Raw genomic sequence first — 70,559 nt, 5'->3', positions numbered from 1 at the left:
CAGCAACTCCAGCCCTACAGCCCAGAACCTTCCAGCTCTGCTTCCTATGCCACATACCACAGCAAACCTAGAATTAAAACGGTGAATTGGCCACGTCATCGTGTATCCACAGAGACAGAAGGCATGCCCGAGACACGGTCCTGGTGGGTGGGTGGGGGCACAAGCCCCTCTGGGGGCTCACACTTGGCCTTGCGGGGTTCCATCACGGAGCTTCTCTTGGGATGAGAGATCAATGACGCTCCCTGATTTCTCTTAGATGAGCAAAGGTCTGTCTGTCCTCCCGGGCTTGGCCTTGGTTCTGGGTAGACACTGGGGTGAGTGCTGGAGTCCAGCACTCACGTGTCATTCCTTGAAGGAATCTCTCGCCTTCCTGGTGGGCGAGGCTGGTCTCCGTGTCCCCGGCAACCATCTGGGACAGGACCCGAGGATGTGCCAGGGCCAGGACCCATGGATGTGGCAGGCTGGCCGTGGCTGGTGAGGTGTCTCAGGCTCATCATTTGGAGGGGAGTGAGGGACGCGGGGTGAAGTGGGAGTCAGGGTGGACTCCAGGCTCTGATCTGCCTCGTGGCTGTGTGGACCTGAGCACTGTCCCTGAGCTTCTTTTTGCTCAAAAGTAGCACTCTACTACTTGAGCCACAGAACCACATCAGGCTTTTCCTGTGTATGTGGTACTGAGGAGTGGAGCCCAGGGCTTCATGCATGCTAGGCGAGCACTCTACCACTGAGCCACCTTCCCAGCCCCAAAGTAAGGAAGCTGTAAGTGAAAGGATGGCAGGCTGGCACAACACCTTGGCAGACAGTCCTGTCTCTCACCTTGGTTTTTGCAGAGTCTGGAGAAGCTGCAGAAGGGACAGTGTAGGGTGTAATTTCTTCCCAGTGGAAACTGGAAACCTCTTCAGTGGCGTGTCCTCAGGCTGTCAGCATTCAGGACATGTGGATGGGATAGGTGATCAAATGGTTGAGTCAAAAATGCCAGGATTTCAATGCAATGCCAACTGTGAGTGCCTCTGGGAGTGGGAGACCAGAGACGGACCGTCTTGACCTTGGAAGGAGCAGGGGACACCATAGCACCCAGTTGGCAACACATTTGGGGCCATTTCTTTGTTCCAACAAAGCCACGCCCGGTTACTGACTTCTCAGGCAGGGGACGGCACACTCAACAACATTCAAAGCAAAACACTCGAAGGCAGACAACATTAAGATGACACCCCCACCTCCCGTCAGCCCCCAAGTTCAGATTTTCCATCTAAGATCTGAACACATGGAACTCACAATTTAGCTTTCAGCCATGGAAACCAAATGCAGTTGTATGCATGAGTATATATCCGGAGCGAGATAGGCACAGATGCTTTCCCACACCTCCAACACTGATCAAGTGAACGAGCCCTTCCCACTCCCCGCCTCTCCCTCCCGGTGTGCCAGGCACATCTTGGGATGAGGAAGGGGACAGGGCCAAGGACAACCTGGACAGAAGGCCCAGGGACCACGGAAGCAGCCAGGTGATGAGTCTCACCAGTGCCAGTTAGTTCCCTGCTGGAGCCGTTCATACCTGTGGCACTTCCTGGAAATGGAAATCATTGCCATGACCTGGCCCCACCCACCTCTCTCAGCCCCCATCTCCTCCTCTGTCCATTGCTTTTCAGGACTTCAGCTTCTCCAGCCTCTAGGCCTTTGCCCTAAGTAAATCCTGGTCTGCATTTTCCATCCTTGATATCGGCAAAGCCCTCCAATGTACGAGTGCTACTGTCTCCTGTGAAGCAACTCCTGAGGGTACCAACCTGGCCGGGCTGTGCTGTGGGGAGATCAGCTCAGCTTGCCCTCCAGCGCAGGGACCCGACCACCAGCCAGCCAGGCCGGTCTGCCATGACGTTCCCCCTGCACAAACTTGTCCCTTCTTTTTATTCCAGCCCCGCACGCATGCCATCTCCCTCCAGAAGGCCGCTCCCGGCTCTCCAGTGCCTTGTCACCTGTCACTCATGCCTCGGAAGCCATTTTCATGGGGTCAGTGTGGCGGCTGGGACGGGTCCATGGCTGAGGACTGGTCCTATCTGAGGACAAAGCCCACCTGCTCTTCTCACTTGATGTCACTTTGAACAAGCAGCTTAAATCCTCTCTGAGCCTCGGTCTCCTCACACGCAAGACAGACAGAAGGAAGAACAGACGATCCCAATTTGGGGGTGTGAGTGAAGGCCGAGTCGGCAGGTGAACATTCAAAGAGCCACAGCTGCGGCCGCCCAGTGAGAGTGTGGGTTCAGAAGCCGGGCCCTTCCTTGTCTTCAGCACACACAATTTCCCTTCTTCTCTTCTGCTCAGTTCTTCCTCTCTGGGCAGCTGCAGGGGAGATGGGTTAGAGAGAGCATAACTTACCAGGTGCCAGCAGGTCATGCCTGCCATCCTCGCTACTCAGAAGGCTGAGATACAAGGATGGAAGTTTAAAGCCAACCCAGGCAGACAAGGCCAAGAGACTTTGATCTCCAATTAACCAGCAGAAAAAAAAACCCAGAGATGGAGGTATGGCTCAAGAGGTTGAACACCCGCCTCAAGCAAAAAAAGTCAGGCAAGAGTGCAAGTTCCTGAGTTCAGGTCCAGTATCTGCACCAAAAAATAAAAGTTAAAAAAAAAAAAAAGAACACCACTTGGATCCAACCTCTGCAGCTTAATTGCTTAATTCTGAATCTCCAGTTCCGCAGTGCCCCAAGGGAAAGCAGTTGTACGTTAGTTGGGGAGAGGCCAAAGGAAATAGCAGGCCTACTATGTGCCTTTCCTATTTCATGTATTAAATAAGATCTTCAATCAGACAGTCCTCACCCTGACCACTTTGATAAAACTATGCTACCAGCCAGTCCACTTGTGCAAGAAATCGAAAGCCCAGCTTTTTAAGGGTAGCTAAGTATATTATGTTCTCCTAAACTTAAAGCACAGAGAAGTTCTGCTTAGTGTCAGCCTAAAGTTTACTCACATTCTTTTTCCTCTACATCTGAAGTAGTTTCCTGTTTGATTTCATCAGAACACATTTTGAAACTTGCATAAGTATTACCCAGAACATGAGGCTATTTCATGACCCATGTTTGTCACTGAATGGACCTACTTTCTGTTCCTTGTGACATCAAACGAATTTCTGTGAACTGAGGTGTGTACAGAGAGAAAAAGAAAAGCCTTCAGACAAAGTAGCTTTCGAATGAGCAGAATTCTGGGTAGATTAATTTTCCAACTGCCTGCCAACATTTTTTGGTGTGTGCCAGTCATGGGGCTTGAACTCGGGGCCTTGCACTCCTGCTTGGCTTTTTTTTTTTTTTCTCACAGCTGGCGTTTTACCACTTGAGCTGTGCCTCCACTTCCAGCTTTTTGGCTGATTCATTGGAGATGAGAGTCTCACAGACTTTGCTGCCCAGGCTGGCTTTAGACCACGGCCCTCAGCCTCCAGAGTGAGCCACCAGTGCCCAGCTTCAACCTGCGTCAACCATCTGGCTGGCGTGAGGCCTTTCTCCGTGTGCAGCGTGCGGACGGTGACACACTGGTCCCTGGGGATCTCCGTCAGCAGCGCTGGGTTCTTCAGGGAGATTCCTGATTCCGGAAACTCTGGCCTTCGAACATTTGAACAGCAATGGGCGCAAGGAAAAATAAGAGCTGGACCCGACCAAGGGGAATCCCTACACAAAAGAAGGAAGTACAAACAATGAGGAGCCACCTCACGGAGCTGGGGGGGAGGAAGCTGGAGCGGTGTGCGCTGCGGGGAGACAGCCCGCTCACCCGTGGCACGAATCCAGCAGCCACCAGCCGCTCTGGGCAGCCTGCCACGCCCTGCCGAGCAGCCACGGCTGCGGGTCCATGCATCCTGCGGTCCTCGGGATGCGTGACAGCGTTCACACGAGTCTCACCTGGCGGAGTGGCCTGGGCGAAGCGCTTCCCACCAAAGCGTGTCGCTTCTCTCAGTGGATGGGATCCCAAAGGGCCACCCTCATGAGGGATGAGTGACTCTGATGACAGAACTCTGGGTGCCTGGGGGTGGACCTGTGCTTACGGTGACCCAACCGCTCCGTCCGTAGGTTGTGTGGGTGGGAGGCGCGTGGTAAAGACCTCACAGCTCCAGGGGCAAGGGATCAGGGTGTGCCCAACATTCAGAGGTGCGGACAAGCCTGTAAGGTCCAGGGCCTGGCGAGGCATCTGCCAGACACAGGATGAACAAAATCTGTGGCGAAGGCGGCCTTGTAGAGCAAGGGATGGCAGGTGATCTTCACAGTGACCTACCCCAGAACCACCAGATCCTCATCCAAACAATCACTCGGCTGGCTCCCATCCAAACACACAGAGTCACTTTCAGGCACACAGTAAATCCGATGCTTGTACATGCCGGACAAGAGAGTCAGTTACATGCTGGCATCAGCTGTGGACTGTGTGTGTGTGCGTACACATGAGAGCCAGTACTAGAACTTGAACTCAGTCCTGGGCACTGTCCCTAGTGTTCTACCACTTGAGCCACAGCTCTACTTCTGGCCTTTTTTGCTGGTTCTATGGAAATAAGAATCTCACCGACATTCCTACTTGGACCAGCTTTGAACCATGATCCTCAGAGCTCAGTCTCCTGAGTAGCTAAGATGACAAGCGTGAGCCACCCGTGCCTGGCTACAGGCTGTGTTTTTAAGAGCTGCCCCTGAAGAGCACACACCTGGGTCCAGCACTCCATGGATGAAGGCAGCCCAGCAAGCACAGCTCGGACCCTGCGGCCATCCACAGCGACCCTGACACCAACTCCACCTTCCTCTTTCAAAAAAATAATATTTTAATTAATTTAATGGCCCAGCTTTTCATTCAATATGGCTTCTGTTATTTTTGGTTCTGCAGTTTTCATGCACATATCAGAATGACTTTGTTGGTTTCCAGATAGGACACACACACATACACACACCTCAAGAGTGTATTCCTGTCTAGCAGAGTCCTCAAGCAAGAAGTAAAGAACAAGTGTTCAGAGGCATGGTCTTAGAAAAGCACACATCAGGAAAAGTGAGGTCCCTGTAGCTTTAAGACTGCTGCTCCCTTTAGGAAGAGGACCCAAGGCTGGGTGCCCAGGGTTCACTTGTAATGTCAGCCAATTGCAGGTAAACCCTGAGCACATGCCTGGGAAGTGCCTGAGAACCTGGAGATACAGGGTGTGTGACTTGAGCCAGCCCCCCCCCCCCCACCAGGGGTCCATCTGAGGAGCCTGGACCAGGCCACAGGAACCTGGACCCCATCACTCCCCTTTCAGTCCCTGCTGCCCTCACATTGCTCTTCTGCTCCCAAACTCCATTCCAGGGATGTCTCTTCCTGACCCACAGGTCAGGCTAAGGGGAGACCACATTCCTCTCCCCTTTTGCTGCATAGTTCACATTCTTTCCAGGAAATCATTGTCCTAGAATGGAATAGGAATTATCACCATGGTGAGAGTTGAAAGCACCCAGGGACACTTGGTTTCAAAAACTTGTCTATAGCCCTTTGTTATGATAAAAGAATAAATCTGATAAAAAATTTAAAAAAACTAATTAAAAATTAAACAAGCTGGGTGTCTGTGGCTCCTGCCTGTAATCCTAGCTACTCTGAGGATCATGGTTCAAAACCAGCCCAGGCAGGGAAGTTCACGAGACTTGTATTTCCAGGTAACCACCAAAATGCCAGAGGTGGAGGTATGATTCAAATAAGAGAGCAGTAGCCTTGTGCAAAAATAGCTCTGGGATAATGCCCGGGCCCTGAGTTCAAGTTCTAGTACTGGCACAAAACCAAATCTAAACAAAATTACATTCTCAGTTGTGTTCTAGCCATTAACTGTTACTTTTCAGCTAAGATGGAAAACCTCTGTCACAGTTGGTTTAACTCTTATTTATTTGTAAGTTGGGTGTACCTCCTGCTGGCTCCAATAAGAGTTAAGAATTGGGCTGAAGGAAATAAGAAATCCACTCTCCTCAACAATGGTAAAAATTAATTTCCCAGAATGTCAGAGTGTATGTAAAAAAAAAGAGTACCCACTGCAACAACCCGATGGGTTCAATCAGCCAGTACTATAAAGACAGAGAGAGTGGTGATCTCTCTTTTTATTTAAGAGACTTCCTGATCACCATGCTCATCCTGCAAGTGTGCTCCTGCTCCAAGCACTCCCTAGGACAATTAGCTTCGCAAGTCATCCTTCTTCTGAGACCTTGGCTTGTATTTCAAACATTTCACATCCCACCGCTCAGCCCTAAATCAAGCTCCAAATGGAAGCGCTGGCACCGAAATAAAAATGCAAAGAATTATGTGTGTCATTTATCTGGGCAGTGAAGTAGCTGTTTAAACATCCCTCCTACTTTTCACAGAGACCTGTGCTTCCTGGAGCCCACAGGGAACCATGGCTGGGTGAGCTCCGTTTTGGTAGGAGCTTCATTTTGTAGCCTGTTGGAATTCAGTCAGCCCGCTGCTACACCTTTTTCTGAGATGGAACACTGCTGCTGCTGATCGCAAGTGTGGGAGACAAAACCCCACTATTTACTTCCCGTGCCTTTGGGACAGCGGTGGCTGGTTCCGAGTGCTCAGAGCTCTGCTTTCCCTGGGAGTGGAGGTCCCTGCGCAGGCTCTTACAGATCTCAGCAGCTGAAATGCCAGGGGTGGGTTCCCCACTGCAGCCAACAGCTCACGCTCCCCGGAAGCTTTCGGGTGGGACCTGACCACAGCCTTGCCCCCTCCCCCCCGGGCATCTGGGTGTTTGTAAGAAGCCACCAGTCACTGGTGACAATTTGGCGCTTCTGAAGTCCCCGATCTGAGCATCAGCCCCTCTGCCACGGACCTCCTGACCCTGGAATTCTGAATCGATTTGGATTCTAGGTAGAGGAAGGGAATAAGAAAAGTCCAGAAGCAATCTCTACTAAACCAAGATAATTTGGTATTCTTATCCACTAGAGAGAGGAGACTATGTGCATCTGTCTGTAAGAAGATAAATCTGAACTTGCGCCTACTGTGCTTTCCATGCTGCTAACGTGTGGTGAAGGAAGGCATGTGGGTATAAGGCCTACTTGTTGCTGTTTTGGAATAAAAAGGAATCACTCAAAAAAAAAACTATAATTCTAGCTGTAAGCTGGTGGCTCACTCCTATAATCCTAACTACTCAGGAGGCTGACTCTTATCTCCAGTTAACCAGCAAAATGCTGGAAGTCAAGGTGTGGCTCAAGTGGCAGAACACCAGCCTTGAGTGAAAATTCAAGTAAGGAGAGTGAAGTTGGGGGGGGGGAGATAAAGCACAGGGGAAAACAAAACACTTCATGATTCTAAAAAGTTAACATCACAGAGGCAGGACAAGCCACACACCAGGGTAGAAGGGACCCATCACAACAGTCTGAGGGACCGGGACCTTACCCCAGAAATGAAGCGCAATGGGCCATGGCAGTTGATGGATGCAAACATCTCCTGAAGTGCTGGCTTTCTGCAGTGTGGTCAGATCCAGTGCCAAGTTCAAGGACCACTTCCCACGTGGTCTCCCTGGCATCATGCACAGATATCAAGTTTAGAGACACTCGAGATGGGGCCTGACAGGTGACATGGGACCATAGCTGGGGAGACACGCCCCAAGCCACAGGCCAAAAGGTGCAGAGATGGAAGTGGATGGAGAATGGCTTCTTGCAGGCCCTTGGCCAGGGTCTGCTTCCTCAGAGATTCATCCCTGGCCAGAGAGACAGATGGGAAGTGGCCAATGTCATCCACAGATTAATTAGCACTAGGGCTTGGATCCCAGTCAAATGCAAATGTCACAATATTGTGAAGATAATGTGATAAATGATTTAGGTGGAATGCCAAGAGGGCTCACTCAGATAGGGATGATTAATCTCTTTTATCCCTGTCCACTTACGCCTGGAATGATTTTAATTGGAGATCACAATAAAAGTTTAAGAAGAGACACACTGCTGGAGAGTCACAAAGCTCTGGGAGTTGCAAGAAGAAATTGGAAGTTGCATTATGATTTGGTTATATCATGGATTGAAAGTTGTTCATGAACTGGATGCCATGATTCATCACATCTGTAACCCTAGCTACTCAGGAGGCTGAGCTCTGAGGATTGAGGTAGGAAGCCAGCCAGACGGGAAAGTCCATGAGACTCGTATCTGCAATTAACCACCAGAAGTGGGGAACTATGGCTCAAGAGGTAGTGTGCCAGCCTTGAGCAACAAAGCTAAGGGACAGTGCCTAGGTTCTATGTTCAAGGCCCAGAACTGACACAGAAAAGAAAGCAAGAAAGCAAGAGAAAGCAAGCAAGCAAGCAAGAGAGAGGGAGGGAGGAAGAGAGGAAGGGAAGGGAGGGAAGGAGGGAAGGAGGGAAGGAAGGAAGGAAGGAAGGAAGGAAGGAAGGAAGGAAGGAAGGAAGGAAGGAAGGAAGGAAGGGAGGGAGGGAGGAAGGAAGGAAGGGAGGGAGGGAGGGAGGGAGGGAGGGAGGTAGGGAGAAAAAGAAAGTTGTTCATGCAACCAACTTGTCCTCTGGCATCTGAATGATCTCAGGTACGCAAGGACTCAAATAAGGAATTACAGATAAACTTTCTCAAAGAACTCTTTATTCATGACTCAAAAGTAAGGACAGATTGGCCAAAATGCAGTTAAAGAAAAAAACAATGTGGGGGGTGGGGGGGGGGAGGATGGGAAGGGATGGGAAGGGGAAACAAAGGAGGAGGCTACAATGCTTGATAAGAAATGTACTCATTATCTTGCCCATGTAATTGTAACCCCTCTGTACAGTATTTTCACAATAAAAATTAATTAATTAATTAATTAAAATCTACAATCAAAAAAAAGAAAAAACAATGTGTCTTTTTGGATGAATCTGTATCATTGTTGCCTAATTGTAACAGACTAGATCAACTATTTGACAGATTATATTATTCAAAAAATGGCTCAGATTTAGAACAAACAAGGGATCCAAAAACAACTTTATAGAGCAGGCTAGAATTCCAGGTCTTGTGAATATCTTAGGACAATTCCCAAAGGTTTTGTGCCTTTCTAACAGAATTGCACAGGTGGGCAGATTTTCTGTGTAACTGTGTCAGGTGATTACACTGAATCCACAGTGCGTGAGGAGTGAAGTACATGAAGAGGGTATTAAAGAGGAGGCCCAGTGCCGGTGGCTCACACCTGTAATTCAAGCTACTCAGGAGGCTGAGATCTGAGGATCCCAGTTCAAAGCCAGCCCGGGAAGAAAACTCCATGAGACTCTGCTCTCCAGTGAACCACCAGAAAGCCAGAAGTAGTACTATGGCTCAAAGTGGTAAAGTACTCGCCTTGAGCAAAAAAAAAAAAAAAAAAAAAAAGCTCAGGGACAATGCCGAGGCCCTGAGTTCAAGCCCCTTGACCCACACAAAATTAAAAAACCACAGATGAACCAATCAAATGATGGCAGATATCGAACACTCCCTACCACAAGGGCTGACATTTTAGACGTTAGAAGTGTTAGAGTTGAGATGTGGGCTGAGCTGCGTGGAGCTCTGCTTCCCGCATGACTAGATCTCCACCGCACACTGGAACTGCTGCTGGCATACCCAACCCGCCCGCCCTGCCCACAGCCCTTGCTGCCTTATCTTGGTTGACTTCCACAAGAAGCCGTGCAAAGCCCACTTTTCCTTCATCCCACCCACGGATGCCTCTCTGGGGAGGCAGAGGGCAGTGGGGGGAGGGGAGGGAAGCTGATGACTGAAGCCCACGTGACCACACTTGGCACTCATGAAATGACCTCCAATTACCAAGCCAATCCTTCCAGCTCCCTTAGTGTGCTGGCTCGGCTGGTGTTCTACCACTTGAACCAAACCACATCTCCAGCCTGGAGGTGTGCTAGTTATTTGGCAAATGAACTCTCTTGTAGAGAGCTGCGAGAGGCCGCACCTGGAAGATGGCGCCGGCTTCCGCCCTCCGCCTTCCCGATGGCGAGTGCTCTCGTGGTAAACAACTCCTGATATGGCTAAGGCGAAGAATCTGGCTTGCTTCTGTGCACCTGAACCTATTGGCGGTTCCCACGTGGCGTATCAGGGTTGGCTACCCAGCGGGTATTTAAGGCTGTGGGGAATTCTCCCCGGGGTTGGGGTCAGAAGATTACTAAAAGGTCCTGAATAAACTGCGGAGAGAAGAGTCCGGTGTCGCGTCGTCATTACCGGCCGAGGCGGGTAGCGACACGTGGTGGCCCGTACGGGGACTCAGCCACAACCCCAACGAGGACTCAGAACTCTCTGTGGTCAGGGTGGTGCACCGGTAAGTTCCCAGGTAAAAGGGGAATCCGCCACAAGAGCGGGGATAAGTCCCCAGGTAAAAGGGGAATCCGCCACAAGAGCGGGGAGTAAGTTCCCAAGTAAAAGGGGAATCCGCCACAAGAGCGGGGGGATTTTTGCTCTTCTCGGTAGATAAAGAGAGAGTGAGAACCCGGGGCTAGTCAGTAGAGTAGCCAAAAGTGAAAGTAAAAGCTTGTTTACCAGCTTTAAATGTTTGAAACATGGGCGCTTCTTTTTCGCACCCAATTTTTTTGGCTCTCAATGAGCTACTGCACTCAAAAAAGTTAAAAATAAAAAAGAGTACTTTAGAGAGATTTTTGAATGAATGTGACACCGTTGCCCCATGGTTCGCTGTCTCTGGAAGCCTCACGGTGGCCTCTTGGGAGAAACTAGGGAGGGACCTAGATTTTGCCTCTGAACAAGGAACGCTTAAGAGCGGAGTGAGACCAATATGGAAACTGATAAGAGGCTGTCTCGAGGACCAGCGTTGCAGTGAGGCGGTAGAGAATGGTCAGGCCGCCTTAGAAATGCTGCAGGAAGAAAGATCAGAAAGGGCAGACAGCGAAAAGGAGGAGAGCAGGGGGGGGTCATGCCCTGATTTTGCCGAACTAGAGACCTCTGAGTCTACAGACTCAGAGGAATTACAATCAATCATAGAACAAATAGAAAAAACAAAGATAAGAAAGAGGAGGAAATGGAAGGAGAGAGAGGACCCAGATAAAGACGAATGCACGCCCTCCGTGCACCGCCCCACACCTTCGGCCCCTCCGCTCTATGCGGAGGACCCTGGAAGTGGCAGCCCCGGCTGTTCTTTCAGCCCAGGAGTGTGGAAAGCGGTCAGAACCGAGTTACGTCTAGCCTGTCCAATATTTCAGGATCCACAGGGACAGCGGTATCATGAACCCTTAGATTTTAAGGTGATAAAATCTTTAGCTGAGTCTGTGCGGACATACGGAATCACGGCCTCCTTTACTGTAGCCCAGGTGGAGGCCCTAAACAGACATTGCATGACACCCGGTGATTGGAGTGGGCTCACACGAGCTTGTTTGAGCCCAGGTCAGTATTTAGATTGGAAGGCCTTTTTGATTGAATTTGCTAGTGAAGAGGCTGCGGCCAATCAGGCTGGGGGAAACCCAGCTTGGGACAGAGATATGCTGCTTGGACAGGGGAGATTCGCCAATCAGCAGATAGGCTACCCGGTCCAAGTTTATGAACAAATCAATAAAATTGGCATAAAGGCATGGAAGGCCTTACCAAATAAAGGCGAGGTGAGTGGCAATCTCACCAAAATCCTGCAGGGCTCTATGGAGCCGTTTTCGGACTTTGTTGCTCGTATGGTTGAGGCCGCTGGCAGAATTTTTGGTGACCCAGACGCAGCCATGCCATTAATTAAACAGCTTGTTTACGAGCAGTGCACTAAGGAATGCAGAGCCGCCATAACCCCATATAAGAATAGGGGACTAGAAGCATGGATGAAAGTTTGCAGAGAGCTGGGCGGACCACTAACTAATGCTGGATTAGCTGCTGCTGTGGTGCAATTAACCCAGAAGAATGGGGGCTGGGAAGGTGGCTCAGTGGTAGAGTGCTTGCCTTGCATGCCTGAGGCCCTGAGTTCGATTCCTCAGCACCACATAAGCAAAAAGAAATGAAAAAAGCCGGAAGTGACGCTGTGACTCAAGTGGTAGAGCGCTGGCCTTGAGCTGAAGAGCTGAGGGACAGCGCCCAGGCCCAGAGTTCAGGCCCAGGAAAAAACCTATTTAAAAAACGCTGCAAATTTGTCTAAACAGTTGTTTAGTTATTTTTTAGGTAATTGAACTGGGGAGTTCGACAGCCTGATGGAACAGCTCAGGGTTGCCATCGTCGTGGTGAACTCGACCCGAGTGGATGCCGGATTGGCGGAGGGGTTATCTTCATGGATCTCCGCTGCTATGAATCATCTCAAGGAGGGGGCGGGTTTGGGAGCCCTGACAGGCCTCCTGGTGTTAGCCTCCTTGGTATGTCTGTGGTGCATTTGCCAAATTAGAGGTTCTCAGCGTCGCAGTGCAGCCATGGTTATCCAAGCCTTTACAGTCATTGGAGCAGGTCAGTCCCCCTAAGCGTGGCTTACCACTCTAAAACAATGAGCACAGATTGCAAAGCCAAAGTACTGCAGTCGAGAGGCATGAGTTTTGCCCTCGAGGAGAGCATGTTTGATTGCACACGGGTTCGATTCGCCTTTTCCCGTCCTTGTGAAAAACGAATCAATGGACAGGCTGAGTCATCCCTAGAGAAGGTACCCTCTGGGAGAAGGCTTGTATGCAGTCCTTGCAATTGCACAACAGGGATCAGACCTCTGTTCTCATCTGTGTTCTTTAAACAAAAAAGGGGGAACTGTAGAGAGCTGCGAGAGGCCGCACCTGGAAGATGGCGCCGGCTTCCGCCCTCCGCCTTCCCGATGGCGAGTGCTCTCGTGGTAAACAACTCCTGATATGGCTAAGGCAAAGAATCTGGCTTGCTTCTGTGCACCTGAACCTATTGGCGGTTCCCACGTGGCGTATCAGGGTTGGCTACCCAGCGGGTATTTAAGGCTGTGGGGAATTCTCCCCGGGGTTGGGATCAGAAGATTACAAAAAGGTCCTGAATAAACTGCAGAGAGAAGAGTCTGGTGTCGCGTCGTCATTACCGGCCGAGGCGGGTAGCGACACTCTCTCAGGCTTTTCTGCCTAGACTGGTTCCTAAACCACAGTCTTTGGGACTTCAGCCTCTTGAGTAGCTCGGATGATAGGTGTGAGCCCCCAGAGTGGCTGCCACTATTTGGGATTTAGGTGGTACTGAGGTTTGAACTCAGGGCTTTGGCTTGCTAGGCAGGTGCTTTATCATTTGAGCCATACCCTCCAGTCCCCGCGAATACATTTTTGAGCATCCCTTTTGGTTCTAAACAATGGTCCTGTTCCAGCATTGTTTGCTAAGTGACAGCTAGCAAACAAGCAGCTAGCCAACCATGAAACCATCAATGGAGCAGACTGTAGAGAGAGCAACCATGGTGCCTATCTGGTGGACCCCTCACTGAGCACAGGGGTAACAGATGGCAGACGCCATTTAGAAAATCTTCAAGGACCAAGGCTAGTCAGATAAAGATATAAGAGGCTCAACCCAGAGAGAGAGAACTGCTAATGCCAAGTCCCCTGGGCAGAAAATGGCAGAAGCCAGAAAGAGAGGGGGAGGGGAGGGAAGGGGAAGGGAGGGACAGGAGAGAATGAGCACATGAGCTCCTAGAGGAAAAGCAAGTCCAGGGCTTTGTGTGCTGAGGTGGAAGCTTGGATCTCGTGTGTGTGTAGATCTGTCAGGTTCGTGGTGAGATCTATGATGATTTCATTCCAAGATCCAAAATGGTGGTCATGTGGAGCCCTACCTCAGTGGACAGGAGAGGCAGCAGTGGGGAGGAGGAGGCGGGGCAGGAGGAGGCGGGGCAGGAGGAGGCGGGGCAGGAGGAGGCGGGGCAGGAGTGGACGGGCTGTATTTCCGCCAGCCTTGGATGATAGTTAAGGAAATAGCAGAGGATGCTGTCCTTGGAGACAAGGACAGCTGCACCTGCAATGACCGAGGGGCGGGGAGTGGGAAAGGGGAGGTGATGGGAGGTAGGGAAGGAGCCGGCCGGTGGGCGTCAAGAGCTGTATCATCCATCGGAGATACCAAGCGTGCAGTTCCACACACGGTCTGGAGTTGTGGGAGGTGTTAGAAGTGGAGATTAGAAAAAAAGTGCAGATGTGATTTGCTGATGGTGTTGGTTCATTCATTCATTTATTTATTTAAAGTCCTGGCACTGACCGAGGCTGTCAAGCATAAGACCGCAGATAGAAGAGGGTGATAGGGACGGAGTGCGAGGTCAAGAGAACTCTCCGAGGGTGAGCAGAGGAGGCAGAGGCAGCATGGAATCCAGACAGGGACAGCCAACAAGCACAGAGGGCTCAGGGAGTACGCTGAGAAAGAAAGAGCCAAGGCAGAATGCATCTGCAGGAACTAGAGGGTCTGACCGTCTGGGCACAAGGCCCGGACGATGACGACACAGGTCCAGGGAGCAGCAGCTTCACTCCAAGGAGGAGCAAGTCACGCAGAGCCCCCACTGGCCCATCAACTCACAGCTTGAGTTTAATGTGTGTTTAGCCTTCAACGTCTGACCTTATCACTAACTCTGTGCTTAGTTCTATCTGTAAAGCGAGCATTTCAGAAAAACAGGAAAAGGGATCCAAATTGGAAGGGAAAAAAGTACTTCCTTGAAAGTTCACTTTAAAGAGTTGAGGAGCAGGCACGGTGGCACACTGTCCTGGGGTCCCAGCACTAGGAGGCGGAGACAGGAGGATCTGGAGTCTGAGGCCATGCTAAGCCACAGTATAAGCTACTATCTAAAAACCAATGAAAGAAAAACACCGAAGGATGGGCTGGGAAGGTGGCTCAGTGGTAGAGTTCTTGCCTCCCATGCATGAAGCCTCAGTACCACATAAACAGAAAAAGCCAGAAGTGGCACTGTGGCTCAGGTGGTAGAGTGCTAGCCTGAGTGCTAGCAAAAGAAGCTCAGGGACAGCGCCCAGGCCCTGAGTTCAAGCCCCAGGACTGGCAAAAAAAAAAAAAAATGGAGGAGTCAAGTTTTTTCTCCCCATAATTAACAATCATGCACACACACACACACACACACACACACACACACACACACACACACACACACACACACACACGAAGAGATCTTTAAATAGATGTTTTACTCACTTGTACAAGAAGTATTTCATGTTTTGAGGAAAATCGATGTTGCTCTACTTGTGAATTTGGAATGGGTGTTATAAAGAATCTTAGGTGTGGTCTGTCATGCACCCTACACGGGGTGACATCCGGAGGGACAGACAGCATCGACCTTTGTCTCCATTTGCCTTGTCATCTTCTCCTCCACCAGTATCCACTCTCTACAGCAGCAATATAAAAACGAATCCTGTTGATTGAATATCTGGGTTTGTTTATATAGGCTGTCTCAAAATGCCAGGCTTGTTTGTTCTGAATGAAATAATAGAATGAGAAAGAGAAATGGCAGGGTTAGGATGAAGATAATTATGTCAACTTCGGACGTTATTCTTCTGTAGAAAAGGTTAATGTCTTTTGCAAGCATTAGAAAATATATTTCAATGTCACATCATTTCACAAAGTAATTATGCACCAGGCCAATAAAAATTGTTCATAGTGACTTTGCCTCAGGAAAGAAATTTGGATGCTAAACAGGAGGCCAGAACAATTTTTGAGGGCTACCGAGTGACATTTTATTGTGCATGAAAGACATTCCTAGACCTTCATCATACAGACCACAACAGCCATAATAAAATCAATATAAAAAGGAAAGCTTACCGGGCACCCGTGGCTCAAGCCGTCATCTGAACTACTCAGGAGGCTAAGAACAAGTTAAAAGTTCAAAGCCAAACCAGATAGGAAAAATCTGAGACTTATATCGAATCATCCACCGAAAAACAAAACAAAACAAAAACCCTGAAGTGGAGCTGTGGCTCAAATAGCAGAGCTCTAGCCCCAAGCAGAAAAGCTAAGGGACAGTGCCTAGGGCTTGAGTTAGGAAAAAAATAAATAAATAGAAGGAATTAACTATTCATAAAAAGCCAAAAGTGGTGCTGTGGCTCGAATGGTAGAGCGCCAGCCTTGAGCACAAGAGGCTCAGGGGTAGCACCCAGGTCCTGAATTCAAACTCCAGATTGGCAAAACAAACAACCACCCAACCAACCAAACAAATAAATACGGGCCTGGCACTCTAGAGCTTACAGAGCATGCCAGCATCTGGAGGCCCAGAGAAAAGGAGATGCTATAGAGCTCAAGTCCCAAGGCTGTCTGGAAGGAGAATTTGCTTGGGGAGAGGAGGTAGTGTCTCCATCTTTTTTGGATAAGGCTCACACCAAAATGTGGAGTTTCCTCTGCTTCATTGAAAGTCAGTCAACCTAAATGTAAATCGCATCTAAAAGCATCCCTCACAGCAACACCTAGCTGATGTTGACTTGGCCAAAAAAAAATAAGGAAAGAAAGAAAAAATATTTAAAACTGATTGCATAAATAGAAAGGATGAACCACCCACAAGCATGGTCCTAAGCAGAGACTAAAGGAGACAGGGCCAAGGCAAGTCAGGCTTAGCAGTTAAACAAGGATCGTACCAGAGGGCAAGCTGGATTGCAAACTAACGTAGACTCAGCTCTAGGGGGCTTACATAGAGGGCCATTCATTCCCAGCCTCCCGAGGGCCTGGAGGCCCTACGAGGCCAGTCTTCTAGCCCTCTGCAAGGCCTAGGAAGAAAGGTCTGCCCCGCCTGGATACAACCGGCTAGGCAAGGACCCACAGAATCATTCTTCTTTTCCACCAACTTGAACTTGAAGAATTGAAAGCTTTTCAACCATGAAAGGCCATGAACAGAAGGACCACAGGAGAAACAGTCCACAGAGGCCTCAGGAAGAGCGGTGAGAACTGAGTGGGTGGAGGCACACAGAGAGGGCAGGCAGGGGAGAGGAACGTGTCCTGGGGTGAGGAGGAAATACCTCAGGGTATTTCATGACCCTGTGGTGCATTAGTCAGGGCTCTCCAGAGAGACTGGGCAGGGGGATGGCGGACTTGTAGCAGGCTAGGTAGCTACATGAGAGACGACACGGTAAAATTGGCTCAGGTGATTAAGGAGGCTTAGAGCTGGAGGCCAGCAAATGCTGGCAGTGGAGAATCTAGGACCCAGAGCTGCAAGAATGCAAGAGTCCAAAGAATGGGAAGCCTAGTATCCAAAGACAGAAGGAGGACAGTCAGAGCCAGGGGACAGATGGACACGGACGCTCTTCCTCCCCAGGGCCAGGCCTTGCCATGTAAAGGGTGGTGTGCCAGTCCACGCACTGCTCATCTCTTGTAGCTACATCCTGACAGACACTCCCCACGTCAAGCCGCAATAGGTTTCTAGGTATTCCTTAATCCTGTCAAGTCCACACCTAGAATTAACACCGTATCGTGTTAAACCAAAGTGTCACCAGGGAGTTATGCAGTCAACCGCCCCAGGGTCTGGTGGCTTTGTCCTGCTTTCCCTCAAGATACACAGGCTGAGCATCAGGCTCAGGGGTGACCAGGCCATGCAGTGTGTGCTCCTTGGAATTGAGGAGAGCCCAGGCACACGCACACCACCTGAACGCAGAGCCCCAAGCCTGCCCACAGCTTGCACGTGAGTCCTTGAGGAACCGAGGGAAGGGTGAGTTGGCCAACAATCTCCTTCCTCAGACCTTAGCTGGGTGTGCTGTTCATGCAGTTATTGCTGGTAACGTGCACGGGCGATTGTTTCAGGGAGGAATTGGCACGTGGACACTCAAGCCTGGGACACACAGGCGTGAGTCCTCTGGCTTCCCCAGGGCGTGGCTGGCTTTTGAGCTCAGGTCTCCCTGGGGTGGGCGCGCTGGTCATCACTGTTGACATTACCCCTGGGAGGCTCGCCGTGGGAGCTTAATTACTTCCTTAATTAAGCTCCTTAGGTTTGCATTCAGGAGTTCTGTAACCTTTCACTCCAGAGAGGCTGCTCCTTTTGAATCGCCTGTGGTTCATTAAAATATTTCCTAAGACTTGTAATTGTTTCTGCTCATGTAACGAAGTTTCTGTTGTTGTTTCGTGCTGGGGATTGCACCCTGGGTCTCGTGCATGCAACGCCCCTACTCTGCCACTGAGCTACACCCCTTGGTCCTCGTTTGAAGCGTTTGAACACTTACTTACTCAAAACATCACAGTTCCAAGAAGCATAAAAATGGCTGAACACTGGCAAGAGTTTTAGAAACCATAGAAACCACAAAAACAAGCTGTCGGGTTGTTAGGGAGGGGAGCAAATAGACTGTGAGATAACATTGAAGGTTTACTTTGATGAAGCTGGCAAGAGCCCCAACAAGAGAACAGTTCCAGCTGCACAGGGCGGAACTGGGACCCCAGACCTCTCCTGGAGGAGGGTGGGGTGCAGTGATCAAGAAAGACACAGGCTCAGAACTCAACGGCTTCCCTGTGGGACACAGGGGTCCAACAGGGGGTCACCCTGATCAAGTAAGTCCAACTGTAGTACCATGGTAAAAGCACATAATAATCCCAGGAACCTGGGACTGTGTTCTAGTTACTAGAGTAAAGGGAGGGTCACGCCCTCGGTGAATTAAGGTTGTTGATGCTGATCTGAAAATAGGGAAATGATCTTGGATACTCCCAGGGTGTCCCATGTAATCACTAGGTCCTCAAACACAGAAGAAGGAGGAGGAGGGGGAAGAGGAGGAAGAGGAAGGAGTTGGAACAGTGAGTTGTAAGAAGAAATGGTCCTGCCAGTGTGGGCTTTGAAGAAGCCCAAGGCCATGCAACTGATTCTCCTGTAGCCATCTCCCAAAGGAATCCTACCCTGGACACCTCCGATTGCAGTGCAATAGGACTCATGTCCCACTCCACAGAGACAGAACTGTAGGAGGACATGTGTGTGGTCTGCCAAACCTGTGCCTGTTAGGCCAGCAGCAGACAACGAATACAGTCACACGTCACTTAACAATAGACAGCTGATCTGAGAGACTCATCACTGAATGAGCTCCACATGGATTAGAGACAACAGAGCCTAGCTACACAAACGAGAATGGCTGGGACACCAGCAGGAGATACAATCACAGGGGCAGGAGGCACGTTGTCCACTCAAAGGTCCTGTGTTTTTCCTACAATACTGCCAACTTCTGCTAATGACAGGACGCCTTCCAACAAATCTCAGATTTTACTTTATCACACCAATTAAGCACATTAACTTTTACCTTGCTTTGGGGCACAAACTTAGTTTGTGGTGAGGGGATTTTTTTTACAAAACGGAGAGCGGGACCTCAATCAACAGCCCACACGATGATTTCAACACAATCGGGCCACACCTAGGACTGATAGAGAGCCGCTCTTCCTCCACTGAGCTGTGAGAGGTACCCACAGCCATTTTTTTGTTTGTTTGTGTGTTTTAGAAATTTCTTTTGCCTTTTTAAAGTGTATTATTGTTATTGTTGTTGTTGTTTTTGACTGGTCAAAAGCATGTCAGTAAAGCTGGCTTACTCTTTTCTAGCAAGTAGAATCACCAAAGTTGGAAGGAAAAAGGCCAAGTGTAATGGAGATGGTGATCTTATTAGATATTGAAGACATGAGCTTTGCATAAAACAGGTCCACATCTTCTCCACTCTGTGGTGTTTTTCTCTCTGCAGAATTAGATTTCTGTGCTCAGTTCAGTGGAAGCACTCCACAGCACAGATTGAGATCACTAACTGATTTTCAAATCCTGCTCCCACACTTGTTAATAATTACTCAGAATTTACTACAGCATCTGTTTAAACCAGAATCAAACCTAATTCTCCATTCAGGAAAAAAAAAAAAAACTTTATGTTAGAAAACGGAAATTGTGCCCAGATTTCAGCTTTGTACCTCTGCTTAAACCATTCCAACCGATAAAGTCTTATTCTGGGAGACAATGCATGGGGTTCTGTGCAGAACAGAATCCTTTAAAAATAGAAAATAGGACCTCCTGTCAATATAGATATAACTGAAATGACCTCTATAAATCCTGGGCCAGCGTTCTAGAAGAGCATGGAGCCACTGCCCTGATCTCGAACTCGGCACATACCTCCCCTGGAGTGGAGCCCAAAGGCTGTGTGGTCACTGAAGGGGGAATTCTCTCTCATAGCAAAAGTGGCTCGAGGGTGCTGGGTGGTGGGTGGGGTGGGGAAGAGACTCTATCTAGCTTTCTGGCCCAAGTCCCACAGATGAGGGTGGGTGGGGCGACAGGAAGCAGTGTGGACAGGCCAGGTTGGAACACAGAGAATGTGGCTGAACGAGCTCTGTGCCACGTGTCATCTAAGGGGAGTGCTCAGGGCCCCAGCGCATTGCCAGGAGCAAGGCCAGACCATGGGAGACGGGAGGTGCAGGCAGCCGAGAGGGCTCCGGGCCTCGTCCACACCAGGCGGACGGCTCAAGAGGCTGGTGGGAAGAAGGATCTGCTGCCTTCGGTGTGAGGACTGTCCCCCGGACATGGCTCCTGGGGCTGAGTTTCCACATCTCTGATCCTGCTCTGCGACTTCTCCTGCCTTCACGTCCCCTTTGGCATTCCAGAGTGCAGGGCTCCAGTCAGAAAGGAATGCCTTGGGCCTGAGTCATGGTCTGTTGCTATCTGCTGGGTTCGGCAGAAGAGCTCCCTGCATGGGGACATCCTGTCTCTTGGAGTTACCCACAGCAGCAGGCCGGGCGTGGCACGGAGACTAGAAGACAGGAAGGGGAGGGCTCTGCGTCCAACCCACTCGGTAGGGCACTTTCAGCTTCCTGGGTTAGAGAAGTCCACCCACCGCAAAACCCACTTCCTCAGCCAACTTGGGGCGCTGGCATGAAAGGGAGGGAGGGTTAGAGAGAGACTCAGTGGGGAGGCAATGGCCCCTCACCTTGTGCTTTTCTTGTGCTGTCAAGATCCTCTCTTTCGAGACTGCTGGGCCACAAGATGAGCATGATGGGCATGAAAGATAAAGGGACAGCGTGCGGCGGAGCTGCGCTCCCTCCTACCCAAGCACCCAACTCTGTTAGCTGGAAATAACACGTCATGTGAGTAAGTTGAGGGAGGAAGTACTCAGTTTTGGGTGCTATGTGAGCCCCACCCAGAGAAGGGGCTGCTAAGAAGTATGACGGGAATCGTTGAACAGAAACTTGCCTTCTACCCCAGGACACAGGGCCCGGGAGGACTCCGGGAGGACTCCAGACTAAGAAGTAGCCTGCCTTCGCTGGCCTTGGGGTGAGAAGAGTTCGGATTTCCCACCACTCTGGTCCCAGAAGCTTCTAGAAATGGCACACCATGGGAAGGGGTCAGCCTCTCTTGCCCTCCAAGCCAGAAAGATTTCTCCTCCATGAGTTCAGGAACAGGGTCCCTGGGGCCACTGGAGACAGGTTTGGGGGAAAAAAAGAGGCAGAGACAAGGTGGAGGTGAGCAGTCCTTCCACTCCAGGTGGGATCAAGTACAACCCACACTTCTCCCCAAACAGCTGAAATAAATCCACAAGTGAACACACTCCGTCTTCAGCAGACATGAAGCGGCCCTTGACTGCACTGAGCATCAATGCCTAGCAGATTCCAGGAGAGCTAAAATTATCATGAACTTTCTTTCAGTAACTGAACACTTGCCTGTTGAGAATGCGGGTTAACTGGGCACCAGTGGCTCACACCAGTAATCTCAGCTAATCAGGGTAGCTGAGGTCTGAGGATCGTGGATCGAAACCAGCTCAGGCAGGAAAGTCCATGAAACTCTTATCTCCAATTAACCACCAAAACAAAATCAGAAGTGGTAGAGCACTAGCTTTGAGCAACAAAGCTTAGAGACAATGCCCAGGCTCTGAGTTCAAGCCCCACAACAAAAATAAAAATAAAAATAAGATGTGGCTGAGCTGGCTCATCTCAGGGTAACTGCCAACCAGGCACCCCAATGTCTGCATCTCTCTCTGGCTCTGGCCCACGCTGCTGCTGCTTCTGGGTGTCAGTGCCCAGCAGGCCTCCTGGAAGGCCCTCTCCTCACATCCAGACTGCCTCCAGCCCCCATCCCATCCACCTCCAGGCAGCTAGCAAGTCACCCGGATATGCCTGTCCTCCAAGTTGTTTTTCTTTTTGGTCGGTCATGGGGCTTGAACTCTGGCCCTGGGCGCTGTCCCTCAGCTCTTCAGCTCAAGGCAAGCACCCTACCACTTGAGCCACAGCGCCACTTCCGGTGTTCTGGTGCTTTATTGGAGATAAGAGTCTCACAGACTTTCCTGCCTCAGCTGGCTTTGAACCGCGATCCTCAGATCTCAGCCTCCTGAGTAGCTAGGATAACAGAAGTAAGCCACTGGCACCCAGCATCTCTCCTCCATCTTGAGCAGTTCCTCCCACGGAGGCTCTTGGAGGATGGTCTTGGGTGGCTGACGGGTCCACATGGGATAGCTAAGGTTGACAGCACTAACTTTCTGTGCTTTCAAAGGCTAGGCCATCGCCAATGCCAACAGTCTACTGGCAATGGCAGCCATCAAACACACACACACACACACACTGATCTTTCCTTCTCCATCCTCTGCTCCCCTTCTCTGCTTCTAGTTTCGTAGCTTCCTCTACAACTTTAGGAGTTGGCTTTCATTCCTGTTACCTCTTTTTGTCTTTCCCCAATCTTTAGCTGAGATAATTAATTGCTGCTAAATAAACCCAGCTCAAAAGAATGTATTGGACACTCTGAGAAAGGAAGAGAAAAATATGCTCTTCAGAGGAGCTTGCAACAAACTCTACCCACATGAGCTCCACCAGGAATGAATCATTTTTACCATGCATCCAAGCAATGTCACAGTGTTTACCCCAAAGCCCCGGCACTGATCCTCCCAAAGACTCACCCTGAGCTGAAATAACCACCCTTGTGTCTTGTTCTTTCCACTCAGCACCTGTATTTTGCACATTTGAGACCATACTGTAATTCACGTTCTATTTCCTCTGATTTGGATCTTGAACTCCTCATCTTCCTGAAGGCTTGTTCCCTGGTGTGATCTGGGTGCCGGTGGCTCGAACCTGTAATCCTACCTACTCAGGAGCCTTAGATCTGAGGATCATGGCTCAAAGCCAGTCCAAGCAGGAAAGTTCATGAGACTCTTATGACCAATTAGTTACCAGAAAATTGGTGGTGCTGGGGCTCAAAGTGGTAGAGAGTGCTAGCCTTGAGCAAAAGAGCTCAGGGACAGTGCTCAGGCCCTGAGTTCAAGTCCTATGACTGACAAAAAAAAAAAAAAAAAAAGAGGTGGTGAAAGCTTCCAGAGGTGGGAGGTCTTTAGGTCGCTGCTTCTCCCTCTTGCCTGGTAGCCATGAGTGGCTACCACACAATGGCAAACCAACCAGCTTTTCCAGAAAGTAGCTCAGCAACTGGTATCAAAGCGATCAGAGAAGTTCATAGGTTTTGAAAATGTATCCTACCTAACACTAACACGAGGGTGGCTGGCTACAAACCCACATGATTGCTCTTGCCCAATTCAGAAAGTAGATACCAGCAACGTTTGAATCAACTGAGACTCATCCGCTGGAGAGAAGGTTTTAAAGCCCCTGAGATTTCATATGAAGAATCCTTGGCAAAATGTGAAGATGCTCACCAGACAGCTCACACGGAGACGGAGCTGTGTAGGAGTGGTTGTGAGGATTGTGTAGAAGCGGGCGGCAGAGCGGAGCGCCTGCTGGTGAGATGCGGTCCCGACACTGGGGTGACATACTTTTCTTTTATATGTCTCTCTACTTTCAGCCTTTTCAAAAATAAGTATACATTGCTTTTGTCATCACATAAAGTAACTATTAAAAAGAAAAGGGGCTGGGAAGGTGGCTCAGTGGTAGAATGCTTGCCTTGCATGCCTGAGGCCCTGGGTTCGATTCCTCAGCACCACATAAGCAAAAAGAAAAAAGACGGAAGTGGCGCTGTGGCTCAAGTGGTAGAGTGCTAGCCTTGAGCTGAAGAGCTGAGGGACAGCGCCCAGGCCCAGAGTTCAGGCCCCACGACCGGACCCAAAAAAATAAAAAAATAAAAATAAAAATAAAAAAAAGAAAAGAGGGGCTGGGAAGGTGGCTCAGTGGTAGAGTGTTTTCCTTGCATGCATGAGGCCCTGGGTTCGATTCCTCAGCACCACATAAGCGGAAAAAGCCGGAAGTGCTCTGTGGTTCAAGTGGTAGGGCACTAGCCTTAAGCTGAAGAGCTGAGGGACAGTGCCCAGGCCTAGAGTTCAGGCCCCATGACTGACAAAAACAACACAAAACAAAAGAAGAAGGAGAAGGAGAAGGAGAAGGAGAAGGAGAAGGAGAAGGAGAAGGAGGAGAAGGAGGAGGAGGAGGAGGAGGAGGAGGAGGAGGAGGAGGAGGAGGAGGAGGAGGAGGAGGAGGAGGAGGAGGAGGAGGAGGAGAAGAAGAAGAAGAAGAAGAAGAAGAAGAAGAAGAAGAAGAAGAAGAAGAAGAAGAAGAAGAAGAAGAAAAAGAAAGAATCCAGAAATAAGGATTCATTGGTTTCAACAAAGAATGGAGTAACAGCTGGAGTAGGCTGTGGTGTGTGTGTGTGTGTGTGTGTGTGTACACATGCACACTGGAGCATCATGTTTTTAGGGTGTGCGTGCTTATCTGAAAGTGAGCAGGGCTCCACCGGGCACAGGGACAGAGGAAGAGCAAGAGCGGCGGGTCCTCCTGAAGGACAGGAGACGTGGATCTAGGGCTCCTTGGAGAGACAGGCCTTGCTACACGCGGTACTATTTCTTCCCCAGAGATGGAGAAGGAAGAAAATGTCTGACAGTACAGTTGACATTTCATATGGGGAGCAGAAAAGTATTCACTTTGTTCTGTTCTTTCTCGAAGATTCTGGGCTGTCTCCTACTGTACCTCGGACTACTTCAGACCCCAGACCACACCTTCAGTAGACAGGAAAGCCTGCTTGTCCTTCACCCTCTGCCACAATTCTTTGTCTATTTAAACCCAAAGGTCATGTCTGTACCCTGAAGGTGGTGGACGATGGGGTGAAGCGTTTAATTTGCCTCTTTTAAGGCTTCCTGATTAATTTTCTTTCTCTGCCTTTCAAAAATAAATAAATAAAGCAAGCAAGCCTCTGTGCTATCTGCAGAGGTAGGAAGAAGAGGCAGAAGGGCTCTCGGGCCGGGGATAGAGTCTGCAGTGGATAAATTTGTGATGGGAGAAGAGCCCACAGGGCATGTCAAAGGTGGCGGGAGGCTGGCGTGGGTCCTGTGGGGCAGAGATGGAAATTCGTACCAGCAGTGAGCAGCAAGGTGGCGTGATTTCCAGGAGGCTCATGTGGTGCTGGGGTCTGCAGAGCACAGGATGGCTGTGCGGCTGGGCTTCTCTGGGGCCTCTGCCCTGTGGGACGGGCTCCTTGAAATGATGCTCGGGTGTTGGGGGACAGGTTCTAATGAGTAGAGAAGACATCTGTGTCCATCCATCGCTTCACCGCTCCCTGACTCTAAGAAAGCCAGCAATCTGACATCGATTTTATTTACTTATTTTTGAGACAGGGTCATATTGTCTTGCCCTATGCTGGCCTCAAACTCATGATCCTCCTGAGTGCTGGGATTACAGGCATGCACCACCACACTGGGTCAAATGAGACATTAGATAAGGGGGCTGGACTGCAGGTGCAGACGTAATTCTGGAAAATGAAGTCAGGCCTAGGCGTTCAGTGCACTCCATGGCTTTTGAATCCAATCATTAAACAACAAAACAACTATTCGTATTGAAAAAGGGAAAGATGGCCTGAAATCCCAATAAATGTATCAGCCACATGCCCAGAAGCGCATGGAACTCCGTGTGCAGCCCGGCAGGCCATGGGTGCCCAGAGAGTCTCTGGCACGTTACGTAGTACGGGACGCGTTGGCCATCGTCCCTTCCAGCATCAGGCCTGAGTGTCTTTTGCAGAATCCCGGATGACCCAGTGAGATGAGATAAATGTCCATCTCACAAGCTGTGTCCCACTGGTGTGAGGCCCAGGCGCTTCCTCCGCTCTCCTGCCTGTCATTTCCCAGGTCTCCCTCCGCGTGGGGCCCCTCCTGGCTGCTCTTCACCCAGCCTTGAAGCCTTCGGGCTGAGCCAGCTCCAGAGCCCAGGAGGAGACGTCACCCGCCTCTGTCCCCCTGCAGCGTGCCCAACAGCTCTGGAAGGGAGGGATAACGGTGAAGGCGCGTCCCAGTCACGTGAAGCGTCCTGCTTTCTTTGTTTCTCTCCCCTGACTGAATTCAAGTCAGAAGGGTGCTTGCAAAGATGAGGAAACTGTGATGGAGGGGGGCAGGCAGGAGGCCCCAGGATTCCTCATCTTCATTTACGTGTCCTACGTGCCCGGACCCTTAGACATTTCTACACTCAGGCTCTGCTCACGAGTTCGGGGGGGGGGGGAGTAGATAGGGGACACATGGTGACTCTTTGTGGCCCAAAGCAGAAGGGACCAAAATAATAATAATAATAAATAGTAAAATAATAATAATAGTAAAAATTCCTCACCAAGAAGCCTTCCAACTCTTTGTGCATGGTGGCTCAGAACATGACACTTCCCAAAACCAAGTGTCTGAGTGACTCCTCCTCCCTTTGAGATTTTCTTTGGACCATTTCCAAGTGCTCCCGTGCCCCCTTCCTGGATAACCCCATCTTTGGTGGCTGGCCGCTCCCTTCTGCAGCGGACTCCCGTCTCGGCACGGCCTCTGCCCCTCTGCCTCACTGCCTGTGTGTGCCTTTCTGGGACAGCTGCCACGTGGGATGTGGCGGCTTCCTCATCCTGTGCCTGTTTCTGGACAGAGAAGAGACGCGGATGAGAAGCAGGCTCCTCTCCTACAGCCTCCAGCTGCTGCCTGACCGTGGCACCTGCGTGGGCCGGGGCGTCACGCACGGCTTGCTGCCGCACCACAGCGAACAGGACAGCCTGCAGTAGTCCCTCCAGCCCCCAGCCTCCTGCATGATGGCCTTAGCTGGAACTCAGAACCGTCACGGAGCACGCAGAAAGTCAGCCATGGGCGGCCCCTCTGTAACATGCTGAAGAAGTCTTAGGCTAGCGTCCCCTGGCAACTTGGGGCTCTGACCCGGTTTCCTGGTTCACAGCCCACCAAAGGCCGGCTCTGGACTGCAGCTGTTGTGGTGGAGAGCTGGCCCTGGGTGGGGCAGGAGGCCGAGAGAGACTTCCACTGCCTCGAAGACCTTTCACAGTTAGAACTAGGCAATGCTTTGGAAACAGAAAGGTAGAACTTGAACGGAGTCCATGAGGAACAGGAAGTTCATATGTTAGCCCCAAGGACATCTTTCTACCTCGAGCTGGTTAGGGAGAACAGAAGATTAGCTTTGAGTCTTTTCTTTCTTTTCCTTCCTTCCTTCCTTCCTTCCTTCCTTCCTTCCTCCCTTCCTCCCTCCCTCCCTCCCTCCCTCCCTCCCTCCCTCCTTCCCTCCCTCCTTCCTTCCTTCCTTCCTTCCTTCCTTCCTTCCTTCCTTCCTTCCTTCCTTCCTTCCTTCCTTCCTTCTTTCCTTTCATTGTAAAGCTTGAACTCAGGGCCTGGGCGCTGTCCTTGAGCCTCTTTGTACTCAAGGCTAGTGCTCTACCACTTGAGCCGCAGAGCCACTTCCAGCTTTTGAGTGGTTCTGGAAATAAGAATCTCACAGGACTTCTCCTCCCCCAGCCAGCTTTGAACTGCGATCCTCAGATCTCAGCCACTGGGTGGCTAGAATTACAGGTGTGAGTCACCTGCACCCAGTGAAGGTGAGCTTCTTTAGGGGGAGAGGGGAAGAAATGAGGGTGAAGGCTGTGCCTGGAGGCTGGGGCCTGCTGGAAAGTGGGGTGAAGGTGGAGGAGTCCGTGGGTGAGGAGTCTGAGGGATACAGCTGGGGGAACGCCAGACTCCACCCAGGTGGGAAACAACAGCTCCTTCGCCTCTTAGTCAAAAGACACACGACAAAGCATGATGTTTTCAATAAAAAGCTGGAAAACAGAACACTCTGATTTTGTTCAGAATCTTGCTTTCTAATAAAACATGATACCAGTTTGAAGTAATTTTTTTTAATTATTAAATCCTGTTACTTTTTTGTACATTTTCGATTGTAGAAATGGTACCTTTCTTGAGAATCCAAAATCTGAAATGCTAAGAAAATTCAATAAAATTAAAGAAAACAAGAGCTTATTCCTCTCAACAGGAAATTATTTTGTATGTGTGCCTATACACAGTACTCCTTATATTTATGACAACACATATGTGTACCATAATCCTAATCACAAGAAAACCATTGAAGGAACACTTTCAACAACAAAACCAAAAAAAATCCTTTGTCTATCATACAAAGAAATACCACAAGCTCACAGGAAGAGACAGGTTCAGCTCAAAGACATGGTTAAGCGGTAATGAGAACTGGTCTTGGCTGAAAGAGCCAAGCAAGAGCACAAGGTCCTGAGTTCACACCCGGGTAGCAGTGTACACACGCACACACACAAGGGTGAGAAGGAACTCAGGGCTGGTCCACTACTGTGTCCTGCACTCTCCATCCCAAACTTTCCCCTGGTTCTGACTACTGCTACCTCCTCCAAGTGATCCGGACTGACCATGACAGTCCTATTTCAAGATCCTGAACATTTTCTTTTTCTTTTTCTTTTTTGTCAGTCATGGGGCTTGAACTCTGGACCTGGGCACTGTCCCTGAGCTCTTCAGCTCAAGCACTGTACCACTTGAGCCACAGCACTACTTCTGGTTTTTTGGTGGTTTGTTGGAGATAGGGGTCTCACAGACTTCCCTGCACCAGCTGGCTTTGAACCGTGTTCCTAATAGCTCAGCCTCCTGAGTAGCTAAGATTATAGGCGTGAGCCACCAGCACCCATTTTCTAAGGAGAATGTCCTCAACAAGGACAAGGTGCCTGTTTGTCTATCTGCAGCACTTGACCTATAAGAGGTACTTATTAGATAGTAGCAACGTGAGTGAATAAATGAATAGATGAATGAATGAATGGATGAATGAGCCCAGCAGGCTTCTTGGGCCCCGAGTCTCCACCCTGCTGGAGAGGGCTGCGTGAGAACATGGCAACATGCATTTGAAGGACACACTTTGTAACTGAGAATGTGCTAGCCAAAGCTCAGCTTCAGCTCACCCATGCCTGTGGGGCCGTGGGCTGCCCTTGGCTTCCCATGTGAGTCTGGGTTCCCACGCGCCATCTTCTCTTTCCTCGTTCCTCAGATTTGCTCTTTAGCCTGCCCCCCCCCCTTTAAGGAATCATGTGAATTCAAACCCACACAGCCCTTAATATTGCTCCATCCTTTAAAAATATGAATGCTAAGTTTCACTGAACATTTTTCTCTTGATTTTCCCTTCCAGTTATTTTTCTGAAGGAAGTGTTGGTGAGAAGCATAGGAGCTACAAATGATCAAGAGTTCATTTTTGGATTCTATAGACAAATCAGTGTTTAAAGAGGTAAGAAGAAATGCTATTAGAAGATATTATTATCAGGAATCTATATAATATCTAAAAAGTCATAAAATTGGTTTCTGTTTTTTCTTTGATGCTGGTCCTGGGGCTTGAACTCAGGGCCTAGGCACTGCCCCTGAGCTTCTTTTGCTCAAGGCCAACACTTTACCACTTCAGGATTTTTCTGTTTATGAGGTACTGAGGAATCGATTCCAGGGTTTCATGCATGCAAGGTAAGCACTCTATCACTGAGCCACCTTCCCCAATCCCACTTTTTGATGGTTAATTGGAGATAAGAGTTTTATAGGCTTTCCTGCCCGTGCTGGCTTTAAACTGTAATCCTCAGATCTCAGTCTCCTGAGGAGCTAGGATTACAGTATGAGCCACTGATGCTTGGCCTCCTTCTACTGCTGCTGCTGCTGCTGCTGCTGCTGCTACTACTACTACTACTATTATTTTGCCAGTCCTGGGGCCTGAACTCAGGGCCTGGGCACTGTCCCTGAGCTGATTTTGCTCAAGGCTAGTACTCTAACACTTGAGCCCATAGCTCCACTTTGGGCTTTTTCTGTTTATGTGGTGCTGAGGAATCGAACCCAGGGTTTAATGCATGCAAGGCAAGCGCTCTACCACTAAGCCACATTCCCAGACCACAAGGAGCATTTTAAGCAAATGTAGATTGTAGATGGAGAAAGGTAGAGTTAAAAAAAAAACCATAAATGACAACTACAGAAGGCTGAATGATTGCCTTGCAATCTTCCTCTCTCTTTCACACATCTCTATCATTGTAAATATTAACTTATATGGGAAAAAGGTCTGTGCAGAACGGTTAAGCCAAGGATTCTGAGCCGCAGACTTGGGTCTCTAAGTGCTACATTGTAGGGGGAGACAACACACAAAGAAGAGACCAGGTTGTCCAGGGCATCAGAGATGGAAGAGGTGGTTGCCACCCTCGGAATGCTGGAAGGATCTCCTCATCCCATGGGGAGAGATCCTTCCCCGGGGCTTTAGGAGGAACTGTAGTAATGCCCAGTGAAGACTGACTGGTCTTGGACGCTCCAGAACTGTGAGAGAGTCAGTTACATTGTTGTTAGCCATGAGATTCATGGCTACCACAGCCACAGGAAGCAAAAACAATTGGCCATCCGAGCCAGAGGCAGGCCGGGGAAATCCCCACCGGCTGACTGGCTCAGGAAGTGTCTGACAGCTGTCACCGGAGAGTTCTCCCAGTGGGTTTCCTCCCACAGCCGTGCTGTATGTGTGGACACCTTTAAACTCCTTGCGTATCTTCTTCTCCTTCCAGGAACCTGGATGCTTCAGCTAAGCTACTCATCTAAAAAAAGTACAGGGCTGGGAAGGGGGCTCAGTGGTAGAGCGCTCACCTCGCATGCATGAAGCCCTGGGTTCCAATCCTTAGCACCACATAAGCAGAAAAAGCTGGAAGTGGTGCTGTGGCTCAAGTGGTGGAGCATTCGCCTTGAGCTGAAGAGCTGAGGGACAGCACCCAGACCCAGAGTTCAGGCCCCACAACTGACAAAAAATAAATACATACATAAATAATTTTAAAAGTATAGTTAGTGACTGAGGAATTCCTGAGCCCCTAGCTCTCGCTTGTTCTACTGGGTCAATTTGCTTGCTTTTGGAATTATAAACAGGGTCTGTGCACAGAGGCTCACAGCTTTAATCCCAGCTGCTCAGGAGGGGACCATCAGGAGGATCTCAGTTCAAGGCCAGCTGGGGCAAAACATTGACAAGACTGCATTATAAACCCCTGGAATCTCCACAGATAAACCAAGCTACGAGTAGGAAGATTATTCACTAAGTCTGGTCCTGGGAAGGGGGGCGGGGAGGGTCAGGGGGAGACAAAACACAACAAAACAGGACCTGACTTCAAAAGGGGGGGAGTGAGCTTGGGGCTGGGGGTATGACTCAAGTGGTAGAGCACCTGTCTATAAATGTTAGACCTGAGATCAGACCCCAGTACCACAGACAGTTAAATCGAATACAACAGTACCTGTGTCTGCTTACCACCACCCTCGGAGCTGAGAAATCGTAGCTCAGCTATCTTGGGATTTCTCAAAGCCTGGTTTCTGGGATTAAGATGCCGATAGCGGAGCTCTTGCCAGTACTGTGCGTGTAGCTCTGTGCTCCGCTCCGCACTGTGCTCCAGGCTCCACCCCTCACAGCCAGGCCCGTCCTCCGTGTCCTCGGCAGATTCGGAGAGTTTACATGCTGACACACTCATTGGTCTGGACCACAGCACGTCCCCCACCCCCGGGGGTGGGGGAGAATGAATCACCCCACAATGGTTTATGCCACTGTCCCACTGCGAACTAAACAAATTCCTTCCACGTTAGCCTTCAGGTTAAAAAAAGCAGCTGTGCTCTGAGGGAGAGGGATGACTTGGAAAGGCACAATGGGAGGCACACTGGAGTTACACTGGAGTTACACTGGGAGGCACACTGGGAGGCAAACTGGGAGGCACACTGGAGGCACACTGGAGGCACACTGGAGTTACACTGGAGTTACACTGGAGGCACACTGGGAGGCACACTGGAGGCACACTGGAGTTACACTGGAGGCACACTGGAATGCACACTGGAGGCACACTGGAGACACACTGGAGGCACACTGGAGGCACACTGGAGGCACACTGGAGACACACTGGAGGCACACTGGAGGCACACTGGGAAGCACACTGGGAGGCACACTGGAATGCACACTGGGAGGCACACTGGAGGCACACTGGAGGCACACTGGAGACACACTGGGGGCACACTGGGAAGCACACTGGGGGCACACTGGAGGCACACTGGAGGCACACTGGGGGCACACTGGGAAGCACACTGGGGGCACACTGGAGGCACACTGGAGGCACACTGGGAGGCACACTGGAGGCACACTGGAGACACACTGGGAGGCACACTGGAGGCACACTGGAGGCACACTGGGAGACACACTGGAGGCACACTGGAGGCACACTGGAGGCACACTGGGAAGCACACTGGGGGCACACTGGAGGCACACTGGAGGCACACTGGAGGCACACTGGAGACACACTGGGAGGCACACTGGAGGCACACTGGGGGCACACTGGAGGCACACTGGGAAGCACACTGGGGGCACACTGGGAGGCACACTGGGAAGCACACTGGGGGCACACTGGAGGCACACTGGAGGCACACTGGGAGGCACACTGGGAGGCACACTGGAGGCACACTGGAGTTACACTGGAGGCACACTGGAGTTACACTGGAGGCACACTGGGAGGCACACTGGGAAGCACACTGGGGGCACACTGGAGGCACACTGGAGGCACACTGGAGTTACACTGGAGGCACACTGGAGTTACACTGGAGGCACACTGGAGTTACACTGGAGGCACACTGGGAGGCACACTGGAGGCACACTGGAGGCACACTGGAGTTACACTGGAGGCACACTGGAGTTACACTGGAGGCACACTGGAGGCACACTGGGAAGCACACTGGGAGGCACACTGGAATGCACACTGGGAGGCACACTGGAGGCACACTGGAGGCACACTGGAGACACACTGGGGGCACACTGGAGGCACACTGGAGGCACACTGGAGACACACTGGGAGGCACACTGGAGACACACTGGAGGCACACTGGGAGACACACTGGAGGCACACTGGGAGGCACACTGGGAAGCACACTGGGGGCACACTGGAGGCACACTGGAGGCACACTGGAGGCACACTGGAGGCACACACTTGCCGAAGGGCCCCCAATAGATTTCTTTTCTGTGGCTTCTTTCTGCAGCCTGAGGCCGGGGCAGGAGTGCAGGACACACTGGAGTGTGTAGCCTGGGCAGAAGTTCATGCCAGTCCGGGAAGCCTGGTCTCTTAGGGAGCTCCGACTTCCATCCCAAGGTGGTCGGTCCTAAAGGCGGGTGGGGCTGAGCGCGCGTCTACACTGGAGCTTGTGTGTGGGATGGCTGGGTAGAGGGCGAGACTGCCTCCATGAGAGGAAGGCTGGACCCCCACCCGAACCCCAAGAGAGGGCGAAGGTGAGGATGCACGTGGCCACTGGCAGACTCGAGCTCTGATCCTTCCTAACTGGCTTCTTCAAGCTCTCACCGAAGCCAGCCTTCCAGGAGGATCAGTATGTAGGCTGGCATCTCCCTCAGCGGACGGTTAGACTATTCTCACCCACTGGCCCCACAAGGACAGGGCCTAGGGAGAGAGTTCACAGGGGCCAAGGATGGCCTCTGTAGGTGGGGAGGGGGAGTGGAATTTCCCTAGGCTCCTTCACATTTCCCGAGGCTCCAAAGTGTTCTGGAAAGCCAGGGTGAGATACAGGAACAGGCCCTGCAGGAGTCAGAGGCGGCCATCGCCGAAGGCCCTGGCTGTCTCTCCTGGAATCTAGGCCTTTCCTTGGAGAAGCCCTGCACTGTAGATCCTCCACTCCGGGATGATAGCACATCCTGCCCAGCCACGTGCCCCAGAGGGCCTTTGTTTGTGGATTGGACTTCGGTGAGATCTCTGTCTCTCCCCTCGCCCCTGTCGGAGCCCAGGCCCTACCAGCAGCCTCTCCCTACTTCTCCTTCCTTCACCTCCCACCTGGAAGGGCAGAGGTCAGCTCTTCCCTTCTGGTCGCCCCAGGCAGGCCCTATACACTTTAGTCATGGACCACAGGGAGTCACGAGGTGTGTTGTGCTTTGCATCTGGGCTTCCCTTGGGGCAAAATCTCTAAACTGCTGTGGAGAGTTTAGCAAAGCTTTTCTTTTGAAAAGGTGACAAGATTTTATAAGGACTGAAATGATACTTGGAAGTTTGGGGGCCTGAGCAGTGGCCCTCCTCCTCCCCGAGCCTGTGTTCTCCTGGGACCTCAGAATAGGCCCTCATTTGGAAACAGGGTCTTCACACCTGTCATGAGTTGAGTTGAAGTCACCCTGGCTTCAGAGAAGGGCGTCGGCCCAATGACTGTGCCCTTAAGAGAGTTCCAGGGAGGAGGATGGCAACAGACCACAGGGACCGGTCGGGAGTCAGCTCCTTCAGGCCAAGGAACTTCAAAGCATGCGGGGCAGCCACGGAGGCTGGGAGAGGCGCCTGGAGACCTCCCCAGCGGGGGAGGACCGCGCCCGCTGTTTCTGAGGCCTTTACTAAGGTTGTCCTAGAAAAAAAAAACACCCGTTCACACTTACGCATCTCGCTATTTCCCTGACCCGGTGCTTGGATCCTGGGCAGAGAAGATGCCTTACTCTGCAGAACAAAGCCACAGCCCGGGAAAGGCCCACACCACAGGACTCTGTCCCCACAAGGGCGGACACCCGCTCATTCCCCCACATGCCTGGCCTCAAGAATCTCCCATCTGAAATAAGAAACAGCAGGCGGTTTAATGACGGGGATAGCGGCGTGGTAGAAATCCTCTCTCCTAAACTATTCAGTGGTGGAAAACTCATCCACACGGGGAAAAAAATCAAAAAGTTAAAGGGCAACGCAAGCTTTGGGTCTTTGTTGGCTCTACCCACCGACTTGGCAGGAACAAACTCCGACCTGCGAGGGGTGCTACTGCCAGGCTGCTCCCAGCCTGTGGCCATCACAGCTCAGCCCTTCAGAGGCCTGTCAGGAACGCAGAACCGAAGCGAGGTTCAGTCAGCGCCTCCAGTCACCCCCACATCTGGCCTGCGCTCACATCTACCCCAGCCTCGCTCCCAGTTAGTTCGGCCCGTCACCCAGGCGTCCAGATCACTGAAAATCTTCCTTTTTCTGGAATGCCAGCTTTCCAGAAGATTCTCTGCTAAATGCCTGCTAATCCTGAATTGAGAGTTGATAACAAGGTGTTGTTGTTGTTGTTTTCTTAGTTAAATGCACAGACATTTCCCTCCTCTCCTCTCCTTCCCCTCTCCTCCTTCAGAGTTACTTCAACTTCTATGAAAACATCTCATTGTTTGTCACCTTGGTTTTCACCAGCCTGGGGTTGGGTGACAACCATCTTCCTCTTGTTAGTAAAGAGGAACTTTGCCCCAGGCAACTGTGTTCAGGGATCACCCACCTAAAATATCTCCAGTTTTTGCCAACTGGAGTCTCCCAAAGCAAATGCTCCACGTATTACATACGAACAGCCAGCTTTGCTTCGGCTCTTCCCAGTGACCAGGGTTGGAGGCAGGGGCCTCAGGCTGGGCTGCAGCTTTGTTTTCCCCCAATAAAATTGGCTCCGAATTCCTTTGAAAGCAGGTAGGGGTCAACAAGTCCCCCTCAGCTCAACCCAGGAAGCCTGCATTGTGGAAGAGGATTAGCGAGAAGGCTTTGGGGCTGGCCACCTCCAGAGTCTGCTTTGTGTTTCAGCGAGAGGTCACAACCCCTAAGCCTGAATACCTTTTACGTGGAGTCACCCCAGCAGGCAGCAGGCTGGCTCCACATGCACCCCACGAACTGAGTTGTTCCACAAGCAGAACGCTGGCTCCAGCTTCCAGAGACTGCGTTCATCAAGAGAGTCCATTAGTGATCATGTTTTTCATTGTCTCTAACCTGACCTGGCTTGGCTTGTGGGTTTATTACCAGGCTATCCTCCACAGGGACCCGGGTTCACTGAAAGCAAAGCCCCCTCACTTAGCAATTGTAAGGATTCAAAAGCTGTCTGGGGAAAGCTGTACCCCTGGGGATATGAAAAGGTTCCAGAAATCCTGCAAGACACAGAGGCCTCTGGCTCCGTGAATGTGTTCATGGGCCGTTTTAGAAATGTCTGACCACAAGACACCTATTACTCTCTCTTACCACATGATTCCTAATACCAGTTCCCATCCTAAGAATTACCACTGAACAGTAATTCAATCATTCCTTTCCTTGGGGCAGCTGTTTGAGTCCCAACAAAAAGGAGCACCCAGCGGGAAAACGGAGAAAGCCTTAGATGCTTCAGTCCAAAGGAAGAATTCTTTTTAACTTTTTTTTTCTTGCCAGTCCTGGGGCTTGAACTCAGGGCCTAAGCACTGTCCCTGGGCTTCTTTAGTTGAAGGCTAGCACTCTACCACTTGAGCCACAGAGCCACTTCGGCCTTTTCTGTTTATGTGGTACTGAGGAATTCAACCTAGGGCTTCATGCATGCTAGGTAAGCACTCTACGGCTAAGCCACATTCTCAGCCCCAGAATTCCTTTTAATGCATGAGTTACTGCTACTGTGGGGGCAGGGGATCCTGTGTTGGGGACTGCAGTGGTCTCATCTCATTAGCTGTACGGAGGCCCGGCTGCAGTGTGAACACTGCACATGTCTCCATCTTCTCTGTAAAGTGCCCCCAGCTCTTGATGTCCAAGAGATCTTCTTTCCAAAATAAAGGATGCACAGAAGACAGGGGTCTGTCTTCTGTACCTGCCTCAGATGCCTGACTATTAATTTGAACGCCATGGAACTTACCAGCTCCAGTACCAGTTCACTTCTCATAGATAACAATTCCATTCAGCCTAAGCCTGCCCCAACCAGGCAACAGGGAACCAGTCCACAGGGAGAGGAGCCCTGGGAAGTCCTGGACCAGATCACTTTGCTCCAGCTTTGACTCAGCCAGTTTTCTTGATGCCTGCAGGGTCCTTGCAGCTCCTGGAGGAGTGGGGGGATGGGGAGATGCTGACTTGCTCTGGTTTCCTTGAAGAATTGGATCCTAAAGTCTAGATCATTCCTGGGACTGATATCAGAAGGTCAACACTTGTATCTGGTGAACAAAGATTTACTCTAGAAATATATCTATTATAAGCCAGGCACTGGTGGCTCACGCTTATAATCCTAGCTACTCAGGAGGCTGAGATCTGAAGCTCGTGGTTCAAAGGCAGCCCAAGCAAGAAAGTCCATGAGACTCTTATCTCTAATTAACTGACCAGGGTGGCTCAAGTAGTAGAATGCCAGCCTTGAACAAAAAGCTCAGAGACAGTGCCCAGGCCCTATTCATATTGAACTGCTACCTATTAGAAGCTGAGTTCAAGCTGAGTTCAAGCCCCAGGACCAGTGTACACACACACACACACACACACACACACACACACACACACACACCATATATATAGGATAGCTTGCAGGAGTGATTGACAGGGACGCTGTGCGTGTTCACCCAGGATCACCTAAGAAAAACCCAAGGAGAGGTGAGAGTAGAAAACTTAAAAGTCAGATGAGATCATAATGGCATGGTAACAGGCAAAACTCAGGTTCCTTAGCCCAAGTAGCTCTCCTTAACCAGATTATACCAAAACTTGTTTTTTCTTTGGAACTAGGAGGCAGAACTAGGAGGAGCTTTTTGTTCAAGGCTGGCATTCTACTACTTGAGCCACCCTGGTCAGTTAATTAGAGATAAGAGTCTCATGGACTTTCTTGCTTGGGCTGCCTTTGAACCACGAGCTTCAGATCTCAGCCTCCTGAGTAGCTAGGATTATAAGCGTGAGCCACCAGTGCCTGGCTTATAATAGATATATTTCTAGAGTAAATCTTTGTTCACCAGATACAAGAGTAAAGAGTAATATTTCAGAGCAAAGTTCATGGTGAATAGGATCTGCAGTGCTGGGCCTCCTTTGTTTCTGTCATCAGGGTTTGTTTTAGGTTTGCAGGGTTTGATTTGTTTTACCAGGAAGGGGACTCAGGCCTAAGCTAGAGGATTTCAGGTTGCTGCACGCTGGGAAGCAGATCGTGAGAGAGATAACAGAGTTCTGAGCACTGAGGCACCGAACCAAGGAGTCCATTCTTGGTTATCTTGCTAATCTCTGCTGCCCACGTTGAATTGCTGCCTATCAGAACCAGACTCCAGATCCTAGACCTGGAGCCCAGAGGAAGGTATATAGCTCCCTCCTGCCCTGCCCCAGGCTCTTTCCTTGCCCAGGCAAACATCTGGGAAAATGTGGATCTCTGTGCCTTGTGTCTCAGCCTCCTGGGTCTCCCAGTGTCTTGTCTGTTCCAAAGGTCCAAACCGGAAACTGACCCAGAGGGTTTGAAAATCACAACCCAAGCACAGCAATGTGCAGGCCTTGGAAAACGAGTTCTTCAAATCCTGAAAGTTCCTCCCTCCAGGGTGAAGATGGATTCACTGATTGTGGCTGCAGAATTGATCCAAGGATGGAGCCTGCCCCTCAGCTTGAACTCGCACACACATTAAACAACAGCTTGGGGCTTACTGCGTGTTTGTGGGGTCACTTGTTGGTGAGGAGGACTTGGTTCCATCTAGTGGGACAGTTTCTCTTTGAAATCTCCTCACAGGACTCTCCACCTGCAGCCAGGCTGGATCCATCTTGGAGAATCTCCGGAATGGCCCCCTCCTTTAGCAAAGCTGGTGGTGGCAACACCTTACTACTATTCTTTTATTTTGTGGCCTCACTGCCATTTATCGCTTATTTCAGCTCCTAGAAGTCAGCAAAGGTATATGTGTGCATAAAAGCTGGCGTTTGGGGGCGAAAAGTCACAATTGGACTAGATAGGCATCGCTACCCTCCCTGCATGGGCCCCTGCCTGTAATCCCAGCTCCTCGGGAAGCTGAGATCTAAGCATCACAGTTTGAAGCCAGCTAAAACAGACAAAACCAGGCGCTTCTTACCTTCAATTAACCAGCAAAACATTGGAGGTATGGTAGAGGTGTGAGAGCGCCCGCCCTGAGCAAAAAAGCTAGGTAAAAGTGTGAGACTCTGAGTCCAAGCCCCCATAGAGGCACATGATAAAATAAAATAAAATAAGACAGGAGATTTGGTGAACGACAGGAAAAGGAGCTTCGACTACCTATGGCGACATGGAGAATATGAAGGAATGAATGACAAGATTATCTCTGCATTACTGATAAATTTTAGGTAAGTAGGGGAATGTCGGGGCAGGAGCCAGAGATTCGTTGCGATTATGTGATTCTGATCACAGATGCACTCCGGCTCACCCTGATCCCACGGTGCAGGGTGACACTCAGCCATGAGAAGAAGGCACTGTTGTATGAGGGACAGTTTGGGGTCACAAGATGCTTATCCACCATCAGACTCCAGGAAGGAGTCCTAAGGTGACTATGGAGGGGAGAAATTCATGGGAAAAGGTTAAAGGAGCAAAATGCAGGTAGATAGGCCGTGTCCACAGACCCCTCTTCAAATGTGTATAGAGACTTCACTCATGCAAAATGTACGTCATCAAATACTATTTTACATATACATAAGTATACAATTCGGTGGTGTTGAGCAAATTTCCAGAACTGTACAACCATCCGGATTTAATTTTGGAACATTTCCTGGGCTAGAAACAGAAAGAGCATTTTTCTTTTTTTCTCTTTTCTTTTTTTTTTTTGCCAGTCATGGGCCTTGAACTCTGGGCCTGGGCGCTGTCCCTCAGCTCTTCAGCTCAAAGCTAGCACTCTACCACTTGAGCCACAGCACCACTTCTGGCTTTTTTCTGCTTATGTGGTGCTGAGGAATCGAACTCAGGACCTCATGCATGCAAGGCAAGCAATCTACCACTGAGCCACCTTCCCAGCCCAAGAAAGAGCATTTTTCTACCCTACACCCCCTTCCCCGAAAAAGAGCACTTCAGTCACTCTAGAAGATTCTTCCTATCAGTCAATTCCCATGATCGCCCCACCCCCAGGCAGGCACCAATCTGCTTTCTGTCCTAAAGATTCATCTTCTATGGACATGGCACATAAATGGTGTTGGGTTTTGTTTCTCTTTCTGTTACTCTCAAGCTGTGGCATGCATCGTTCCTTTCCATTACCCTACAGCATCTCATTGTGTGCTGGAAATACATTTCCAATAGAAACCATTTAGCCCAGGGACAGATGTGTATGGGTCCAGAGAAAGTAGAAATATGCACTCGCACTGAAGAGCCTTAAAATATAATTGCACAAGTCAAATAAAGACATGGGATAGCCAAACGTGGCAACTACAGGACTGGGCTGGAGCTCCACGTAGCAGGCTTGTCTAGCATGGGCTGGAGCTCCACGCAGCAGGCTTGTCTAGCATGGGCCGGAGCTCCATGTAGAGGCTTGTCTAGCATGCTCAAGGCCCTGGCTTTGCTCTCCACCGCACCTCTCTAAAAGAAAATACTTTGAAAAATAATATGAAAGAGTAGCATCAAAGGACGACAAATTGGCCTGGCTGTAGAAGATAAACCTGAATGTAGCTGAGGCCAAAGATACTTGTTGGGCATTTCTACAGCCGGGTTCTATTTGTGCAGGGCTAAGCAGAATCAATTAAGATGGAATAGAGAGGCTCTGTCGATGAGGACACCACCCCCAGCCAGTCTTTCCCTCCTTCCTCTCCAAGGACACACCTGAGCCTCCGTCTGCCCGTCTGCACCTGGGCAGGAGTTCTCATGGCTCTCAACTGCGGATTCCTTGTTATCGCTTTGATTTCTGCTCTCCTTATAGGCTTCCAAACCTCTGACCAAGTCCTCCAGTCCTGTTGCTCAATGTTGTAGCTCCAGATTCTGTTCTCCTCTGAGCACTTATTCACCGTCAGCCCCAACAGTCTTGTCCGCCTGCTTCTGTGCTCTCTCAACCTTGACCATGGCATGGACTGGCTCTTCTCATTCTTCATTCATATGCAGAACGGTGCAGCCCTGACTCAAAGCCACGGAACACATACAATGTGCTCAGGAGACATTGAAGTGCCAGGCCAAAGCCCCCCCAGAGACCACCAGGGAGCCGTTGCTGATGTAAATGCACGAGAGTCCTTTATTACAGCTCAAGCCAGACTCAGAAACCTTCCCTGATGCAGCAAGTCCAAAATGTGAGCCCTGGCCCTTCCTCTAGCAGGTTTTTATAGGGTTTTTAGGGACTTCTATGCATCATTGCAACACTCAACAAATCATATCACACCGCGGGAAATTCATAAAATAATTCTAAAGGATGATTAGCATAACCAGTGGTGGGAACCGAGCGGGTACTGGGGATTGGCTGGTTCATGGGGTTGATGCTCTTCGAAACGATTGGCTAAAGCAGATGGTCTGAGCTGAGACCAAGTGGTCTTTCACTTGCAGGAACCTCTGGGACTTTGGGTTTTTCCTGTTATCTGCTGATGAGCTGTAGTTAGTGGAATTTACCGTAGAGGATTGTTCCTGGAATTTGGGCCCAAGGGGACCAAGGGGAGTTGCTGACACATTTCCTGGACAAAATGGAATCCAAACCTAAAATTGCTATATTTTGTTCAGGCTTCACAACTTTACACAGGAAAAGCTCGAGGACTGGAGGCTGGGCTCCCTAAGATCTCACCAGGCATGGCTCGGCAACTCTGCCAGTGTGGTGGACAGCCAGTCAGAGACAGCATGGTGGGAGACAGAATGAGGCCTGGGACAACAGAGTCCAGGAAGTGTTCCTAGAAGCCATCAGATCAGAAGTGTTTCCTCAGGGACAGAGGGAACATAAAACAATCAAGACAGTAGTGAACGGAGCTGGGAAGGTGGCTCAGTGGTAGAGTGCTTGCCTTGCACTACATAAGCAGAAAAAGCCGGAAGTGGTGCTGTGGCTCAAGTGGTAGAGCGCTACCCTTGAGCTGAAGAGCTGAGGGACAGAGCCCTGGCCCAGAGTCCAGGCCCCACAACCAGCGCGCGCGCACACACACACACACACACACACACACACACACACACACACACACACACACACACACACAAGACAGCAGTGAACATCAAAGGCCAGCAGCAAGGACCAAGGCCTGGGAGAGAAGCCGCACACCACATGGTATAAGGAACAGGAAAACTGTGGGAGCCTCCACATGGCTCTGACCCCTAGCATTCCCTCACCTAAACGTTGATGAATGACCAGGAGCTAGAAGGAGCCCATAGGGCATTGTGTCCAGTGCTTTATCTCAACTTCAGGACAGAACAGGTGGCTGGCTAGTGGCAGGGGCTGAGCATCCTACATTCTGCCTTCTATGTCCAGCATCCATCATGCCCTTCCTTGTTCAACTGAGTGATCTGAATATGCTGAACATCAGCCTATGGTCTGTTGGATGAGCTCATTCCCGTCCAGTTTCCTACACACAACCTCTGGGGAGAGAAGACAGTGGAAAGAGGATGGGTGGTACCTACTTCAACATTAGAATCATGTTGTGAGGAATCCACTAAGCCAAGAGGACGTAAAATGGCTGATACTCTACAACTGGATAACACGTTTATGAAACAGGACATCTTCTGGGTGATTGACACTGAATCCAGCGTACAGCGAGCTAGCATCTGAGAGCCGGTTACCTGTGTTCACGTAAACCACAGGGACTGGACTTCTGGAAACAGCTATTCAGTAGAGTCAGTCAGTATGAAGTACTACCACCTATAAATATCTAAAACTGCTGGATAAAGGAGGATGAAGTCTGCTTAAAATACACACTTGAGTTAACAAACAGGAGGTGAGACCCTCAGGTGCTAGGAGCCCCGGCAAAGCGGGGGTGGGGGGAGTCAGCTCCCCTCCAGGGAACAGGAAGTAATCTGGCCCAGCCAGTGGCTCCCCATGAAGGTAGAAGCAGAGCTGTAGTCTTTGTGCACAGCTGAAACTCATGCTCTGAATAAAGAAGAAACACTGAACTCTGCCCAAGAAGCCTCAAGTACTCCGGGCTCTGAAGAGGAAAAAATAAGTCTTCATTGATACTATTTGTGTGGCACACCGATCCCTAAGTTAACCTTACTACGTTCAAATTGGAGTGAAAATGGAAGGAGGAACAACTCAGGAGTTCAGGAGAACAGGTGTGTGACACAGAGGAAGGAGAAGAAGCCCGGGACAGCCAGAATTAAAGACAGAGTGAATAAATTCAGGCAGGCTCCCTTTAACTTACGACTAAAACCCCCTTTGTTGTTTGTTTCACAGAGACTTCTATTTATTTATTTTTTTAAAATTTCAAATGTTGAACTTTGGTTTACCAAGTAGAATAATCATGACTACCTAGGAATTCAGAGTGACATAGTTAGCCATCAGATCTTTGTAGCTGTGATACAGTTCAGGTCAGACTGGATGGAGTGGGTCCTGGTTGAAACACCAGTGTCCTTACCTGAAGGCACTTGCAGACGCAGATAGAGACCTAGATGGGGACAGAGGGACAGAGGCCACGTGTGCAGAGGCGGACACTGGAGGCCGGCAGTGGGAAGCCAAGGAGAGTTGAAGGCTGCCAGAAGCCACTGGAAGCTGAGATGTGTTCTTAGAGAATCCAAGCCCAGCTCTTAGGGATGGCTAAGAGAGAAGAGAGCCTGATTGTGTAGATACCTCGATTCTAGACGCTTAACCTTCAGAAAGGTGGAAACATGATTTCTGTTGCAGCGTCTCTCACCTAATCTGTGGCAGTTTTGTTATCCAGCCCTAAGAAGCAAATACAAACAAGTATTCAAAAGGAATTCAAGAGGAGGGAATAGAAATGGCTGAGGTAAAGCATCAGGGGAAGAATTTGTGACAAAATCTTCCATATTAGAGGAAAGATCAGAATCCTTGAATGTAGGTTGCCAAATTTGGCAAATGAGACTAAAAGATTCTCATGTAAATTTAGATTTTAGGCAGGCACTTACAATCCCGGCTCTTGGGAGACTGAGGCAGGAGGATCTGCAAGGCCCAGACCAGGTTATATAGCAAGACTCTGTTTAAAAGATAAAAAACACATTTAGTAGAAGTATGTTCCATGGAATATTTGAGGCATACTTACCTAAAATTTACATTTAACGGACTTCTTGTATTTTTTTTGTTTTGCTAACAACTCTAATCTTAACTGGACAATCACAGAGAGTCCTCAATGGGATAAATAGAAATAAACACTTGCCAAATGAATCTGAAAGTGTCATGCAAGGATAATAGAGATGAACACCTTGAAAGTCATCACAAGGCCAAAGCAATGGATCACAGCAGATTTCTCTCTGGTGAAAATAGAAGCTAAGGAACATTGGAACTGGAAAACGCAAGGGCTAAGGAAGGGCCACCAAACACATTCCCGGATGTCATCCTTCAAGAGTAAGGACACAATCACGTGACAGGGGATCACCCATTCACAAACCTGGCACGAAGGCTGAGGAACCAATGTCCTGGAGAGAAATGGTGAGGAGAGCCTCCTGCTGGGGACAGGGCCTGCATGGCTGCAGTCTCTTAGCATCCACGTCTGAGTACAATCTCCTTGCTCTGACCCAGTGATGCATCCGCAACCAATACGTGGAGCAAAAGCTCGGCTCATAGGTCTAGTCGTGTGACCCAGGTCAGACATCTGAGCTTCCCATGTGGGAAATGCTGCGCTTGACCTTGGTGATCTCCATGCTGCTCTCTGCCTGTACCACGCATCCTCAGGAATTGCAGTTCCAGACTCCAGTTTGCTAGTCCTTGGCTCCTTCACCTGTTCATCCACAGAACCTATAAGCCCCACAGGACAAGATGGTAAATGTGTGTGGGAGCTGATTCTCTGCTTGCTACACCCAGGCTACACCTGCGCTTCCTGAAGCAATCAGGGAGGCCAGATGGGGGTGAGGGTGGGTGGGAGGGTGGTTTTGCTTGCTCCTGCCACCCTAGTGCTCCTCCTGCCAAGTCTAAACATCTCAGGATGCTTGCTTATCCCCCTGGGAGAGCTGCAGCCCAGCCCCTTTCTCAGGTTTCCTGGAGGCCTTCAATTGGCCAAGTTCCTCCCAGAGTCACCAGGACAAACTTGTTTGTCAGCCTGAAGCAACATCCACCCCCTCAGACTCTCCAGGCTCTATTATAAATAAATCAAGCCCTGCCTCTGGATGCCCCAGTGCGCACCATGCCTGCGGTCTCACCCTGCTGGAGACCTCGGTGTGGCTGAGCCTGAGCGGCAACAACCAGGGCCTGGAGTGGGGGCGGGGAGCCTCACAGTTCAGCTATTCCGGAAGGGTAGATGACCCCAGTGCTCCACTACCACGTCCCCTTATTCAAGTCTTTGAATGGCCATAATATCATTCAGAATCCTTTCATAAGGGACTGAGGGTCCAGCAATTGTTTAGTAATTTAAAAACAAAACCAAGCAAACAAAAAAAATGCACTTCAGCTTCAATAAAGTTCACTCTATTGAAAGGGGGTGAACTTTCTGCAAAAAAGAAATGAGTTTCTGTACATGAACTGGCATCTGCAGTGCCCAGACTGCCATTAAACACACCAAACACACAAGGGCTGGCGCATGACTCAGCTTGCTACCTACATGTATTTTCTAGAGCTGCTCTGTGGGGTGTGCATGTATGTTTATGTGTGTTTGTATGTGTACTCTATGTGTGCTTGTTTCTGTGTATGTGTGTATGCATCAGTATGCATGTGTGGTTTTGCATGTATAGGTGTATGTGCTTGTGTATGTGTATATGAGTGATTTATGTGTGCTTGTGCTTGTGACGTGTGTTTGTGTGTGTTTGGGTCTACGTGTGTATATAGATACATACGCTTGAGCTTGTTTTCCTTGTGTTTAGCCAAACCTGGAACATTTTACAAGCCTCAGATTTCTACCAGATTTGAAATGATGTTCTAAGGAGCTCTTCAGAACTGAGCTTTTAGGTGCTGAGCATGGCAGCACATGCCTGCAATCCCAGTACATAGTGAATATTTCCTCTCCTCTGTGGAACTTGAATCTAAAATACAAACATACATGAACACACACATTGTCATACACACACACACACACACAAACTAAAGGAGAGTACACGTGCGGGTCGGGGTTCAATGATGTGCTGCCTCTGAACAGCTAATAAGTTGCTCAACAAAACAAATAGCGGGAAGCCGGAGCCTGTTCCGGGGGAGGGGAGCAGCGGGGGCCACAGCAGTGGGGGGCGAGCAAATGCAGTCATATTTAATTCTATAAAAATCGAGGTGTGTGACCTGAGGGGAGGGATGGGAGGCGGGGAGAATGACGGCGGGGGAACACGGACCAAGACGCAAGGTACTCCTAACCGGACTTCTGGAATCGAAACTCCTTGGTACCACTGCTTAATCAAACAATCATAACTTTTTAACCAAAGATCCCTGTCCAGACTCAGCCATCTGCCTTCCCGCTCCCCTCCCCGTGGACACTTTCCTCCTGTCTCTCTGAGATCCCTTTGCTGGAGGCACTCGGGGAGCACACTGTTCTCTGTTTCTTCCTGGGAGCCAGTGCTGCACAGGTGCCCGTTTCCTGGGACGCGCTCTTGGGCTCGCCCAGGTGTCTCTCTTTTCTTTTTAACCCCCTTAAGGTCCCACCTTCAAGAGCTAGGTAAGGTGTTCTCCATGAGGATTGAATTGCCAAAGTGTCGCTTTTCAGGTCCCCAAACAACTAGGCAAATGCCGGTTCCTCGTTTGCTGCTGCCTTCTAGGAAAAACAATCCTACAGTTTCCCTTCTCCCTTCTTGTCGTTGGTAATGGAACACTCACACTGCGGGAGGCAAGCAGGGACTCCGGGTGCAAATGGGCGCTGGGAGGAATGGTTGGCTCACATTTTTTTTGCCTCAAAGCTGGCGGGGTGGAGCAGCACTGTCATTTCAGGACCCTGGGCCAGCTCGGGAGAGACACAACTCATTCAGGGTCTCCTCAGAGCAGAGGCAGCAGAGACCACAGTCCTACCCTGGGCCGGGTCTGCCCAGCAGGGCCGAAGCCATCATGAATGTGCTAGACAGTACAAGCCAGGGGCTGATGACTCATCCTACCTGTCAGCCTAGCTACTCAGGAGGCTGACTTCTGGAGCACCAAGGTTAGAGGTCAAGCTGGGAAGAAAAGTCCAAGAGATTCTATCTCCAAACTAACCAGCAAAAAAAAAAATCCAGGCTGGAGGTGTGGATCAGGGGGTAGAACACCAGCTTGAGTTAAAACAAGCCCAGCAAGCATAATGCCCTGAATCCAAACTCCAGTGCTGGCAGGAAAAAACAAAAACAAGAAACAAAAAAAGCATAACCTAAGCATGCTCAGAACAAAAGCAATCTATCAGGTGTTCACAAACATCCCCATGACTGTATGCAGAATGACTGAACTAGGTTTCACAGTAAATCAGAGTCACATTCGTAAGCCCCAGGTAAGGAGGGGCAGAGGCTCCCTGGGGAAATGGTATTGCTCGGCCTGGGACACTGTCACCACCCAGTGATGTTGATGGTGCGGTGGAATATGAAGTGGACACCTTAGTGCTGTGGAAATCAGAGGTCCCGCACAGGCCCCCCGGCAGAGCCAGGACATAGGCGGGGCTGAGGTCCTGGATCTGTTTTCCAGCTTCTAGGCTCTTCTGTTTCTCACACTTTTGGGCTCATGATCATATTTTCTTTTTATGAAGCCAGCCAATAAATTAAATATGTAAATAAGTAGACATAGTTCCTTGTTTCATTATATAATATAAATAATTAATATATAATATATATGTATATATATGTATAATCTGATGCTGGTCCTGGGACTTGAACTCAGGGCCTGGGCACTGTCCCTGGGCTTTTTTGCTCCAGGCCAGCACTTTACCACCTGAGCCACAGCTCCACTTCTAGCTCTTTGTTAGGTTATTGGAGATAAGAGTCTCATGGACGTTTCCTGTCCAGGCTGGCTTTGAACCACGATCCTCAGACCTCAGCCTCCTGAGTAGCTAGGATTTCAAGTGTGAGCCACAAGTAGTACCCCACTTACTTTCCTATTTTAAAGTCAGCCTATCTGTAATTCTTTAATTAATCTGTAATTTTTAATTCTCCCATGTCTTTATCCCCCTTTTCCATACTCAAGCATTTAGGGGTCCTGGCAGGGACAACTTTAGGGGAGCCATTGTCCCACCAATAATAGAGCTCTCCTTTTCCAAAGATGCAGTCCTGGCATGCACCCTTCCGCATGCTTCACCCTGCGGGAGCGGGCAGCCGGCGCCAGGGTGAGGTGGGGCCTGAATTCTAATTCTGACTTTACTCCCTGTTCTGGGGCCAACTGCTCCCCCTCGCCACCTGGGTTCCCGGGGGAATTGGAGGGGACACCAGGTGAGGGGCTGGTAACATCGCAGGGAGAAAGGCCAGCTGCCTCCCGGTGACTGAGCCTGCCCTGAGTGGCACAGCAGTCTCCTTGTCTCCCGGCCTCCTCTCCACCGAGGGCCCTGCTCCAAGGGCCAGCGACAGACACAGACACAGAGCCAGGGGCCAGGCCAGCGGCTGCCACGTCCTTTCTCTGAGCCTCTTTTTCTTAGCTGATGATGATCACACAGGTGGAAAATCTCTAATCCCAATGACCCCGAATCCAAAAGGTTCCCAAACCTGAAGCTTTGTGAGACCCCACAAGGTAGCACGTCCTACTGCAGACCTGGTGAGCCAGGTCACAGGCACACTGGAAATGCCGCACAAATGCCGCCCGCCTGTGAGCAGAGCGCAGGGCAAGCCTTGGTGGACGGACGGCGCGTTAGCCCCGGCCCCACCCCCGAAGCATCCTTACACAAATACCTCAAAATCCTGTATGAAGAGAAAATCCATCCTGGGCCAAGCATTTTAGATGAGGGATATGTAACTCTGTGCCTACATCCGGGGGTTATGGTGACTGATTAGGGGTCAGTTAACTCACGTGCTTCCAGCACATACTAGGCCTCTGAGAGCTCAAGTTAGGGTTATTCCTTGACTCAGATGAACCTTTTGCTGTTTGTTTTCCCCACTGTGACAAGAGGGGGTTCATTCCCATACCTTGAGAGAGGTGGACATGGTGAGAGAAACCGAGGCACATATTGGACTAAGCAGACATCCACGTCGGCTAGGAAGGACAGATGGGAGTCAGGTTATCCACAAACGTCAGGAAAGTTCCACAACCCAGCACCAACAGAGAGGGCTGGGCCATCAGAAGAGTCAGCCCCCACCAAAAAGTCAAGGTTACTGGAAGGCTGAAGACAGGGAGAGACCCATGCCGGACAAAAGAAGCAAGGAAGGTCTTTGGGCAGGCACTGTAGGATGTGCAAAGGAACTGGGGCAGGAAGACACCAGGATAATTCAAAACACTGCATCAAGGGAAAGGTTTGTGTGGTTGAGTGATGCACACAGAGAGACAAGCTCAGGGGTGGGCAGGCAGAGATTAAATGACAAAACATCTCAGGTCGAGTGCAGCCTCTCTCTGATGATGGAAGTCATTTGAGACTGGACTCACATTCTAGAAGGTTCTTTTTAGCTCCAAACTGTATTGGGCACATGACATCTAAACATCTACCTATCACACACATAAGACAGAAGGCGGGTGTGCTGTGCTTCTGTTTGGGTTTATCTGGGATGAGCACACATATATACCCTAGTCATTGCTAGCTAGGCCTGGGTTCTGGGAGCTAATGGAACCAGATCAGTCAACCATTTAAAAAGTGACGCAGGAGAGCCAGAAGAGGACTGCTCATAGGACTCACGGTTCATCAGCCGCTGAGGCGAGGGGACATTCCCAACTTCTCCAGAGGCCAAGGCAGACGACTGGTGAGAAAGGGCGGCCCCCAGGGGCTGCCTCTGCCTGGGGAGAAGGCCTGGCAGTCTGTTGGTGGTAGGGTTTTTGTTCAGTTAGGTCTCCTGTCTTTGTCCCAGTTTTGTCCAAGTCCAACTGGGCCTGTGGCCTCATAACACATGGCTCATATTGTCCAACCGTAGTCCAGGGACTTAGATCAAATCCTGGACCTAAATCCGAGCTTCCTGGCTAGCTGGGCAGGTGAGCGGCAGCCATTACAATCCTCCATGATCACCAGGTGAACACACTGGAAAGCGCCCCCACCCTACCCCGCAGGCAGGAAGAGGGAGACCTCTGCAGATAACTGTGTGCAGCGAAGTCTGCAGGCTCGAGTCCCCTCATCTGTGGGGTGCTGGTCACTCTGAGCAGGTCCTGGGCTCTGTGTCCAGCTGCTGTGACATGGGCGATGTGGCTCAGGCATCAAAACCCTAATCTCCAGTGGGACCCGTGTGGAGATGGGGCTGTGTTTATGTACCTGTGTGTTAAGGGGCATGGGAATGGGGTCCTTGTGGTAAAATCATGTCTTCATGAGGAGAAGAAGGGGGACCAGATGTCCTGAAACCAGGTTTTTAGACTCCAGGCCCAAAGATTCAGAGCCCCAAGGGAGCTCTGGCCATTTGTCCTCGGGTGCCAAATTAAGAGACGTGGTGAAGGGCGGGGACAGGGGTTTATTCCGACAGCCACGGGAAGCAGTGCATCTTGGGCCGTCTTCAGGGGTGGAGATATTGGCTTCCGGAGCACAAGGGAGAACTGAGGACACGCGGAGTTCACTCAGGCCTAGACCCCAGGTGAGGCCTGGTTGACCATTAGCTCAGACTTTGTTCTTGGAGAAGTTCCAGAAACGTTGTTATGACTTTATTACCAGACCAGAACAAGGTGGTCTCTTGAAGGTTTTGTTTTTGTTCTCTAAGAAAAGAAGACATTACTTGTTTCAGAGACAGCTCACCTTCCTCAGGAGACGGTTGTCTGAATCTTTTCTCCTGCTAGCAGGGGACTGTGAAGGGACTACAGCAGAGAACAACTCCGAGCAAAGGGCATAGGCCGAAGTGGAGGGACTTACGGCTAATTCACAGGACTCAGCAAATGCATCTTTGGCCTCTGACAGTCTCTCTTGCTCCTCCCTGTGAGATGGGGTGAGAAGCGAGGGAGGGAACCCGCCTGGGGTCTGCCCAGGACCTTGACCTGGGGGTTTCCTGATCTCTAGAGAAGCAAGAGGCAGGTTTCTGAGGCTGTATTTACCAGGCCTGGGGCATTTCATAACAGCAAAATACATCCCCAACTGACTCATACGTAAGGACACAGAACTCTGCCAGGAGTCGTGTGTGGGTGTGTGTGTATGTGCTGGTACTGGGCTTGAACTCAGGGCCTTGTGCTCTAACTTGGCTTTTCCATCCAAGGTTGACATTCTATCTCTGAGCCACAGCTTCACTGCTGGCTTTTTGTTGATTAGCTGGAGTTAAGAGTCTTGAGGAATTGTCTGCTCAAGATGGTTGGAATCTGTGAGCCTCAGATCTCAGCCTCTGGAACAGCACAGCAGCATGGATTACAGGTGTGAGCCAAGGTACCCGCAGGAGTTCTCTGACAGCGGGGCCCTGGGTGTGTTAGAGAGTCAGGTTCTGGAGCGGCTTAGCTGTGTGAGGCTTGTTCTGTCCACAGAGGGCTTCCTCTCTGGCGGGAGGTGGAGCTGACTGTCTTCCAGACAGCTGGCCTCGGGCTACTCAGAGACCCAGAAGTCCCCATCCCCAATGGGACCACAGCTTCCTGGTGAACCCCAGCCAAAGCTTCCAACACTCTTGGGGACAAGTCATACCCTTCAAACATCCCTCAAGCACCGTGTCTCTGGGCACCAGCCAGGCTCCCGGGCAAGGCCCCTTTCCATCCGAAGCTGCTCAGAGATCAGCCTGCAGCTAGCCTGGCCTCCGCTTCCATGGCCGCAGGTCTGGCTGGAGGGATGGTCTGCCAATGTCCGCATGCCCAACGGCTCAGGGTCCCTCTCGGCCATGGTCCCCTCCGCTCCCGCCATCTTGGGTTCTGGGCGGAGCCTCCACCTTCACCCTGTAGCTTCTCCACTTCCTTTCGGCACAGCCACGTGGTGATGAACAGTGGACATAAACACACCTTCCAGGCTCTGGGCCAGCACATAGCCGGAGAAGAGGGCCAGCCCCGCGGAGACCCGGCAGGCCCTCCGGTGTGGTGGTGGGAAAGGCGGGCCTAGATGCTCATGGGGCCACCACCGGGCTGATGGCCAGTGACTGGGGGTGGGGTGGGAGGGATGACAGTTATGAACCTTTGAGTGTCACAGATGCAGCCTACGGTGCCACACCAGGAGACAGGACATGAAGACACAAGCAACACATCCCCAGGGGACTTCTAGGCCAGAGAGGAAGAAAGATGGGAAGCGAGAGACCCTCTGTCCACCCGGAGGGGTTGTGAAGAGGACACGGGGATGGGGGGAGGGGTGATACTGAGGGGCAAACTTGGCTTCCTCCCTAAGATGGCATTCCTTCAGAGAGAGAGAGAGAGGGAGAGAGAGACAGGTCATCATAGACCTGCTGAGTTCCCCCCTCCCCCATATTCCCACAGCCCTCGCTCCAACTCCTATGTCCAAAGTAGAAGGTGAAGAAACTCATATCACACACAGCACTTTGCAGAAAGGTTTAACCACGCAGGCGTGGGAATGTTTGAAGCCTAGCTTGTAAGTCCTATCAGAACTGTCAGAAAGCAGGTCCTGCCAGCTGGATTCAGAAATGAACTCGCTTTAGGTGTGAGCCACAGAGGGCAGGCAGAGACTGCTGGAAACAGGTTTGTCGGGTCATAAATATCTTACTTGCTGGGTTCAGCAGGCTGCGGGTTGACGCTTGCCCTAATAAGCAACTATTGATTACATTCTAGTTTAGAATCAGGACTGTGTGTGTGTGTGTGTGTGTGTATGTGTGTGTGAATGCATGCATGTGTGCACTGGTATTGGGGCTTGAACTCAGGGCCAGGGCACTCTCTCTTTTAGATTTCCTCTCAAGGCTGTCTCCCTACCACTTGAGCCACAGCTCCACTTCCAGCCTTTTGGTGAGTAATTGGAGATAAGAGTCCCATGGACTTTCCTGTCTGGTCTGGCAATCCTCATATCTCAGCCTCCTGACCAGCTAGGATGACATATGTGAGCAGCCAGTGCCTGGCTAGAGTCAGGACTTTTTTGTTGTTGTTGGTCATGGGTCTGGAACTCTGGGCCTGGGCGCTGTCCCTCAGCTCTTCAGTTCAAGGCTAGCACTCTACCACTTGAGCCACAGCACCACTTCCGGTTTTCTAATGGTTTATTGGAGATAAGAGTCTCACAGATTTTTCCTGCCTGGGTTGGCTTTGAACCTCGATCCTTGGATCTCAGCCTCCTGAGTGGCTAGGATTACAGGCGTGAGCCACTGGTGCCCAGCTAGAGTCAGGACTTTTAATGATGGTTTGAATTCTTGGGAGTCATGTGCAGTGGATAATGCTTTTCCTGAATAACATTAGAGGGACCACCACCCTTCGTTTTCTAGCAACACTCAAAGGTTACATGTGCATCAGTCATGTTGGAGTTGCTGGAAGGTTCCTGGACTAGTCCATCTGCCTTCAGTCTCTGAAACTAGCTTTGTGATCTTGAGCATTTCTACCCTTGAGCCTCAGTTTCTGGAGGGGACAACAGGAGATCAGGAGAATAAGCCTGTGTGAAGGTCAGACCAGGGCTGTCACATCTCCTCCATTGCGATTAGGCCAGTGCCAGCACATGGCTGTGTCCAGGCCTGAGAGAACCGTCCCGCAGACCTTTGCAGAAGGTAAATCCAGGACCCTAGTGCAAACTATTCTACTTTCTTTCCAAACAGACTCAGGGGCAGGGTGCCAAGACACCGTGACGTCTCCGTCTGCGGGTTCATTAGTGATAAAACATCTTGGACTTCCTTTCCCTGGCTGGCTTCAGATGATGATCTCTGGACTCAGCCTCCTGAGTAGCTGGGCTGAGAGACACGGGTCACCAGCCTACTGCTGAGCATGTCACCTGTTTGACCACGTACTTCATCACCACCCCCACCCCCAGGGGCCAGAGTGTCCTGCCTTGGAGGATAAATTCCCCAGCTTATCACCCAACATCAGGTGCTGGGTGCTGGATTCCTGCGAACACAAACATACAGACACCAAAAACTCACAGGAAGATTGACAACGCAGAGGACTGTTCTTTAGACAGGGCCGCATGAGGCCCCATTGGAGGCCATGGTTGACCGCACTGAGCATTGTGTCAGCGTCATCTAGAATGGAAACACTCCCCCTGGACAGGTGTAAGCTGTGCCAAATCTCCTCAGTTTCAGTAAGCTGGTATTTAGTTACTCTAGGAGCCAGGGTGTGGCTCTTCTCCTCTTCTCTTCCAAGATGGAGTCTCTTGAATTTTCTGCCCAGGCTGGCTTCAAGTGATCATCTTCCTGATGTATTTTGAATGGTGGCCCTTAAATCTGGACTAAATTTACCTTCATCCAATCAGAGGCAGCGAAAGGGATACTAATTGGGAAAAGGATCCCAATAGATTCAGTGAAGAGTCTCGAGAGGAGATCATCAGGACTTTAATGACTGTCCAGTGTCCTTAGAGAAAAAGGTGAAGCCACACAGAGAAGACCAGGGAGAGATGGGGACAGCCATTAGAGTGCAGTGTCTCCAAGCTAAGGGACCAACAAATGTCACGACAGCCAGGCCAGCTGGAGCTGGAGAGAGGCCTGGAGCTGAAAGCAGAACCCCTCTGACATTTGCATCTTCCAACTTCCAGTTCCTCCCCCCCCCCCCCGCTCCCCCCTCCCCCCCCACCTCCAAGCTGTGAGAAGTTGCATTTCTAGTTTTGTACTTTTAAACTTATGTCTGAGCTTGCTAGGCTGGGGTTCTACCACTTGGTCTATTCTTCCCAGGCCCCCCTTTTTTTACTTTAGTTATTGTCTTAGATAAGATCTGATGGTTTTCCTGGAGTCAGCTTCAGATGGTGATCTTCCTAGCAATGTTTCCTGAGTAGCTGAGATCACAGGCATGTGCCACCCCACCCAGCGCAGGAACTGTTATGTTAAACCACCCAGTGTGTGTGTGTGTGTGTGTATGTGTGTGTGTGTGTGTGTGTGTGTGTGTGTGTGTGTGTGTGTGTGTGTGGTAGCTTGCAGCCACAGGAAGTGACTACACCTCCCAAAGAAGCTTTCCCTGCATGCTAACATCTGGAACCCCTTTAATCAGTGCCTTATACTGGGGTTTAATTACATGCCTGCCAAGAAACTCAAGATTTAAATATACTTGATGTTTGTCTGATGGTGATCTTTGAGAGGCAGGGGTGCCAAAAGATGAGGATAATCTGGAAGGAACTGGAGGGATCTAGAAGAAACCAGAAGTGCAGACTGACACTACTACAGAAAACATGAAACAGAAGGTGTTCCAACTAGAGAAAGAGCTGTTAAGCACTGGAGAGTGCACACAAGCAAACTCATCGTGCCAGCCGCCGGCCGCCCGTTCTGCTCTGTGTGTGGCTGTGGTGGCCGGAGCGGTGTGGGACTGGCCACTCCTGGCTCTGTGTGACTCGTGAACTCTGAGATCTCTGGCAGACTGGACGGGGGAAGGATTTGGTGTGGCCCTTGTCACAGGTGGAAGCCACTGAGGCAGCTAGCTCTTCCCCTCCTGAGCCAAGCAACTGCGACTTGCAGGCCACGTCTGTCTTGCAGCTTGGCTCCCTAGGAGTCCCTTGTGCAGTCTCGAGAATGATGGCAAGCAGCCTCCTGGTCCCACACTGCTCTCAATGGAGGTCAGGATTCCATACCATTCTGCCACCGTGGGGATGGAAGGGACCAGGAAGGACCTTCAGTGAGAAGAAGCGCCACGGGGGGGGGGGGGATGGAACATTGGGGGACGGGGGGGGGGGGACTTCTCTCCAGACTTCACATCGAGCCTCCTCCTTCCAGAGGTGAGATGGGAAACAGCCCCCAGGCCCAACAAGTACCTTAAGAGTCTGCAAAGAAACAAACAGAACTCTCTCTCTCTCTCTCTCTCTCTCACACACACACACGCGCGCGCGCGCGCGCGCGCACACACACACACACACACACACACAAAACAAACAAAAACAAAATCCCAGATGGTCTCTGTGTCTGAGCCACGTGGTGGAAATCTGACCAAGATGGTCTCTGAATACGGGAGCCTGCTGGCGTCGTCCCTCTGGACCGGCTGGTGAGCTGCTCCCTTCCTATCGCAGGATCAAACCCAGCCCAGCCACTGCTGTCCATTGCTCAGGTCCTCCCCTGGTGGGAGCCCACGTCTCCTTTCTACTGTCACACAGCACAGCTGTCTCCTCTTTGCAAAAACTAGGGCCTCCCGCCATGTTTCTCCAAGTACAGCCCACAGATCAGCAGCAGCAGCAGCCAACATAAGTCTGAACTCCATCTAGACTGCTCATTCTAGAACACTTCCAGCACCCACAAAAAGTAAAACCTGAACCTATCCACAGTCTCTCCCTTCCACCCCAAACCCCACATGCTCTACCACTTGTTACTCTTATTTTCTTTCTTTGCAGATTTGCTTCACACAACAGTGAAGCGGTTTTTTACTTGCCTAAGGCTTTCAAGTCTTGTCTATCTTGCAACATGTGTCACAAACTTCATTCCTTGTCCTAGCTGAATAATATTCCATGGGATCAGCATGCTACATTTTAGTTTTACATTTCTTAGCTGGTGGACGTTTAGGTTCTTTCCTTTTGGGGGTGGGGTGGTGCTGTTATGAACAATGTTGCTATGAACATTGTGTAAGGAATTCCTGAAAACATATTCTTTTATTTCTCCTGGGTGTAAAGTATCAAGGAGAAGAACTAGAACATCAGCACCTAGAAAAGGAACTACTGCGTCAGTGGTTGTTAGTGAAATGAGCTCCCTTCCCACAGCTTAGCACGCCCCTTCCCCTCTCCACAGCGTAGCATGCTCCCTTCCTAGGCAACACCAGGCCCATGTAGTAAAGGTGGTAAATAATCAGCCTCCAACCCCTTTACCTTGGGATGGCACTTCTCTGGGGCAGCTACCACCATAGAAGGCAGCAAGAGCCCCTCAGAGTGACCTTCAGGTCTGGGCAGCTGCAGGGCCCCTTGTAAGAAGGGGGCTGGCCGGCCCCCTTTCCCGGCAATAAACCTTCCTTTGTTCTTTGTACCTGCATGTCTGCGTGGTTCTCTGACAAAGTCTAATATTGAGCAGTGGTAAATTCTCTCCAGCCTTTTGAGGAAGTCAAGTTGTTGCACAGGGTTTTGCATTCGACACCCTACCTGCAACGTCTGAGGGATGCCAACGCGGTGACAGTGCATGCAGGGGGCCTTGCCTTTTACTTTTAGCTTAGGAAAATTCTCACAAGTACAGAGTGACGTTTCTCAGTGGCTTCACTCTATTTCCAGGACAGCGAGTATCAGCAAGCATCGTTCCCTGTGACGAGTGGCAATTCGTGTGTCTTCTTCAGAGAAGTGTCTCTTTACACTTTTGCCTATTTTTAAAGTAGATGCTTTTTGTTGTTGGCTAGATTGTTTTTTTGTTTTTAAGTGTTGGCATGGGTAAAATTAGCTCAAGGTAAACGTTATAACATGACTGCTAACAGAGACATTTTCACCTGTAACATATTGGAGGCGATGTGATGGCTGTGTATAAAACTGGGTTTCTGTAACCACCACTACAGAAATGTCTCTGGAGACAGTGGAAATCTCGGAGAGTGGAAGCGGAAGAAATGCCCGAGGAGGAGCAACAGAGTGACTTGCTCAGAAAATGATGTTCCAACAGAAGCATCCCCCGGGGGAAGCCATCTCCTGTCCTAGAATGTTTGGTATGAGGAGGAGGGAGTCCCTGTCACCCTGCCACTTGGAGGGGCTCCCCAGGGAGGGAGGGAGGAGCTGCAGTCCCGGGGAGAGCCCTCTGGGGAGGCCAGGGTCAGGGTCCTAGGGCCTGCATGATGGGAGGAGTCTAATTTTATACTATAAGGAAGGGTTTCCCAAAGTCCCCCATTCACTCCTTTCCAGGGAGTCTATCCTTTTAGCCTCATTGGTCATGATGGCATCACGTGTCCCTTTCTAAGCCAATCGTGGGCCGAAGAAAGGATTAACTTCCTGGCCTCTCCTCTGACTCTCAGGACATGGTCCTGAGGTGGAAGGGACCCTGCCCAGGCTTCCTTGTGTGTGGCCTCCCTGACACCATGTTGGACTCTTCACTTCTAATTCCAGCACCACGCATGCAGAGCTAAAGCACGGCCGGATGAGCGAGAGTCTCCATGTTCATATCATCGCTGCAGGAAATTCCTCATTTTGTGGGGGAATAAGTGGATTCAGATGGATCTGTGTGTGTGTGTGTGTGTGTGTGTGTGTGTGTGTGCACGCGCATGTGCACGCGCGCCAGTCTAGGGGCTTCAACTCACGGTCTGGGTGATGATGTCTCTCGGCTTTCTCACTCAAAGATAGTACTATACTACTTGAGCCACATCTCCACTCCTTTGTCTTTGGTAATTAATTGGAGATAGGAGTTTCATAGACTTTCTTGCCCGGTGTCTTTGAACCACAGTCCTCAGATCTCAGCCTCCTGAGTTGCTAGGCTTACAGGTGTGAGCCACCGGCTCCCCTCTTCTCTTGGTCTCACGGAGTCCTGGTCAGAAGCTGGAGCTGAGGTCACACTGACCTCAGTATCTCTAACCACTGGGGAATCTCTGGGAAAAGAGACTTCTGGGAGAGCCAGGATCAGACACGGGGCTTTCCTGAAACAGCAGTGTCAGCCACCGTCCTCATTCACAATGGTCACTCAAACAGCCTTTGGACCTCTGGAAGCAGTAGGTACAGTCTTTGGGGCCAGAAAGTTGGACTCCATACTGACTGCGGCTTTAGAGTGCTTAGAAAGGACTTAGGTACATCAGTGCAGCTACATCCTGGACAGGGAGTTCAGGGAAGGCTGGGCTCCACCCTGAGCCCATGGGCGCACAGTGAGAAAGACAGACCTCCCGGATCTTATTCCATGGCTGGTGTGGCCCTGAGAGGTACTGTGGCTGTCAAGCTGCTGGCTGGTGTCCTTCTTAGCAGTGTGTATAGTGTGAAGAACTCAGCAACCCAGCCTGCTTCAAATAACACCGGGAAGCAAAAATCTCACCCAGGGAACAAGGAGGCCAATGCGTATTTATGAAAGAAGACAAGCAGTCATCATGGCTTACCACAATGACTGCTAAGCTATATGTGGAGATGGTTTTAGTGTTCATGAGACATGGGCATTCGGAATTAATTGCATGGAGCAGTGAGCACTTAAGGAAATGAAAACAGCCTTGAGTAGCCATTAGAAGAATGAGAATCCTTCCAACAACAGATAGAAGGAGGCTTGTTTTCCTCAACAGGTCCTGCCTGGAAACTTTCTCTTAAGAGTCTATATCTAGTTGTCTTTATTACATTTCTTCTGGTAATAGGGTTTGAATTCAGGACCTTGGGTTTGCTAAATTGGTGCTCTACCACTTGAGTCATTCCTCCCAGCCTCAGTTTTTGTTGGTTATTTTTGGAGATGAAATCTGGGTTTATCTGACCTCAGCTGGCTTCACACCACAAGGCTCTGGCCTCAGCCTCCCACACAGCTAGGCTTACAGGCCTGAGCCACTGGCGTCTAGCTTAGGACAGGCCTTTTCACTGAAAGTCATCTGTTATGTTCTGTCTGTGATTTGTAAGTTTCCTGATCACTGAAAATGAAGAAGAAACCCAGGGCTGTTGTGAGAAATAGGATGAGGACAAGGACACCTCCGCAGCTCTGCAGCTCTGCAGGCCAGCGCCCGTGTGCAGGGGGGAGGGCCGCGGAGGAGCAGAACATGGTGGCCCTGGCCTATGCCCATATCGCGTGGCACGCTGGCCAGCCTATGTCCACTCGGTGGGGCATGTTCACCAGCCTATGCCCATACCATGGGCACATTGGCCAGCTGTGCCCCAAAGCTTTCCCACCTGTCCTTTCTTTAAACCACACCTTGGGGTGAGCCAGGCGGGAAGTCCACTCTGCCTACTGGAGCAGTTGGAGACCTGAAGCTAAGGTGTTATTATGCACCTCAAATGCAATCCTGCTGTTTCCTCAGACCCAATGACTGCACACGATATCCCTGAGCTACAATCAAGCAGGTCCGGGGCAACCTTGCCAACAACCTTGCTCCTGAAAGGAATACCAGAAATGAAATGACTCATGAACAAGAGCCAAAAGAAGGGCTGTCCTTGCCTTGAGAGAGCATGTGAAAAGTGATCTCTAAGGAGCAAAAGCATCCGGGTGCCAGTAGCTCACACCTGTAATCTTAGCTACTCAGGAGGCTGAGATCTGAGGAGCCTGATTTGAAGTCAGTCCAGAGACTCTTACTTCCAATGAAACACCAAAAAGCTGGAAAGTGGAGGTGTGGTTCAACTAGTAAAGCATCAGCCTTGAGCAAGAAAACTGAGGGACAGACCTGACCCTGAGTTCAAGCCCCAGTACTGGCAACAAGGAGGAGAAAGAGGAGGAGCAGGAGGAGGAGAATGGCAAGGAGCGGGAGGAGGCAAATTCTGGGAGGCGCTTCTGTTATCAGCCCAGAGCTGGCTGGCAGCACCAACTCTTCCCTCCTCTTCTCAGACTCAGAGCCCCAGCTTCCTGGAAGGAAGTGATCCCCCATACCTCCCCCCTCCCCAAGGCTCCAGGGTGGAGGGGACCCGTGTGAAATGTGCTGTACCCTCATTTACCAGTAACCTTGGAGGAGCTCATCCCTTCCCCCTTTGACTTTGTTTTCTCATCTGTGAGTGCGGAGAGAGTTGGTGCTCTCCTGGGCTTTTGGCAGGAAAAAGGACGAAGCTCATGGTCAGCCTCTGATCAGAGTCCCAATGGAGCCCACAGAGACTGTCCGGCCACAGAAGCTTGCTGTGCCTGTGGGCTACTGTACCAGAGAATCCAACTGACGGACACTGAGGACCCTCACGCGGTACATGGTACAGCTTAAGGAATTCTTGTAATCCAGGTCCAAAGCATTCAGCAAGTAGCTCAGGCCCATGTGGAGAAGCCCACTTCAGCTTTTGAAAATTGAGCTGGGATGGAGCACGTGGCCCTCTCCCATTCTGTTTAGAGCCCCTCACTCTGGAAGTTCCTGTGAGGAATGCACACAGCCCCATCCTCATTCAGAGCCTGTAGAGGTCAAAGGGGACATGTCCTGTGCACACTCCATTTTCAACCAGGTACACCTGAGCCCAGGAGAGCTATTTAAGAAATAATCAAGACCAGGCCAGGGGCAGGTGACTCATGCCTATAATCCTAGATGCTCAGGAGGCTGAGATCTGAGGACCATGGTTTGGAGTCAGCCCAGGCAGGAAAGTCTACGAGAATCTTATCCCCAACTAACCATGAAAAAGCAGAAGTGGATGTTGTGGATCTAGTGGTAGAGCACTAGTCTTGAGTGAAAGCCAAGCAAAAGCTTGAGGCCTTGAGTTCAAGCCCCAGTATAGGTACAGAGGTGGGAAGGGGTGGATTTTTCCTTTCTCTTTTGCTCCAGCCAGCAAATGCCTCCACGTGCACATCAACAGCCCAGTTCTTCCATGGTAGGCAGAGGTCCAGCTGCGGCTATCAGAGCCAGAGCCATGCAGGGATGCAAGCTGAGTCTTCTGGACCCTTGGGAGGAAAAAGCATGAAGCATGTTACTAACGTACGACTAGCACATGCGCAGAGCGCACGGTGACAGCACATGCGCCCAGTGCATGGTGAAGGCATGGAGGAGGATGCTCCCCAACTGGCGGGAGGCAAAGCTGTGGGTGAAGGGTGGTCAAGTTCTCAGTTTGCTCTCTTACTCTTTCATCCTCCAGAACCTTCTGTCTTCTGCCAAATTTGTACCTAATTTTGTCCTTTCCCACCTGACTGTGGCATCGACACAGTCCATCATGTTGGCAGAAAACTGGAAAGCAAGGTAAGAACAATCCTTACAGATGCAGACTCTGGATTCTGAAGGCAAAGTTCAGGCTGGGCAAAAGACTACCGCTATTTAGGATTAAAACCAGCCTGGGAAGCTGTTTGAGGTCAGGGATTCCGCTATTTGCATTGTCTTCTGGAAAACACAGGATGAACAATTATTTACTATCAGAGGTCACTTGACTCCCCTTGAGTTTATACACTCAAGCTTAAGGTAAGGTTGCACTATAATGTCAGGTTTTCAAGGACTGGGCACTGTCCTTTTATGCTCAATGTTGGTACTCTACCACTTGAACCATAGCTCCACTTCTGGCATTTTGGTAGTTAATTGGAAACAAGAGTCTCAGGGACTTTCCTGCCTGGGCTGACTTCAAACCTCAATCCTCAGATCTTAGCTTCCTAAGAAACTAGGATTACAGGCGTGAGCCACCAGTGCCTGGACAATCTTTGTTTAATTTGATTTCCAAAGTTTTTATTCACATAATGCTTAAGGATCCTTAAATGGTGTTTCAACTCTTTCCCAGGGTTCTGTGTGCTTGTATGGGTGTGCACATGTGTGCGTGCTTACCAACAGTGTCTGTGGCATTTTGATGGAGCTAACAATTACCTCCTGTGAGAGTCCACATCTTATGGGGCACAAAGGCGCTTATCATGTGCCGATTTAAACAGCGTCTACAAGGTCAGAGCAAGGAGTCATGACACCATAACAACCTGGAAGGGTGCCAGAGCCCTTGCCTTATTTCAACTTAAATATTTAATGGGAAGCAATCTTATATTTTATAGAATGGCATTTTGAAGTTTACAACTAAAGCCATTTAAGATGAAATAGGTCGTTTGGTCTAGTTTGAACCTCTGTTACGTACTCAGCCTTAATGCTGGTCCTTGGCAATCAGCATCTCCTTCTGGCCTAGAGGGGTTCATAGCCCAGCAAAATGAGAGCATGACACAGGCAATGCTACCTATCAGGAGGCTGCCATCTGAAAATCATGGTTCAAAGCTAGCCCAGGCAGGAAAGTTCATGAGACTTTTACCTTTAACTACCAAAAAGCCTGAAGTAGTAGAAAAGATGTGCCTCTACTAGTAGAGTACCAGCTTCGAGTGAAAAGGTAAAAAACTACAAACCTTGAGTTCAAATGCCCAAGGCTGGCATGAAAGAAAAAGTATGTATTTGCCCAACTTTGGATGACAACTCACCACCAGGTTGGTTGTAGGCCCTGCAGCTGCTCCTTTGACTCCATTCTGTCCTGTGCCTGCAGGCAGCGGCTGGGTTTTAGCAGGTTAATGCCAAAAGGCACAGCTTGGAGAAAGATGAAAACTCCCAGGGACAGGCCAGCAGTCAGGTAACTTTACCTGAACTGCACATGCTGCTCGCAGCTGACAACATGAAAAGGTAAGGAAACCCTGCACTGTATTCTGCTTCACCCCCCAACAGCTCTTCCAGGTTACCAAGGTGAGGTTACATATGGGGAAACTGAGGCTCAGAGGTGAAGGAACTTGAGATAAACCAGGTGGCCCAAAGCTTTACAGCCAGAATCTGCAGCTGATCTTTTTTATCCCAGACTTCCACCAGGCCCAGGGTCTCAGCCATCACTCCCATGATTAAAGCCCTTGCTGAGGATATGCCAAGGGCTCCCCTTGATTCTGACCTCACTACTGTTTGTTTACAGACTGAGCCATTACTCAACAGTAGCTACAGTGTAGTGCTCTTCCCACACCCCCGGTGGAAGAGGACTCTTGCTGGGTGAACCAAAGGTGCAGGTGCAGCCCCAATACTGAGCAGAGACCCAGCAAGACATTGAGAAGCTTTAGCTGCCACCACTGTGGGATTAGCACAGAGCTACTTCGAATTCTGTCTAATCAGATCCTATCTCTGAAGTGGTTAACCATTCAGGATCCTTTAGAGACTGCAGAAGGCAGACACTGAGATGGTTCTCTTAAAGGATGTGAGTCAAACCCCAACATAGGCACAAGGGAGGGGGCCAGACCCAGGTAGAGGAGTCTCTGGTTCCCTACAGAACAGCCCTCGTACCCACTGTGTCCCCAACCCCCTCTTGGGCCCCCCTCCCCCACCCCTTGCTCAGCAGAGGGCTGGAGACCACACAGCAATGTGAAAAAAGCATCCACAGAAAATGTCCCCAACCGTTTGATTGTATAAATAATTTATTTTCTGTTCACAGCATCATATGTGTATTATAAAAGGAGATGGAAACAAAGGAGAGAATGATCAAGACAGAAAATTACAGCCATAGATAGAAGGGAAAACCGAAGCCGGTGGACAGGGTCCCAACACCATCACAAGAGAATTCATGAAGAGAATTCTAAGACAAACCAGGCCTCCCTGGGTCTATTAGAAAACATTTGAAAAGCTCACTTGGGGAGGCCAAATTCCTCTACACGTGTAACCCACTCAGCATCCACAGGGCAGGAGGCGTGGCGGATCACGGACAGCCAGAAAGGGGGCTCCCTTGAGGCCACCCCTTGGTGCTTCTCTGCCTCCCCTTATCAGAGATGAAATGGGCTTTATTCGGTCACAGAGTACAGAAATCAATGGAGACTCTTTCACTATTTGTTGATACAGCACAGGGCTTGACTCTACTGTACAATTACTAACGGTTCACTGTACCCTTTCAGTACTGGTAATAAGACAAGATCATCCTGCATCACTGTGAGGGCAGGACAGGGTCAGAGGTCGTCAGCACGACAAGGTTACAGTATTTGGCATCTGCAATGTCACAAAATAAATATATTATTCTCTCCATAGTGTGGAACTACCAAAATGCAAAGTGCTTAAGAAATTGTCGCATGTGAAGAAAATAAAGAAGGATGAATTTTTTTTTTAATAGTTCTATACAGAATCTTCAGACTATGGGACCAGCCCATTGAGAAGCCAGCGAATCTGCTGTCGCTGTGTAAACTGAGATCTTAGCAGGCTTTTCATAGCTTCTTAGCTCTATTTTCTCTACTGCGTTTATACAAAAAAAAAAAAAAAGACCAGCACTGGAGGGGTACCAAATACACCCACAAAGAGGAAAGGAGGATGGGGCTACTAGATTGCTGCTTAAAAAAAAAACACATTAAAAAAAAACAAAAAACAAAAACAAAAAACCTCTTCTAAGAATTGGGTTGTAAGCCAAGAATTCTGCATCTGGCTCTCAAATCCACTTCCGGAGTATAATGGACAATAGTATAGGTTTACGATGTGACTGACTCCAAGTTCCCTCTTGACTATGTCCAATTTCTATCAGCCTTCTTTGCAAAGAAGTGTGTAACCACGCTTGTGTGTGTGTGGGGGGGAGTGGGGGATCAAAACTCTACCTGGAAACATAGATGAAGACAGAGATTAAAAATCCAGCCATTGTAAGTTTCCCTTTGAATACTATGTTGTCAGGGTAAAATGACAGCTTCCACAAGCCAAGACTCAGTCCTGATTATAAAGGATATTTTTTTTTAATTACATTATTAAAAATATGTCTTTATTCTTATTTCCCTTTCTCTATTTTTCCAAAGCCTCTTTCAAGTAAACTGAAGTGCCTGAGGACCGGGGGCCAGGGCCATGACGTCACAGGTAACAGGGATCCAAGCACCCATTGTTGAGTCCCTTGGTTGGCCTGAGAGGTGCAGGCAGGCTCGGAGGCCAGTTCCCACAAGATGAATTCACAAGGAATTCATCCTGAAGCTTTTCCTTCACTCTGAAATCCATGCAAGGAGGTCAACTTTTGCAACAAGGTGGGGTTTTATTTTTTGGCGCATGACATCGAATACTCTTAAGGAGACATTTAGAATGAAATACTGAAACCAGATAGGCCATGAGGAATCAAATTAGACATCTAAACACGTCGCCACTTGCAGTGTCAAGGGACAGAAAAGGCAGTCTTTTTTTTTTTTTTTTTACCCTTAAGGTGAATATTTCTAAGGTGAGAATTCATTTATAAAAAGGTTTCTGTGTTTTTGTTAAACATGTCTGAAAATCCATCACCAGGAGGTTAGTATTACAAGAGATATCCCTTGCCAAAAAAGAAAAAAAGAAAAGAAAAAAAAAAGAGCCATCTTGCAATTCAGCACACATATCCGTAAGCTGGTGTGCTCACCCAAATCAATCAGTCAGCTGAGAACTTAAAACTGAACACATATGAGCCCGGGTTCTTAATGCTGATTATACCATGGGGGGGGGTGCGTACACCCCATCCCCTTCCCCCAGCGGAGCCTCTGGCCCTTTGAACACCTTTAACCCTTCTGCAGTGGATCCGTCCTTTCCCACCACCTCCAAACAATTTATTTTTTTTGTTTCCTTTCATGTTTATTGGTCTCTTTGTCTAATTATGACCTACACATGGACAAGGTCCAAGCCCTCTGGAAGAGGTCTCATTCCAGGCTGTGAAGCGGTTCTCCCTAAAACCTCGTGTTCCCGTAGCCACCCCAAAGCCCAGGCAAGGGAGCGTCTTGGTGGCCATTCCTAGCCCAGGCCGCCCGCCCGCTGCCCACGACCCCAGGCAGTCCTGAGAAGGCGCCAACCCAACCCAGACCTGGTTTGGGGTCCCCCGTCCCCCCCAGCAGGACAAATTAAATTCCCCCCACAGGGACCCGCCCTGTGATTTAAAAGGATTCAGCTTCCACAGCCCCTGAAGGCAAAGAGCAAGTCACCCTCCCCCGCGCCCCCCGCCCCTCACGGCACCCCATGATGCCCCCGGAGGGGGTGCCCCCCCAGGGAGCTGCGTACCTCCGGGCACTCGCAGGTGACCCCCCGTGGGGGCGGGGCAGCCCGAAGTTCTGGCCCTGCCGCTTTTGTTCCTGACGTCCAAAGCTTTCCACCTGGGGTGGGTGTGTTTGGGGGGTCCTCTCCCCTAGAGGGGCGCACCGCAGGCTCCTCCCGCGCCCGCGTCCTCCGCAGACTGACCCCCGCGCCCCCTTGTCCGCAGGTCCAGGGTTCAGACAAAAGGTCCCCGCGAGCCGGTGGGGAGAGGGAGGGGGGGCCGGGCTGGCACATCAGCCCCCCCACACCCGGCTGGGGTCCCCCCTCCCCACCCCTGTCCGGCCTCCGGGTGGAGATTCGAAGCGTCGCTTTGGTTCGTTGTCTTTGTTCGCGGGCGGCGCGCGGGGGGGGGGCGGGGGTTCATCGCCAGCCCCTTCCATCCGTCCATCCGTCCGTCCATCCATCCACCCATTCATTCACTTTGGACTCCGGCCCCCGCCCCCTCGGCCTGCGGACGCGGCCAGGCGCCGTTACCGCTTCTTCTTCTGCTTCAGGGACTTCCTGCGCTTCAGGATCATCTCGTAGAGCTTGTCCATGCCCTCGGTGAGGCCCTCGCCGATGATGGCGCACGCCGGCTGGACGTGATAGGTGGTGGCCGGGATGAGCTCGTGCAGCGCCAGCTGCTTCTCAATCTCCGCCACCGGCAGCGACTTGGGCAGGTCCTGCTTGTTGGCGATGACCAGCAGCGGCGTGCCCTGGTTCTCGGCGAACTTGGTCACCTTGTGCAGCTCGGTCTTGGCCTCCTCCAGCCGGTCCACGTCCACGGAGTCCACCACGTAGATGATGCCGTCCGTGCAGCGGCTGTACGACTTCCACAGCGGCCGCAGCTTCTCCTGGCCGCCCACATCCCAGAAGTGGCAGCTGATGCCCTTGGCCGTGCCGTTGCTCAGCTTGATCTTCTCGGTGTTGAAGCCGATGGTGGGCACGGTGTTCACGAACTCGTTGAACTTGAGCCGGTAGAGCACCGTGGTCTTGCCGGCCGAGTCCAGGCCCAGCATGACGATGTGCAGGGACTGGAAGGCCGAGATGTTGGAGGAGATGTTGCCCATGGCTCCTCGCTGCGGCGCCGGCCACTGCGGCTGCGGGCGGCCGGGAGGGCGCCGCCCCCCCTCCCCGGAGCAGTCACGGCCCCGCCGCGGCCCGGCCGCACCTGGGCCCCGCCCGCCGCCGCTACCGGCCGGGGAGGGGGGCTCGGCGTCCCCGGGGCGCACGGCCCGGCGCGCTCAGACCGCGCGGCGCCCGCGCCCTCGCCCGCCCGGCCGGCGGCCCGCGGGCATCGCGTCTCTCCGGGCGGCTTTTGTCTTCTCGCGAAGCCGCCGCCGAGGCCGCGGTGGCGGGAGGCTGGCGCCCGGCGCCCTCGCCCGGAACCGGTTCGCTCGGCGGCTTCCTCGGGCCGCGCGCCCCCCGCCCCGCCCGCCCCGGGCTCCCGCCGCGGCTCCGGCTTTCCCCCGGGGCCTCCGGATCCCCGCGCTGGGCGCCGATCTCCAGCGGGCTTGGGCGGCGCCGCCGCCGTTCCCCGGGCGCACCGTGGAGGCGCAGGCGGGACGCGGGCTTCCCCGGGTGTCGCTGCCGGCGCGGCCGCCTCGCTGTCCCCGCAGTCCCCGCGCCGCCGCCGCCGCCGCCGCCGCCGCCTGCCTGCCTGCAGCGGCCCGAAGGCGCCGGCTCCGCCCCCTCGACGCCACGCCCCTCGACGCCACGCCCCCCGCGGCCCGCCGAGGCCCGGCCCTCCGGCTCCGCCCACGACCACGCCCACTGAGGCCCCGCCCCGCAGGCCCCGCCCCCGCAGCCCGGGCCAGGCGTGGCCCTCTCCTCCCGCCGCGGGTTTTCCCGCGCTTCGGTGGCTTCCGAGTCGCCCTCGCCCTCCCCTCACCCCAGCTGCCCGCGCCGAGACAATGGGCCCGGGAGCCGCTCTTCCTCCCCAGCCGGGACCGCGCCCCAGCCCCAGCGCCCCAGCGCCCGGTGCGCCCCCCCCCCGCCCCGCCTCCCTGCCGCGGCCCCGGGCGCTGCCGGGCTCCGGAAGGGGTCGGGTCGGGGTCCCCGCTGGGCGGCCCGCGGGCCGGGGCCGCAGGGCGCCTGCGCGAGGCCCCAGCCAGGCGCTGGGGTCAGGAAGGGGTTTGGGGGCCCCCGTCCGCCCATGCGGGAGCCCCTGCGGGGCCCTGGGCCTGGCTCCCCGGGAGGCCCAGCTGGGAGACCCCCAACTCAGACAGCCCGGCTGGGAGTCCTCCCCAACTCAGACAGCCCAGGGAGTCCTCCCCCACCAACTCAGACAGCCCGGCTGGGAGTCCTCCCCAACTCAGACAGCCCGGCTGGGAGTCCTCCCCAACTCAGACAGCCCGGCTGGGAGTCCTCCCTCCCAACTCAGCCCAGCTGGGAGTCCTCCCCAACTCAGATACTCCAGCTGGGAGTCCTCCCCAATTCAGACAGCCCAGGGAGTCCTCCTCCCCAACTCAGCCCAGCTGGGAGTCCTCCCCAACTCAGACAGCCCAGCGAGCTGTCCCAAGGCAGGCTTAGTTCACAACTGGCCTCCGCTGACAGGTGGTCCCCTCCCAGCTAAGGCCCTCTTCCCTCCCCCGTAAGGCCCTTTCCTCCCCCCTCCCCCGTGGTGAGCTGAGACCCTCCTGTGGGCCAGCTACCCACCGGGCAGGTGACCTTAGCCACTGGGATAGAGGCCCTGGATCACTTGGAGCTGGTGGCAGCTTGGGCTACAAATGCCAGTGTCCCCTTGGTTCCTCCTCCTACCTCCCCAGTTCAGAGCTTTTATTCTTGATTGGGATCAGTAGCAAATGCATGTCCTGTGTGGGCGTGGAGGGGATTGAGGGGACTGGGTGATAGCGATCTGTATAGAGGGCTCTGGACTGGGGAGCATTGCAAAGGAAGGGGTGACCATGTCTCTTCAGGCCCCGGCTGCTGAGCCAGAAAATGTGCAAATACAGTTGACAGGGAAGAAAGTAAAAATGCCCATCATCTGTGGATAAAAATTCCTATGCATACACAGCGTATATACATGTGTGTGCGTGTGTGTTCTTTGTTCCCTATCTTCCTTTCACAAGATGTGTGATTTTGTGTGTACCAAAGCGTGTGAGAAGACGAACACCTGTGGAAGGAAGGACAAGGGCTGTGCCCGCCATCTTGGAAGTCCTAGGAAAGGAAAGGAGAGGAAAAACCCTTGCTGTCACCCGCTGTCCAGAGGCGGTGTGGGATCTGGACATAGAAGGTTGGTGCTGGGGAAGGCCATGTGGGTTGCCTGTCCACTTTACCAGACAGGGAAACCAAAGCCCCAAGCTGTGGCTTTGCCAAGATGGAGACATCCTTCCCAGGACCAGTGGGACCTGATGCTCCCACTGGTTACACTGGTGTGATATTCGCCTATCACATCCTCCTCCTTCTCATACGCTTTAAATTGTGTCTGTGTGACTTCAGGTAGGTACTCATCCCAATGTGAATGCTGTATACACTGTTGTTATTCTGTATTGTTTTGGGAACAAGGATAAAAGAAGAACAATCTGCACAGATTGCTGAGAGCTAAAGGTGTCACTGGTCTTCCTCCCTCCAAACTCGGTCAACACATTGTTTTAACTTCATGGGGAATAAAGTTGAGGGCTGAAGTCCATTGCGATGGACAGAAATTTGACTCAAGAGTTGGACAAAAAGAGAAAGAGATATATAATATATTCATTGTCATAGGGGAAAAACAATTAGGATAAGCATGCTTTTCAAGTATGTCTGGATCCGGGAACTCCAAAGTGAACTTCAGATCAGGTCTTCTCCATCTGTTCTCAGTGTTTCTGTGTTGATTCTTCGAATTTCTGGCACCTTAGACTCACATCCTTTACTTTGACAATCCTAGAAGTAGAACCATCCACCTCTATTCCTATAACTTCAACAAAAGCCTGGACCACAGATCCTTTTGGCAGGACAAAGAAATCATGGGCACCGTCAAAGAGCACGGTGGAGCACAGTGAATGATGTGGGCCAGGTGCAAAGTTGGTGATTCCCAAAGGAGAACCAGGGAGCTGTGGCCAGAAGGGCGGATGATAGTGAGTAAGCAAAAATCACAGAATTCAGTGTCATTCACAGTGACGTCATCCCGCTGACTGGGAACTCTGGGGAGGCAGGAGTTGATGTTTTTGCAGGAAATTTCTTGGCCCTCTACTAAGCCTGTCCCATAAATAACCACCCTCTCATGAGTGTGCCTCTTCTTGCTACCTCTTCTTTGCCACAGTCAGAGCTGAAGCTGGGCATCTGTCCAGCGAGGACCTCTGATGAGCAGCTTGGTGCCCAGGCATTTGGAAGGGGACAGGTCAGCGGGGGCAGCTGCCTCATTTACTGCCCTCCCCAGCATCAAAACGCAGGGCACACCTC

General features: G+C 51.0%; 2 protein-coding genes and 1 long non-coding RNA gene across 3 annotated transcripts; 1 reads left to right on the top strand and 2 right to left on the bottom strand.

Moving 5' to 3' along the window:
* Positions 1-19,159: 19,159 nt before the first annotated feature.
* Positions 19,160-21,648, top strand: LOC138825698 (uncharacterized). The gene is made up of 3 exons (XR_011371503.1): positions 19,160-19,201; positions 20,724-20,855; positions 20,974-21,648. It is a non-coding gene; the product is annotated as an uncharacterized lncRNA (long non-coding RNA).
* A 9,993-nt stretch (positions 21,649-31,641) lies between these two features.
* LOC138811029 (keratin-associated protein 10-1-like) lies at positions 31,642-33,055 on the bottom strand. The gene is made up of 2 exons (XM_069998555.1): positions 32,538-33,055; positions 31,642-32,437 (listed from the first exon to the last, which is right to left on the bottom strand). Exons 1-2 carry the CDS (start codon positions 33,053-33,055, stop codon positions 31,642-31,644), a joined length of 1,314 nt encoding a protein of 437 aa, XP_069854656.1.
* Positions 33,056-63,589: 30,534 nt separating this feature from the next.
* On the bottom strand, positions 63,590-67,819 carry Arl4c (ARF like GTPase 4C). The gene has a single exon (XM_070011810.1). The coding sequence runs from the start codon at positions 67,244-67,246 to the stop codon at positions 66,668-66,670; it is 579 nt and encodes a 192-aa protein (XP_069867911.1). The 5' UTR covers positions 67,247-67,819; the 3' UTR covers positions 63,590-66,667.
* Between the last annotated feature and the right edge of the window lie 2,740 nt (positions 67,820-70,559).

This window comes from Dipodomys merriami, unplaced genomic scaffold (genome assembly GCF_024711535.1).
Source record: "Dipodomys merriami isolate MVZ:Mamm:240054 unplaced genomic scaffold, mDipMer1.0.p SCAF_1, whole genome shotgun sequence".
Taxonomy (NCBI): Eukaryota; Metazoa; Chordata; class Mammalia; order Rodentia; family Heteromyidae; genus Dipodomys; species Dipodomys merriami.
This window is presented reverse-complemented; position numbering and strand designations above follow the sequence as displayed.

Bases quoted from the DNA above. Each gene is read 5' to 3' on its own strand.
- LOC138811029 (XM_069998555.1), bottom strand. From the start codon at position 33,055: ATGAACTTCTGCCCAGGCTACACACTCCAGTGTGTCCTGCACTCCTGC. The intron at 32,438-32,537 runs GTAACTCCAGTG...GTGTGCCTCCAG, and splicing joins AACTCCAGTGTGCCTCCAGT to TGTAACTCCAGTGTGCCTCC.
- Arl4c (XM_070011810.1), bottom strand. From the start codon at position 67,246: ATGGGCAACATCTCCTCCAACATCTCGGCCTTCCAGTCCCTGCACATC.